The sequence below is a fragment of the Mercenaria mercenaria genome, unplaced genomic scaffold (genome assembly GCF_021730395.1).
Source record: "Mercenaria mercenaria strain notata unplaced genomic scaffold, MADL_Memer_1 contig_1286, whole genome shotgun sequence".
Lineage (NCBI taxonomy): Eukaryota > Metazoa > Mollusca > Bivalvia > Venerida > Veneridae > Mercenaria > Mercenaria mercenaria.
Genome location: NW_026459266.1, coordinates 1 through 59521, shown reverse-complemented (window position 1 = coordinate 59521; position 59521 = coordinate 1). Strand labels below are relative to the sequence as shown.

General features: G+C 33.4%; 2 long non-coding RNA genes and 1 other non-coding gene across 3 annotated transcripts; 1 reads left to right on the top strand and 2 right to left on the bottom strand.

The window, feature by feature from the left end:
- Nucleotides 1-14276: 14276 nt before the first annotated feature.
- On the bottom strand, nt 14277-14348 carry Trnat-ggu (transfer RNA threonine (anticodon GGU)). The gene has a single exon. It is a non-coding gene; the product is annotated as a tRNA-Thr (tRNA).
- A 17136-nt stretch (nt 14349-31484) lies between these two features.
- Nucleotides 31485-37414, top strand: LOC123544022 (uncharacterized). Its single transcript, XR_008368841.1, has 3 exons — nt 31485-31866; nt 33068-33157; nt 36644-37414. It is a non-coding gene; the product is annotated as an uncharacterized LOC123544022 (long non-coding RNA).
- Nucleotides 37415-42458: 5044 nt separating this feature from the next.
- LOC128551591 (uncharacterized) lies at nt 42459-46383 on the bottom strand. Its single transcript, XR_008368842.1, has 3 exons — nt 46052-46383; nt 45136-45232; nt 42459-44619 (listed from the first exon to the last, which is right to left on the bottom strand). It is a non-coding gene; the product is annotated as an uncharacterized LOC128551591 (long non-coding RNA).
- Nucleotides 46384-59521: the final 13138 nt, after the last annotated feature.

Sequence of the window (59521 nt, the reverse complement as noted above, 5' to 3'; positions counted from 1 at the left end):
TTAACTCAAACCAGTGAGTCTCTTTAAAAAAAAATCAACAGAAAGGTTAGAGCAACTGGAAAATGAATAGTCTGATGTATGGACAAACCAACATGCTTGACTCTCCAATACAGCCCTCATATTATTTTATTCATAATGTATAATTTTCTTAATACTTCTTCACTTAAACAGGCTGTGTAAAAGTTCATCACTTCATATTTTTGTATTCTCTGTATCAGGTAATTCACAAAGCAAAATCACTCAAATAAGTCATCTTTATTGTATTAAAATAGGACTTAAAGGTAATGCTAGCTGCCATGATATGAAAAATCCTGAGGTGGTTATTACCATACACCGACAGACTGAATAACTTATAAATGTACGTAGACAGTATCTATTCAGTATCTACTTACACTGTTCAGCTCCACTGGCAAATTCTGGCCCTCTTCATCACCACATTCAATAGCATGGTCTTGTGAAGTTTCCTGCAAAGAAATCCGCAAAACATAAAAATAAATTTCATAATGTATTTTTCTAAAAACAAGGAGCTGCGTTCAATAAACGCTTGATGCCCCCGGTGGCATCCTTGTCGATACAAAGCAACCCAAGTCCAAAACGAGGTCAAGGTCAAACTGAGGTCAGGTGATGTTTGAAGATGAGGAATGGTCACAGGTTACGTCTGTATTCGTATCAATTCATTCTTTTAAGCAGTATTGATACTAGACGAAACGGTCCCATTTGGTTAACCAAGAGATGGCCCATATAAAGCAACCTAAGTCCAAAATGAGGTCAAGGTCAAGGTCAAACTGAGGTCGGTGATGTCTGAAGATGAGGAATGGTCACAGGTTACATCTGCATTAGTATCAAGTCATTCTAGTAAGGGGTATTGATGCTAGACGAAACGGTCCCATTTGGTTAACCTCGTACGGACGGACGAATGAACGGACGGACAATCACTATATGCCTCCCGCATCAGTAGATGCCGGGGGAGGCATAAAAATGCTGATAAATGTCAATTTTAGTGGAAAAGATGACTGGAGTTCTTTTATACGAACTCTTACAGGTAATTCTAAATGCAAAATCACTCGGATAAGTAATCTTTAATGAATATCAAAATATGGTATCAGAAATCAGGTAGTTTTCATTACCACACACAGACTGAATAATTTATACATTTATGATATATAATAATATAGATACAAGTGACCTAGTACTGCAGTGGCAAAACAGAAGTCTCTTCTGGTGGAAGAACAATTTACTTTACCTTCAATAGTGAAATTGACCTTTGACAGACAACCATGGTCATAAGTGCGACATATAGCCAAATCATAGGGAACATTTCTTTTGTTTAGTACTAAGAAATCTTCAATGCAATTAAAATTAATAAAGCAGAAACAAATTTTACTTCACCTTCAATAGTGACCTTAACCTTTGACAGACAAACAAAAAAAATGTGTCATGGTCTCGACATATAGTCTAATGAAGGGGAACATTTCTGTTTAGTACTAAAACAAGAGCTGTCACTAATGGTGACAAATGCCCCCCGCAGCGCCTTGACCTTTGACCTAGTGACCTTGACCTTTGGTGACCCAAAAGTCAGTAGGGGTCATGTACTCAATAAGTACTATCAGCATGTGAAGTTTGAAGGTCCTGGGTGCAGTGGTTCGCGAATAAAGTGCCTTCATGCAAAAAGGAAACGTTTGACCTGGTGACCCCAAAGTCAGTAGGGGTCGTGTACTCAAGAAGTACTATCAGCATGTGAAGTTTGAAGGTCCTGGGTGCAGTGGTTCGCGAGTAAAGTGCCTTCATGCAAAAAGTTAACGTTTGACCTGGTGACCTTGACCTTTGACCCCAAAGTCAGTAGGGGTCGTGTACTCAATAAGTACTATTAGCATGTGAAGTTTGAAGGTCCTGGGTGCAGTGGTTCGCAAGTAAAGTGCCTTCATGCAGCCTTCATGCAAAAAGTTAACGTTGTGACGAACGAACGAACTAACTAACGAACGGACGGCCAGTTGAAAACTAATATGCCTCCCTTCGGGGGCATAAAAATCCATCAATGCAATAAAATGTAATGGAGCAGAAACCAATGTATTGAGCAGAATTTATTTTCACTTGACCTTCAATAGTTACCTTCACCTACAAACAAAAGTCATGTACATGCATAATCTACATATTGCCCTCTATATAGAAACCAAGTTTTATGAGCCTAGCTTGAATAGCTTTTGAGATATCGCAGATTTGCAGACGGACAGATGCCATTCCTATAGTCCCCTCTAATGTTCGACCGGTAGAAGACTGATAAGTATGTACCATGAAATCCTGATTTAATGCTAAGGAAAAGGGATATATTCAGGAATATTGTATGTTGTCCAGAGGACTGTAACTTAATCATTCTATCTTCATTCACACAACTAATATAAATAGGTCCCAAGGTGTCAACAGTTATAATTAATAACTTCTTTCCAATGTGTCCTTTAACTGTATCTGGCAAGAGATCAAGGACAATTCACATTTGTTATCTTGTTTGATGTTACCCTACTGATCAGCATATATCTATAAACATATATGTTTGACCATCTTGCTCAAAGGTATACTAATTGACCAAATCATCAAAGGCAGCATTAATCAGACTTTATCATAATTACTTTAGTTATATAATAATGTCAGACTGTATCAAATATGCACATTCAAGATATAAACAAAGGTGATTAAAAATAAAAGATGCCAGTTAATTCTACAAGCACATGCAAAATCAACTCTAATAGTTACTTCTCATTCAAAATCACTTTCATGAGTGATTTCATTCAAATATCACATGTGTATACAAGATATAATCAAAGGCCTGAAGGGCCTGAGTCGGCTAATGATTGATGTACTGACAGTATAGTCTACCAGTTTCAGTTTGTTTTTAGTTTTTTTCCCAAACTAAAGAGAGATTTTGTTACAGTAAATGAAATGAACATTCGGTCGATGCCTAGTAAAACTTTGATTGACATTATACAAGTATTTAAACCTAATATATTTCTCTAAAATTGAAGAGTGGTTCGCAGAAATAAAAATGTTGAAAGTACAAACTACAATTTGACAGCTGACGCTAAGATACTGCCCATGACTATATATATTTTTCCAGTAAACATTTGCCTCCATCATTGCCAAAAGAGGCAATTATCGGCTGGTATATATTCGCACATGATAAAATTTGAATATGAAAATTTATATATTAAAATTTTACAGCGCGGATTGCCACATACAATTTGTAACGGATGGACGAAAGAACTGATATTTTACAGATATTACAATGGGCCTGGCGATAGCCTTGTCATATGTTAGGTATTGTTCAATCATATTATAAGTGATGTCAATTTAAAGTATACTTACTTTTGCGTTTAGAGATACATGTATGTAAATGTTAATGAGTGTCAATATATAGTGTAACCGATATTAATAAATGCAATTCTTTTTAAGTTAAAACTATCATTTATTCTATTTCAGACCTGTTAACCCCTTAAAAATCATGTCTGTAATCCCGAAGTCCATGCACTTTCAATTATCCATTTTGATTCATGTAGACAGACAGGCCCAGACTGGGCAGAAAGATGTTTGAGCCATTTTTACGTGGTCGGTAGCAGGGTGGGTGTGGGGAGGGGTGTTTCTTTCCGCTTTAAATTGCAGTCAGATTTTGAAATGGGCATTGCGGCAGGTGGTAAAAGGGCAAATGTATTAAACTGTAAAGTGGCAATATGGGGGAAGGGTGTGGGAGGATACCCCCTCCTGCAAGTAGGGTTTGGGGTGTTACCACAAGAAATTTTTGAATATGTAGACCCTTGATACAGCCTTTGGTGCGATTTTAACTGAAAATCTTATGTTTCAATTTCTAAATATGACCTAGATTCTTTCTAGTATTACAATATCCAAAGTATGACTGTCACCTCATCTTTTTACTTTCAGATCATGCCTCGGGACTAGAATATGTGTCTGATATAGATTATATGTAGGTGTTATAAAAATAAATTCTAGAATCATTTCTGTTACAATAATATCTATCATGTATGTTACTTGAATGTTAAAATTTCATAACACAGCTCGATATTTACCCAAAATATTATATCCGGATACGAATACACTTTTCTCCAGTTTCAACAATATGTTTTACAAATTGTGATGATACGAAGACATTTAGTAGCAATTGGCAATATCTGACATTGAAGTCTACGGTTAAATTACCTCTTATATAAATCTTTTTATAAAAAAGTTGTTTCGTTTCGTCAAAGCAGCCAAACATAGACGATCTACTTTCGATTTCAAAAACTACAAGAAAATACAATTTAATGTTTCGCCGATTTGTTTATTTCTCGAAAAATAAGAAATAAAATCATTTTTAATATCAGTAGTAACTAAACAAACCAGTAAGAGCTTCTTCTTCCGATAATTTATCCGTTTACTGACTGCAAAATTCAACCCACGCAAAGTCGTAGAAGCGTTGTTATAAACATGTCACGCGTGTTCGCCCACAAGTGTCCAGAATGTAGTTAGGATTCACCCGCGAAGTCTCGCGGAAGAATTAACGTACTGCACATATCTTATTGCGGTCATTTAAAATGAAGCTGTCATAATTTAATTTCATCGATGTGGTAAACTCTTTGATAAGAGACATTCAAATGCTTTCAGAGGTACCCACTCAATAAAATACTAGCAGTATGTTCTGGAACTATATTTTGTCTTTCGCTGGATGTTACGCAAGCTTGGTAACCTGCGCAATTCATAAAATGCACAGCGCAATAAATTTGTTATTTGTGCAATGATTTTAAAGATTATTTTTTGAAACGGACAGGGTAACAAATGGATAATTTGGCTAATAAATTAGTATGCAGTTTTTATTTGAATTTGTGAACATCATATTTGCTATTTTGTGACAAAAGGGCATAAAATTCGTCACCATAATCATATGCGCAAATGTATTACTAAATCCCGCAGAATCGTTATGCGTGTTTATGTTTATGAGTTACCGCGAAAGAAAATACGTGGCTTTATTCGAGTATTGCACAATTACAAGTCATAAATATGACAGATTACATCGTATATTGGTCATAGCAAGTAGGATTGACATAAATGAACTTCATTCGATCAATGAACTCTTTGAAATTAGAGACAATCTAATGGAACTACATCACTTCGCTGTGTTGTGAGGCCATTTAAGAATCGGGCGATAGCAAGGACTCGTCAAACGCTTGACAGCGTTTAGCCGACTCAAAAATAAAAGATAATGTTCTGTGTACACTAGTCAATTTTACCAGCACATGCAAAATCACTTTTATAAGTTATTTTTCAGTCAAAATCACTTTCATGAGTGATTTTCATTCAAATACCATACAAATTGAACATTACTTTAGTATTTATCTGAAATGTGTACAATTGACCACTGGACTTTTATTACTGTGTAATAAAATAGTTAGTAGTTACTACAAAATTTTTGTACCTAGACCTGAGAAATCTGGCAATACAAGGAGCAAAACAGAATTATGACAATAAATCTCACTGAAAAAGGCTAAGTAATCATTGCCAGCTAGAAAAAAAGAAGCCAGTATATGCATCAAAAGTACTTAACTGCTTATAACTGGAGAAATATTGAAGAAAAACTTAAGTTTTTTTAGATAGTAACCTGATCTGTTTTTGGTTCAACCCAGTAAGCAAGGGAAACAAGTCACTTGATCAAGTGATTTTTGAGAAACAGTCTATTTTCTTGTTCTGCTCAGTAAGCAAATAATTTTCTCAATGAGGGAAGGAATGTTTTTAACAGAACTCAAAAGTATAACTTATATAAGTGATGTTAAAAATCACTTAAACATGTGCAAACCCTGACTGAAGATAATGAACCAAAGAAAACACAGAAAACTGATTCAGTTTTATGAACTTAGCAAAGATGCAAACCGGAGAGGCAAAATGTGTTTAAGTGTTGTGCCATAAACATTTCATGTACTAAGAACTATATGAGATTTTTTACAAAATGCCAATTTTTAAATCACTATTACACTGCATGCCCTTGACAGAGCCAACTTATCTAATACACACACATCTTATCATTTAATGTATTATCTGCTCCCAGTGCTCTGTAAAGGCTGTATTATTTCTGAATCAAAATAAATGTAAAGCACTGTCTTGAAAATTGTCCCTACTGCATGAAACATCAGTGTTCTAGATATATAAGGTTTGTGTTGAAGGTAAATTTTGCGATTTCCAACAATATTTTTGGCATTTAGCATTTAACTTTGTGTAATTTCAACTTTATGCATAATTACTATTCAAGATTTCAACAACCTTGAGTAACTTCTTATACAGGATACAAGTTTGTTTATGAATGTTTGTTTGTTTGGGGTTTAACGCCGTTTTTCAACAGTATTTCAGTCATGTAACGGCAGGCAGTTAAACTAACCAGTATTCCTTGGGACTAGGATCACGCGACTTAATAGGGAGGTTGGTCATGTCCAGCAGATGATACGTATTGATTTTGACTTCCAAAGGTCAGAGTGACCCGGAACATTTAAACCTTTTCTGGACTATAACTTGAGAACGCTTAGGCCGATGATCATGAAACATCATAGGCAGGTTGATCATGACCAGCAGATGTCCTCTATTGATTTTGAGGTCAGTAGGTCAAAGGTCAAGAAAGTTCGGCTTTGACATTGGCTAATTTCTGTGACAAGGCCATATTGTGGGGGTATAATCCGTCACTCCTGTGACAACTCAAGTTGTTTTTTTTTTACATAGAAAATAGTAGCAGAGAATATAATACATGTACCTTCTGATCTATAATGAAAAATTTGCACTTTGTGAAATTGCTTCAACCGATGTAAAACTGGTACTTTCTGGTCAGAATTGAGTAATAGTAATAAACACCATTTTAAGACAAACTTTGTATATCATTTACATATTTTGGGCAAAATAGAGTTTTCGGAAAGTAGACAAAATTCTGATTTTTATGGTGCTTCCCAAGATTTCGGTTTCACATCAGTGACAATCGTTTCAGGTAAGAATGACAGAAATCGATGATTTTTCCAGCACTTTTAGCAGTTTCTTGCAATTGAAAGATAGAAGTAAGAAAAGTATGACACTTAATTTAATGAAAAGTTGGCATATTTTATGCATCTGACACATTTTTTTTTTTTGCAGGTATGATATCTTAATGGGGCATAATTCCTACAATAGCCATTCGTTCAAACTGAAACTTGGCAAAATTGTGACAATTGACTAACATACAAAAATTCAATGTGAAATACTTTTTATAGTCATGAAGGTAGTAATATGCCGGATATGCCTCCATGGTTTACTCAAATGTAGTTTGTATCAATATAAAGTGCAATTTTCCCACCCAGTAAAGGCCATTTTTATGCCAGATATAAGCTTTATTGATGCTTCTTATAATTTAAGATGCTTCAAAAGTTCAGTCGAAGCTGTTTGGTAAACTGAAAGTGAAAGTAGGTATTTCCCTTCTAGGCGGTGCCTAGCTTAATTCATATTTATCTGATTTAAAATGAAGTAATACACCTAATTAAGTACTTATTCTAACATAATTATTGACTGAACACAAACACATTAAGCAGTGATACATTCATAAACAGCCCGCCCGCTTAGCTCAGTAGGTAAGAGCGTTGGTCTACGGATCTCGGGGTCGCGAGTTCGATCCTCGGGCGGGGCGTATGTTCTCCGTGACTGTTTGATAAACGACATTGTGTCTGAAATCATTAGTCCTCCACCTCTGATTCATGTGGGGAAGTTGGCAGTTACTTGCGGAGAACAGGTTTGTACTGGTACAGAATCCAGGAATACTGGTTAGTTTAACTGCCTGCCGTTACATGACTGAAATACTGTTGAAAAACGGGTCTAATTATTGCATAGGTAGACATCAAGAAATACCTACTTCACTTTCAGTTTACAAAACAGCTTCGACAAAACATTTGAAGCATATAACATAGCTGCCAAATTAATATCTTCAAACTTTTAGGATTTCTATTATTTTTGTTAACTTGATGGCCTTTACACTTTCTTACAGTACTGTTTAAAAACTGTTTTTCAGTTGCTGCTGCATATTATTATACAGGGCTTTTCATCCTATATAGACCTATATTCAGCTATTTCCAAATAAAAGAAGTTAGTATTTTTTCCCCAACTGTGGCAGAGACACTTCTAAAAATGCAAGTTAACTTCATGTTTATTATCTTTTCAAAAATGTCACATAACGGAAAATACTAGAGCTACAGTAAATCTATCAAACGTGTGACAGTATAAAAAAAATAAATCATTGGTCATTTTTCGACTGTGGAGTAAAAAAATGTAAAATTGTGGGTACTCGAGTAATAATAACACTGGAGAAATGGCTTATAAAACTAAATCATTATGGTACAATTTAGTGGCTACAGTGTAAAATTCACAAACCTAAAGCAAGGAATATAATTACGCTCAATTTGACATATAGTGGCTGACAACATTCCCATTTCAAAGTTTGAAAAATGAATGTTTTAAAATACATTAAATTGTGAATTTAATTTATAAACTAGTACCCATTTTCAATGCAAAGCTTTTTTCCCAAAATGGACAATTATCGCGCATAAATTTCCCCATTTGAAAGACCCAATTTCCGGATGAAAAGCTCTCATACACATTTTCAAATCAAAAAAAAAAATAAAAGAAATTTGTTGGCCGTTTATGAACAGGGATTTTTAAGGCTGATTTTGGGGACGAATTTTGGCCCCATCCCAATTGCAAAAATTTACTTATTTTCCCAATTCTTAGGTATAAATTTCCCCAAAATCTGCCAAAAAAATACCAATTTTGTGGTAGTCTCAATTTTCAGGTTTTTAACACTTTCAAAAGTCAAAAAAAAAAAAAAAAAAAAAAAAAAAAAAAACAGAAATAAAAGACTTGACGTGACATTCAACAAAGACAAGTCTGAAATAAAGGTTTTATGATGGTTAAACTTATTTTTTCAATTTCCCAATTTTTAGGTTTTACGCGCCATTTTTACCATTTGAATGGTCCCCGGAGCCCAGGTTTAAAACGCTAAAAAAAATCGCTGATGAATTTCTGGAACTGACTTGGGTTGCTCAGTTACATCTTCTTATAAAGTACAGTATAATGAGGGTTGTATCATTGTTAAAATATGTATTAAAGAACTACAATCAGTTAAATAGCTGATGCACTTATAATCATCATTATTAATTCAGCTAATAAATAATTTGTTTAGTTGAGTAAATCACTTGCACAGGTCATTTGTCCAAATCTGGTAAATGCGCCCAGCTGAGAATATTTCAACATCCGAAAGTAACTACTTATATGGTATACAACTGCTATTCATTATAAATACAGTCATGTATATTCACTGTTAAAAGTGTTCAGTTAATAATAATATGTTGGAATAAGCATCAACTGCAATCACTTAAATAGGTGATACATACATTCAATATCATTTTTATTAAATCAGCTAAATAAATGATCAGCTTAGTTGATTAAATCACTTGCACAAGTGATTTGTCCAAATCTGATAAATGAGCCCAGTTGAGAATATACATGTATCAATATCCGAAAGTAACTACTTTTTTATGGTATACAACTGCTATTCATTATAAATACATGTATACTCATTGTTAAAGCTCTGCTCCGCGGCTATTAAAATTCTATTTAGTGTATGCAACCCATGATTACAATAGGCAACAGTTAATGGCCACACGCCACACTTTAGCACGCAAAACCATGTATTTCATATAGAATTTTATATAAAATATACTATATTTTGACAGGCGTCACTGTTCATAGTCGGAATTTTTATGCTTTTTCAGAGACAATTTAAGGTTAAATGGTAGGACTGGAGCAGGTCTTTAAAAGTGTTCAAAAGTGTTTGGTGATACATTCAAAATCATCACTGTTAAAACAGCTAATTAAATGATCAGTTTATTAAATCACTTGCGCAAGTGATTTGTCCAAATCTGGTAAATGAGGCAAATTGAGAATATATCAACATCCGAAAGTAACTACTTATATGGTATACAAGGGCTATTCATTGTAAATACATGTATACCAGAGCTCTAGATAAGCTGCGTATTTACGCAATTAAATGCAGAAAACCCAGTTGAATTCATACAGTGTGCGTACTGAAACACAAGTCAAATTCCTAATACCCAATTCGTAAACAATCGCTTGCGTATCGCATTTTCCTTATTAGAACGGGTACGAGACTTTAACGTTAGATTTGGCTGACTGGTTATACGTTACCGCAGAACAGGTTGCAATTTATCGGAAAAATCACAGGACCATTCAGTCTGCTGATCGGTGTTATTTGGACGCTTTGTAAACAATTTTACGCTGATAAATGTAAAAGAGAACGCAGAAAAAACATTGTTGCAGCACAAACAAACAAATTAGTGGGATATTTTGCTGTTCAACAATGACAGTTATCTGTTTGTGACGATGTAGTGTCACCAATACTGAATGACATCTTTTGGGAGAATGCATATTACGGAGACCACATGGTTCATGAACTGATCTCCGACTGCATTAAAAGTGAAAAAGAAAACAACAGTATGGAACATTCATTACAATTTTAAATACATTTTTGTATTAAACATTGAAGGGCGCCATTAAAGTACTTAGGTACTTAGTGACTTAGGAATGTATACAGATTTGCACCAGAATTATTAAATTACTCAATAGTATCTCTATGGTATATTTCTAATCAAGAAAACTTTCCAGACAAAAATAATGTATGCAAACATAAAACAAACTGCATGTATTTATAAATGATAAGCATGTTATATATAGACAAAAAGGTATTAATGTTTTTTCTGACATTCAGATTCATTGCAAATCTTTTTGTAGTACCTTACAATGTAGACATTACAACAAAAACCAAGGAAATCTACCATATGATTTTCGTAGACAAAGGTACGCAACGCGCAAAATGCACCCTGCCCCTTTTTAGCAGCACCCTGCCCTTTTTAGAGGTCTAGAAAAATCCCTATAGTCAATCCTGTTTGATGATATATACCATGTCTACTGTAAGCAAAAAATACTCAATTGTTAGTGCGAGATTGGTAAAATACCTAATTGGTTTTAGCAAATACCCAATTACTTCTGAAAAGACTGGGTAATGATATTATGTTTACCCAATTCAAATTTCTAATACCCCATTCAGACAAAAAGTGATGGGTAAATACCCAATTGCACCTAAAGCTTATCTGGAGCTCTGGTATACTCACTGTTAAAAGTGTTCAAAAGTGTTTGGTGATACATTCAAAATCATCATTGTTAAAACAGCTAAATAAATGATCAGCTAATTAAATCACTTGCACAAGTGATTTGTCCAAATCTGGTAAATGAGGCAAATTGAGAATATATCAACATCCGAAAGTACCTACTTATATGGTATACAAGGGCTATTCATTATAAATACATGTATACTCACTGTTAGTGTTCAAAAGTGTTGGGTGATACATTCAAAATCACCATTACATAATAAATCAGCTTAACAAATGATCAGCTTAGTTAATTAAATCACTTGCACAAGTGATTTGTCCAAATCTGGTAAATGAGCCCAGTTGAGAATAGTTCAACATCCGAAAGTAACGACTTGTATGGTATACAAGGGCTATTCATGATAAAAACATGTATACTCACTATTAAAAGTGTTCAAAAGTGTTTGGTGATACATTCAAAATCATCATTATTAAATCAGCTAAATTTTGTTTGTTTGTTTTGGGTTTAACGGCGTTTTTCAACAGTATTGCAGTTATATTAGGCACGGCGGACAGTTAACCTAACCGGTGTTCCTGGATTATGTACCAGTACCTGTTCTCCACAAGTAACTGCCAACTTCTCCACATGAATTAGAGGTGGAGGACGAATGATTTAAAATTTTTAGACACAATGTCATTGAAAATATACGCCTCGCACAAGGCTCGAACTCACGACCCCGAGATCCGTTGATCTGTGCTCTCCCTATTGAGCTAAGCGGGCAGGCTAAATCAGCTAAATAAATGATCAGCTTATTAAATCACTTGCACAAGTGATTTCTTCAAATCTGGTAAATGAGCCAAGTTGAGAATATATCAACATCCGAAAGTAACGGCTTATATGGTATACAAGGGCTATTCATTATAAATACATGTATACACACTGTTAAAAGTGTTCAAGTGTTTGGTGATACATTCAAAATCATCATTATTTAATAAATCAGCTAAATAAATGATCAGCTTAGTTGATTACATCACTTGCACAAGTGATTTGTCCACATCAGATAAATGAGCCGAGTTGAGAATATTTCAACATCCGGAAATAACGACTTATATGTCATACAAGGGCATTCATGATAAAACACGAATTTGTGTAGTAAGTGTTCAGTTAATACGCTTGAATAAGCATCAACTACAATCACATAAATTGGTGATACATTTAAATTCATCACTTTTAAATCAGCTAAATAAATGATCAGCTTAGTTGATTTAATCTCTTAAACAAGTGATTTGTCCAAATCAGGTAAATGAGCCAAGTTCAGAATATCTCAACATCTCAAAGAAATGGTCATTATTAAATCAGCTAAATAAATGATCAGCTTATGACAAGTGATTTGTCCAAATCAGATGAATGAGACGAGTTCAGAATATTTCAACATCAGAAAGTAACTACTAAAAATACTATTATGGTAAAATTGGTATACAAAGGGTTGTTCATTATCAATACATGTATACTCACTTTTAAAAATGTTCAGTTTATATGAAGGAATAAGTATCAACTGCAATCACTTAAATATGTGATACATTCAAAATCATTATATTAAATCAGCTAAATAAATGATCAGCTTAGTTGATTTAATCACTTACACAAGTGATTTGTCCAAATCTGGTAAATGGGCCAAGTTGAGAATATTTCAATATCCTCAAGTAACTTCTTATATATAGTATACAACGGTTATTATTTATAAATATGTGTATCCTTATTAAAAGTGCTCAGTAAATATGTAAGAATAAGTATGAACTTTAATCACTTAAACAGATGATTTACGGTATTCGTTATCATCAAAATTAAATCAGCTAAACAGATGATCAACTTAGTTGACTAAATCAGTTAAATGTGTGATATAATGAGTGGGTGGCAATATACAGAAAAGCTTTATATGAAATCTATATTTTTTAGAAAAAAAAAACAACAGCAGTTATCATGGTTTTGGTTATCTGTCCAACCTTATTTTTTCTTGCCAAATACAAAATGCAAGAAAGAATTCTTACAACCTTTGCATTTGCACATAATGAATCTTTGTAGAGCAACATAACTTGCGGCATAACTAGTCACATATTTCATCAAGCTTAAATTACTAGTCAACTATTGCATCAAACTTATATAATTTACTTTATACATTTAACTGAAACACATTTCAACTCCATTCCCATTTAATTTTTAGATGGCTGATTCTTTTTTTTTTTTACTAACGGTAATGTATAATGAACCAAAATAAAAAGAAAAGAACCTTGTTTTGCAGTTATGTTCATATATTTGCATATGTATGATAAAAATGCAATAAGCAATATCAAACAATATCACACAGAGTTTAAAAATGACACCAAACAAATAAAAAATACACCTTTAATAATTTACTGTTCGGACTACCAAAATTCCTTTCGGGCTAGTAAATTCTGCTATGTTGGTAGTTCGGCTGGCTAGTACTTTGAAAAGTTTTTCGTGAAGACTACTAACCAGTACCTACCAGCCATTACTTGCATTTTCTGCTTAAGGTTTGAGAAAATCCTCTTTGGTTTCACCCCGACTGGGACTTAAACTAATTATCAGGAGGCGATGTCCACTCAACAAGGATTACAGATTATCACAAACAAGTTGCAGATGAACTCGAAACCTCAGCTTAAAATGAAATCTTTCACAAATTGTATACACAGATAATTCGATCACTTTAATCTTTTCATATTTTCAAATAATTCAAAGTCATCCAGCAGTTTTAAGTTAAATTGAAATGTCAACAGATTTAATTCATATACTGAAAATCTTTCAATTCATGATTTGTCTGTCTATTTACTGAATGCCCTGAAAATAAATTTTCTATTATGTTCCACAACCATACTAGCTCTAATACTGATCAAAGAGCTATAAAACTATTTTATTTTTATAGCTCTTTGTACTGAATAACTGATTGCATATTCGATAATGAAAACTTAATATTACACAAAATTTCTACTAAGTTTCAATGAGCAACAAAAACTGAAGCCAACATCTCTATTGTAACAGTCTCAGGAAAAATGTGCAGCCTCGACCGGGATTCGAACTCGGACCTTCGGCTTACCATGCCAACGCTCTACCAATTGAGCTACCGAGGCCACCCGATACGAGAACCGCTACACACCTTCCCTCTTATTGCGAGACATTGGCACTCCTGGCCAATGTCTGCCGCAGGCTGTTAACCGAATTCAGATGCACACCGCAGCCAAACTGCTTCGCCCTGCATGCAAGGGTGAGCATACCGGACGAGCACCCAAATGTAACAGTCTCAGGAAAAATGTGCAGCCTCGACCGGGATTCGAACCTCGGACCTTCGGCTTACCGTGCCAACGCTCTATCAATTGAGCTGCCGAGGCCACCCGATACGAGAACCGCTACACAATATTGAACTATATCACAATTTCATATTTAAAAAAAAATAATAATCAGGTAACTTAAGTTATGGGCAAAGTTCGATCATCCGAACCCTTCAACGGGGATGACAGCAAGCTATCTGTAGTCATCTCCCTTATATATTTTTTATTTTAAAATAAATCACTCACATGCGTCATCGAGATAATTAATTCTGATGATAAAATCACTCGAACAAGTATTTTTTTCAAACTGACCCTAAGATTTTCAAGCCACTGCGCGTAAGGGTTTTTACCCCGCGCGCAGTGAATTTTCTTTCCATTTTTGCAAAGTTAAAACATTGAACTCACTGGGAAAACCTCTACCAGTTGGCTCAAAACTTCAGAAGCATTCGAAAAATGTCAATGAAAATAGCTAAAAATACCGAAAAATACTCACTTTTTGCTATGTTTTCCTTCGATTTCTCTGAAGTGCCACTTCTCTCCGCCATGTTTCGTTCTCTACGGTAACTCTCGTTAATTCTCACGATACTTTGATGACGCAAAATAACGCGTAATTCAAAAACAGTCACGTTTGAAGAGCGAATTTGGGATGACTTGAGATTTAGTTATCAGTCGCAAATAATCACTTGGTTAAGTGATTTTTGTGATCACTTGTTTAAGTAACTCCCCTGACTGATAATTACATTTATATTATAACATCAATACCTCGAGAACGTGCATTAACCTGACCATTATTTGAAATACCTCCCATTATTGTATCTGTTGGTCTTAATAACGTATACAGAATACCTTCAGTACATCGCGCACGTGCTTTAAAGGAACCGTTTCATATAGATGTCTCACACTATTTTATCTGTTTCTCATATTTAAAAATACCCTCCTACCACGTGCATTCATGTAACCATTTTTTTTAAAAGCTCAGATTATTACTTCTGTTTGCATTATTACATGGATAGTATACATTCAATGACAAGCGCACGTGCATTGAGACTTAAACTTACAGTTTTGGGAAACTTCAAACAACGCAAAATCTTAGAAAGAATAGAGATTTTTTTTTTTCAATTTTTTCTGTGTTTTGAAGATATACTCCTAAACATTATGTAACCATTCTTTTAAAATACCTTTTCTTATTTTTTTTTAGTGTCTTAAAAACAAATATATTATACCTTCAATACCTTGTTCTTTTTAGAAACCATTCTTTTAATCTATATCTCATTATTTTATCTCTTTTTATTAATTACATATATAGTATGCATTCAATATCTCGAGCACGTGCTTTAAAGGATCTGTTTTATCTCACCAGTCACGTAGTGACAAGGTGTGCTTTTGTGATCGCCCTTCGTCCGTCGGCGTCCGTCTTAAAGCTTTTTTAGGATAATATTATTGTTTTCTAACAGTTCCGACGATTTGTAGTAAACTTTACTGAAAGCTTTCCGTGGCTTATGATAACGGTTACCCTGTTTTAATACTTTCTTGGTGATATGAAGATTTCTATCAGTAAAATCCTCTATCTTTGAGCAAGCTCCTGCAAAACGAATAAATTGTGATGTTGCTCGAGGGACATCTCCATCAAGATGGGAGAAGTTGACAATGTCAAAATTACAATCGTCTCTTTTATCATATATTTTCATTTCTAGATTATTATTCACAATTGTTAAATTTAAATCCAAAAATGACGCTTCTAAATCTGAAGTATTAGCCTTATTAAGCTGTAACTCTTTTAGGTAAATGTGTGTCACCGTTTCTGAATAATATAGGTTGTCCATATTTAAAATATCATCAAGATACCTTGAGGTTCCATTTAAAGCTTCAGTAATTTCAGTGTCTGTGTCTCAGTGGATAAACTAAACATGAAATCTCGTTCATAACTGTATAAGAATAAATCAGCAATGAGTGGGGCGCAGTTGGTTCCCCCTGGGATACCAAATACTTGTCTGTAAGTTTTATTGCCAAATTTGATTAATATATTATCTAATAGAAACCTTAGAGCATCACAAACCTGATCACAACTCCATTGGTTGGATCTCTTAAATTAACTGTTAGAAAAGAATGCTCTAGTTTTATTACATGCCAGCTAATCAACGATTTCTCTTGCAAATGTTTTCTCAATTAAAACTACCAGTTTATTTTTTTTAATAATATTATGTGGTAAATCAGTATAAACACTAGAACAGCTTCAAAAATGTTAGATCATGTTAAAGATGAAGCGTATCTAAAAATAATTACGTGTTAACTGTGACATATATAAGTTGTTGAACAAATTAGCACTATATTACACAACTCGTGTTGTTTTCGTTCAATCGTATTGAAAAAAGATATAGAAATATTTTTTACGGATCTGGGAATCGAATTCCCGACGAATAAGTATGACATGATTACCGTTACCGCTCGGCCAACGAGGAATTACTGTTTGCATCGTAAACGTAGTGTATGGACTTAAACTTATAGTTTTTGTTTGTTTACATTTCAAAGCGCCTTATTACTGTACGATACCTATACCTATACTCGAATAATTGAAATGTTTGTTTATTATTTTTTTGATAACATCTCCAGAGTTCTTGATGGACCAAAACAGATTAACATCCGAGTTCTCATATACCTTGGAGCAATACTTCTGTACGTAGTCTTTTATTGCAGTAAAACAAGAAGTCTAAAGTAGAGAAATGTTTTTGTAGCATAAGCTTGAATTAAAATTTATACATTGATTTACATGAATTTTTACAATGTTATTCTCATCTTCTGTGTAGTACAGTCATATTTAAAGCTTTGTCTGTAAATTTAAACAAAATTCGTGTTTACATTAGATAAAGCTTTCTTTAAACTTCGGAGTGACAACTTGGGTCTAGGAGGTAATAAGAAAATGTTTGATTCATAAAATTTAACTCGAGTTTTATGATTTTAAATATATTCTTTTTCTATTCAGTGAGAGCTTTCCGATCTGCATTGTCTTTCCGACACCATTTAATAACATAGTCGTCAATAGCCTGAGTTATTTCAGAGAGACATTATTCAAAGTTAATAGATGGGGGAATTCTATATTTTGAACCTTCGGAGAAAATATTTTTGATTCTTCTATCATTAAAATTCTTAAAATTACCCGTTATGATATGTCCGGCTGGTTTGGTAACAGTATTTAGATTCTTTACAGTTACAACTGTCTGGAACATTAAGCTCTATGTCTAAATCCGAGACAATTTTATTGTAATTAAAAATAACGTTTCTAACAGGTTTATTATATTTGTAACGGATAATAGGTGTTTCTGAATTCTTGAAATATGTAGAAATAGAGTTAACTATAGATTGGTCTCTAAAATTCTAGGTAAAGCAATCAACTCGATTCCTTTATTTATGAAAGATAATTTTAGAAAGATTCGTTTATGATTGGAATCAATCTGAGGTCTAAGAAAATGTTGTGTATAGCTTTAAATCAAAGAAGCAGTGTCATAAAATGGATGTGTACGCATATAAATATTATCAGCTTCTTGACCAATTTTTGATATACCCAAATCAAAACCTGTGATGCGGATTCGGCGGATCAGGCAGTAAGTATTGTGTTAAATGTGTTCTCTTCTGGATCTTAATGGCTACTCCCAGCTCCGCAGATAAAATTATCCTTTTTATGTAAGTTTGTCAAGTAATGCGATGAAATAAAATTACATTGACGGGGGTGCAAGGCATTACTGTTAATGTTTCTCCCGGAATAATGCTGGAATAATGCTGGAATAACATCCAACCTAAAGAATATTTTAATTATTAGTACTCACCTATAAATCTACATATCCGCATTTCTTTCAGCATGATATATTTGATAATTAGTGTTGATATATCCAAACACAGATTTCGAATATTTCTTAAATGTTAGCAAATGACATTTTAAAGGAAAATTTCAGAATAATTAGAACACTTTAAATCCAATTTTGTGAATACATATTAATTAATCCAAAGTAGAATTCACTGGAAATATTGGGTGTACACAATATTCCATCCAATTTTTAAACACGTAAACAAAAACAATAAAAAATATATTCCAACACATAAGAATTCACAGAAATATTGGGTATAACAATATTCCATCAAATTTTTACACAACACACAAAATATTTTCCAACAGAATGATATATATCCAAATATACCCTAGAACACTTAATCCATATTAAAGAATTTAAAAAGTAGACTTTCAAGGTAATTTCTTGACAAATCGCAAATAAACATCCTCTCACCATGTAATTTCTTGTCTCAAAAATGTTTGCAGGAGTTTCTTTTGCTCCAAAAACCTGTTGACAAAAATTGACCAGTTATCTGCATTTCCGCATTTCATTAAACATAATATATTTGATCATTAGTGTTGATATATCCAAACATAGATTTCGAATAAAAAATCTTTTAAAACAAATGTATGTATATAAGATTATCCTTACTTTAAACAAATAAAACAATTTGTATTTTGCACAGAATTCGAATATTCCGCTTAAATATAATGTCCCTATTGAATTATTTCAGTATATTCAGAAATTGTATATAGTGTCATTTTATCCGCCTATGTTACCAAAAGAAAGATATGTTTGGAGTAGATTGTTAAATTAACAATATCGATTGCAATAATATGTATTTCTCTGATACAATTGTCTACCAGTTTGATATACTTGCTCAATATCGCTCAATGTACACTTTGATAGCAGAAATGTTTAGTTGCTTAAAATCAAAATATACAACCTAAAAATGATCCATATATTGCATATTATTATTTCATATTTGTGTCTGTTCGAAAAAAAAAACAAGAAAAACTTCGTTGAGGACGTCCAATAAAGCAACCATATTTTAAATACCTTAAATATATCCAAATACAGATTTCTAATCAAAACACTTCAAACATCTACATGTATATATGTATATTTGTATTCTAAACAAATAACACTACTATTTGCTTATTGCACAGACTCTTAATATTCCGCTAAAATATAAATTTGTGCTCCTAAATCAATCCAGTGTATAAAGTGTCACCATATCCACACAAGCTACAGAAAGAAAGAAATATTATGAGAGAAGCTTGTTTAATATACAATATCGATTGCAATAATATGTTTATATATCTCAGATATCATTGTCTACCTGTATGATATACAATACATGTTCAAAATCGCTCAATACAGGTTTTGATAATAGAAGTGTTTTATTGCTTAAAATCAAAACATGAAACCCGAAAAAAAAAAGCATAGATGTTGCATATATAGTATTTTATATTTTTGTTTGTTTTAACAATAGAAACAGAGAGAAAAAAACTCCAATTTTTCTCCGAATGATAATCTCTTCATTGACTGTTATTTAGGATGAAAGACCCAATGCAGCAGCTTATAATTTGGCATATGCCTATTAATGAGTAAGAATATTAAAAGCGTGTAGCCATATAAAGGTCTTGATTTAATTTGATAAAATGTATTATTTTATAACTCGTAAATTGCTTGGTTTTACAGTTGTCTTTTGATAGTGGTGAGGACGAGACTGAGACTCCCTGTCTAAATGCTTAAGGTCACTGCCTTCGAATCAGTTACCCCTCAACATTATGTGTTCGAAAACTCGATTAGAATGTAGAATTCTTGATATGAAGAAGCCATCCAGCTGGCTTACGGAAGGTCGGTGGTTCTTCCCATGTTCCTGTCCGTGCCTGAAACAATGCCCAGGCGAGCACATTTGGTATTCCTCCACAATCAAAAGCTGGAAATAATCTACATTGTGTCGAAGTGACTCGACTCCAATCTCATCATAAATGTGAATGGTGTGATAGGTGGAACACTCAAACATAAACAGTTTAAAAAGCTGACTATGAGTGTTGCTTTTATCATATGCTATTTGTTTATTTATAACAATAAATAGACTTTACAACGGAAAGACATAATTTTTGGAGGATTTTCAAACACATAAATATTAACGGAAATATAACTTCTAATTATCACAGTTACTTTTATTATTATATATCAAAAATGTTATATATGTAATAATCAGTGCACAACACTGGGTAAAATAATCATCTGATGCCGCCATACAGGTCCAACAGTTTAACAGTATATAGTTTCTTTTCGGAATATTTTACCGACACTGTTTAACTATACATAGGATTATGAAACTCCTTTGCTTCGACGTATAGTTTTCATTGAAAGTAAATAATTATAATACCCGTTGCGTTATTGTAATAGTTGTCTCTCTTTAACCATAGCTCTATGAACACAATTATTGGGAAATATTTATGTTACTTACAAGAGGTATGAACATATACTATTGATTTCGAGTCATAACGTAGTGAGGAGTCAATTATGCTCCTTCTCTTACTATGCGAATTGTTTTAGTTGTTTCCCTTAGACTAACTTGATAGGGAATGATTTAAAATATATAAACGGTTATGAATTAGTTGATTCGAACATTCGAGACTAAAGGGAAAACATAAAATACCTCCCTCTCGACAAATGATCCTATTACTAGGATGTCATTCGTCAAGTTTTGTTTAATGCAGTGTACCTTATTGTGTATGGCAAGATTGAAAGACAACTATAATGTCATTAAAATATAATATTTAGTTACTTTTGTGTCCGATTTGCTACATTTGTGTCCTGTCGTTCTTTATTCTAAATAGTTACTTATGTGCCCTTTTTACTATATATGTAAAGGTTAAATTACATATGTGCTACAGTTATATATGTGACCCCAGTAGTCGTTCAACAAAAAATCGAACTCCAACACAGTGTTATATTGTATGTAAAAAATAAATAGAAGCTTAATTTACTTGATTTTCTTGGTGTGTGTGTGTGTGTGTGTGTGTGTGTGTGCGTGTGCGTGTGCGTCAGATTGAATATTTTCAACAGTGATATAAATTTAAATATGTCTTTAGATTATGCCAAGCGTGTCACGTGATTCATGTGATTTGCTTGTAGGCAGGGATGAAAAACTATTTAACAGGTTTAAAACTATTACTCCGTAGAGGTTGCTAAAAATCTGTCATTATCAGCAACCAAATATAGAAAAGGAACTTTCAATTCTACCAAAACAACCTGACACGCACGTCTTGGAACTTATGCATGTTTACTGCATGCATGCAATCCAAGTCTTGGTATTGATACATGCTCAGTATATGCAATCCAAGTCTTAACAGCATATTATTTAAGTCTGGACTTATTATTAAATCTAGACTTCAGGCGTTTTGTGTTTTGAACAGCCTATAAGTGGTATTTCTTATATAATTGCACTAATAAAGAGAACAGAAATGTCTCCCCTATCTTCCGTAATAACTAACAAGATTCCGTGGTAAAACTGCTTTCCTATTGCCTATAGTGTCGAGGGCTGACTGGAAACAAAACCAAGTGCTTAGTGTTTACAGTTCAATTTCATGAATCAGTATTGCTCTAAGGATATACCAAGTCGTCCTTTACTTACTGCTTCTCCGCATCTGGTAATTTAGATAACTCTGTCGGTCTTAATCACAGGAGTGAGCATCGCTAATGGGGCATCCGTCGTTGCATGTTGTTAGACGTTCAGGAATGACTAAGTTTGACGTTCTGGAATGACTAATCCTTCTGTTTTGAGTTAGACGTTCAGGAATGACTAAGTTAGACGTTCCGGAATGACTAAATCGCCTGTCTAAGTTAGACGTTCCGGAATGACTAACACGCCTGTCTGAGTTAGACGTTCAGGAATGACTAAGATAGACGTTCAGGAATGACTAAGTTAGACGTTCCGGAATGACTAAATCGCCTGTCTAAGTTAAACGTTCTGGAATGACCAACCCGCCTGTCTGAGTTAGACGTTCAGGAATGACTAAGATAGACGTTCAGGAATGACTAACCCGCCTGTCTGAATTAGACAATCTGGAATGACTAATCCTTCTGTTTGAGTTAGACGCTCTGGGATGACTAACCCACCTGTCTGGGTAAGACGTTCCAAAATGACTAACACGCATGATCTGAATTGACTAACCAGACTGTTTGGGATAGACAGTCTCAAACGAATAACCTCCGGTTCTGGATCAGATATATTCTCGAAAGGCTAATGTCAGGAACTGTGTTAGACATTCCTGAATAGCTAAAGTTCAATAGGAGGTATATTTCAATACTTGGTTGGCGTATGGGGATTGCTTTAGTTTTGGATTTTTTTTTAATAATTGGGTTTAACATATTTGGCGTAATTAATTTTGACCTTCTGATACAGTTTCTTTTCAAGTATCTGTTTATTTCAGCAATTAGATTGGTTATAGCCTCTAATTTCACGAGATCGTAGCCCAAGTAAATTATTCTCGCGACGTACGAGTGTATTAATTTTAGTAAAAGACGATTTTGCTATATATTGTTTCGAGTGTAATATGCCCTTAATCTAAGTCAGTAGATAAAATGTAATAGCGCTCTTTCTTGGTTGCAACAAAAATATTGACTGTGTACACATGACGTTATTTAGCGTAAGCGTGTTTTAACAGCAACAAGCGTATTAGAATCAACTTTTCAGTATGATATTGATTAAGCGTGTCGTTTCTTATTACAACGCATTTGATTCCTTCATATTGGGTAAGTATTCATTACTGGTATCCAAGCTGTATTTAAACATTGATGTTTCTGACTATGAAAGAAATCATAGCAAATTATCATCGCAAATTTAGCAACGATCGATATATTTATAAATAATAATTTCCATTCGTCAAAAGTTTTCTCTTTTCCGTCCTATTCTGAAGCATGAGATAAAGTGTTCAAACTTCTACAGTACATATTTTTCACTCGAACACTGTATAAATGCAACTCAAATCTTGCTTCTACGAAATTTATTTAATGTTTATAACACATCTCTATTCAAAGGACTATCAAGTTTAGATTTATATAGTGATACCTGACATTTGATACGAAAATAAACAACAGAACCAAACCGCCAAAATAAACCCCTTATTCAGAATTCTGAGACAGATGTAACATTTTTAAAGTTTTGATTAATTCAAGGGCAAGAGATTTAGAGCGATGTTTAGAGTAGCAAAGATAATGAGCTGACAAAAATTTTGACTAAGGTACTGTCATTTTTCGTAGTAACTGAAGGGCCATAGCTGGGAATATCCAGATAATGAGCTGACAAAAGTGTGGCTAAGGTACTGTCATTTTTCGTAGTAACTGAAGGGCCATAACTGAGAATATCCAGCTAGTTATAGAACTATTCTGAGATATTATGCCTGCAAGCATAGAAGTCAAGTTTGGTGAACAAAGGATAAGAACTGCTCAAGTCTGGTCAACTTTAGCAAATTTGAGAAATTCAATGGCCATAACTTCAGAGAAACTTCACAGGCATTGTGCCTGTCAACATCGTGAATAACGTATAAGGGTGAAAATATCAAGAGCTGTCGGTAAGACAGCACACTCCACTATTCGGCAATTTGACAGTAAAATAAATAAAATTAATGTCTCAATAAGAGACCTCTACTTTAAAAGGAAGATACACCAATATATGAAAAGCCCCTACTACACAGAGGGGTTAAAGGTCAAGTAAAGAAGGTGTACTGACATTCTTTATTTTTAATTTTGATTTTAAGTATGAAAGGGGCATAACTCTGCCAAGAAATACAATTAGAATTATTGTGATTGTAACCACACACGCAGATGATGATTATAAAGAAATATTTTTAATTTCAAGTCATTGTCTTTTAAAGTACCAAAGATATGTCTATAAACGATGCTTTCAAAAAAAAAATAACATGAAAATAATTTCAAGTGTAACAACTTGGTGACAGTAAGAAAATGTCTCTGATTTTGAATAAAACTATGCATCTTATGATCAATGTTTTTTTCTTCTGCATATTAATGCAAATAAATCATGGAAGACATAATCCTGTGTAACTCACTACAAAATGTTTGCACTAAATGACATATGTCTGTAAATGTATTCGGAGTAATCTCATGAATCAACTACTCATGAAGCAGTTCTTAGCATTACAATCACAGTATTCTGCACAAACGTCTGCATCTGAATACCACTGAACAAATATCAAATATATGTCCATTCAGATTCATTATGATTAAGTTAAATTCACAATTCTTTAGAGCTCCTGAAATGTTTCATTTTTTGACAGATGTCGGCAATCATCTAAGTGGTGGTAGTAATACAGTAAGTAATTTTCTGTATCCTTGAACAATCCTGTTGCGCCTGGTTCTTGGTAACCTTTCCTGAAATTATAAAATCAGTAATATTACAATGAAATCAGCGTAAAAGTGGCAACATCCATCTTTTAATTTCCGAGCGTTATTTTTAATTTCATGTTTGAAAACGTGTCATCCCTTTAAACCTGAAGTATACTAAGCACAAAGCATAATAAAACTAGAAATTGCTTTTGTAAAAAATGCGCATGTCTCCCCCATTGCAAAGTCCTATGGGCAAGAAGTCAATAGTGGTCAGGAGCGAAAGTCAAAGAGACACTGATGGTTGGCTGCAATAGGGATCATCTACTTGGCATGTCCAGTCATCCCGCTAAGTTTCAACACTCTTGGCCTAGTGGTTCTCAAGTCACTGTTCAGGCTCCTGTGATCTTGACCTTTGATCAAGTGACCCCAAAATAAATAGGGGTCATCTACTCTGCATGTCTAATCATCCTATTAAGTTTCAACATTCTAGGTCAAGTGGTTCTCAAGTTATTTTCCGGAAATGATTTTACATGACCAGGCCCCTGTGACCTTGACCTTTAATGGACTGACCCAGAAATCAGTAGGGGTCATCTACTCTGCATGTTCAATCATCCTATAAAGTTTCAACATTCTGGGTCAAGTGGTTCTCAAGTTATTGATCGGAAATTGTTTTCCATGTTAAGGCTCCTGTGACCTTGACCTTTAACAGAGTGACCCCAAAATCGATACGGGTCATCTACTCTGCATGTTCAATTATCCTATGAAGTTTCAACATTCTGGATCAAGAGGTTCTCAAGTTATTGATCGGAAATTGTAATCAATGGTTATGCCCCTGTGACCTTGACCTTTAACGGAGTGACCCCAAAAACAATAAGGTTCATATACTCTGCATGAACGACAATCCTATGAAGTTTCAACATTCTGGGTCGAGAGGTTCTCAAGTTATTGATCGGAAACGGTTTTCCATGTTCAGGCCCCTGTGACCTTGACCTTTAACAGAGTGACCCCAAAATTAATAGGAGTCATCTACCCTGCATGACCAATCATCCTAAGAAGTTTCAACATTCTGGATCGAGAGGTTCTCAAGTTATTGATCGGAAACGGTTTTCCATGTTCAGGCCCCTGTGACCTTGACCTTTAACAGAGTGACCCCAAAATTGATAGGGGTCATCTACCCTGCATGACCAATCATCCTATGAAGTTTCAACATTCTGGGTCAAGTGGTTCTAAAGTTACTGACCGGAAACGGTTTTAAATGTTCAGGCCCCTGTGACCTTGACCTTTACCGAGTGACCCCAAAATCAATAGGTGTCATCTCCTTTGCATGTACAATCATCCTATGAAGTTTCAATATTCTGGGTCAAGTGGTACTCAAGTTATTGATCGGAAATGATTTTCAATGTTCAGGCCCCTGTGACTTGACCTTTGACGGAGTGACCCCAAAAACATTAGGGGTCGTCTAATCCAGCAGCCCTATAACCCTATGAAGTTTGAAGGTTCTAGATCAAATGGTTCTCCAGTTACTGATCGGAAATGAAGTTTGACGTACGGACGGACAGGGCAAAAACAATATGTCTCCCCCTGAGGGTGGGAGACATAAATATTCTTGAAAAGTGTACATATCATCTACAGTTTCAGGTGTAGCAAAACTAAATTGCCTGTACATTCTCCATATTGCCTTTTGTTAAAAAAAAAATGCAGCATAATAAAAGGACCTGGGTTCAAATTTCCCAAGTAGCATTCTATGAGATAAATCTCATGCTCCTTTACAATTTACAGCAGAACCAACTTTTTTGTGACGACTGAAGGCCGTACAGACACTGACTTACAGACAGACCCAGGAACAAGCAAGGAAACGAAACACGAACTCATTTATTCTATAATATCTACCAGGTTTCGTGAAAAAAAATCTATACTTATATATAAAAGTTTTTCGGAACCGACATACAGGCAGATGGAAATTCGAACGAACGGCATATAAGTTCATAATATTCCGTCTACTTGTCGTACGCTATTAGCTTCATAAAATATCCCATGTACATTTTCTTTGACGCATTATAATTACAGTCTTCGTCGTGAGTGGGTTGCCCGGAGCCCAGGACAAGTAAATCCTGTTTCGGGCAAGCCAAAGTTTTCAGGTAGTGCCCGAACGGTGCGTATTTCCAAAATTTAAAGGTTTTTGTGTATTCAGCGTCTTTGCAAAATGATGAGTATAAATTATTTCGAGGGTGCTCAACCGAACAAAAAAACCCAACAACATAAAACAAGAGGGTCATTGACCCTAAAGCGCTCCCCTGTGTACAAGGCTTCAAGTGTGCTTATATAAGTACAGAGTAAGGTTTCTTCTATGTTAACCTGTATTACATACATGTCACACACACTTTTGAACTTAGGGCAATAATTTGAAAAATTACGATAGACATTACAAATCTGATATCACATGCCAAACATCAAGGCTCTAGCTATTACTGATATAGAGAAGAAGATTTTCAAACTTTCTAATATAAAAGCCTACAGTAAGTATATGTCAGACACAGGGGTGTGGCCATCTTTTGACCTAGTCACCTTAGGGCAATAATTTGGACAAGAATGATATAAATAAAGGGAAAAGTGATCACGCCCCCTGGCAGCCATGTTTTTGACAAATCGGAATAATTTGAATAATCTGGGTAGAGGGTCACACAAGATACATTTGTGTAAAATTATTTTAAAATCGGGCTAGAAGTATCTCACAGGAAGAATTTTTAAGTTTCAACTATATATATATATATATAGGGAAAAGTGACCACGCCCTCTGGCGGCCATGTGTTTTTTTACAAATCAAAATAATTTGAACTATCTTGGTAGAGGGTCACACAAGGACTATTTGTGTAAAATTATTCTAAAATCGGGCTAGTAGTTTCACACAAGAAGATTTTTAAATTTTCCACTTTATACATATAGGGAAAAGTGACCACGCCCTCTGGCGGCCATGTTTTTTGACGAATCAAAATAATTTGAACAATCTTGGTAGACGGTGACATAAGGACCATTTGTGTAAAGTTATTCTAAAATCGGGCCAGTAGTTTCACACAAGAAGGTTTTTAAAGTTTCCACTATATCCATATAGGGAAAAGTGACCTCTGGCGGCCACGTTTTTTTGACGAATCAATATAACTTGAACAATTTTGGTAGAGGGTGACATAAGGACTATTTGTGTGAAATTATTTTAAAATCGGATCATCGGTTAAGGAGGAGATGTCGTTTGAAGATTTTTCTATTTTCAGCCCTGGCGGCCATGTTTTTTGACAAATCAATATAGTTTGAACAATCTTGGTATATGGTGATATAAGGACCATTTGTGTGAAATTATTTCAAAATCGGACCATCGGTTTTAGGAGATGTCGTTTGAAGATTTTTCTGTTTTTAGCTCTTGTGGCCCCTGTGTGCAACCAAGCGGAACCGTTTGAATAACTTTGGTAGAGGACCATTCATGCCAAGTTTCATCAAAATCCATTCAGTGCTTATGGAGGAGATGTCTTTTAAACACAATTGTTGACCACGGACGCACGCACGACGGTCACAGCGTGATCACAATATCTTACCCTGAGCATTGCTCAGGTGAGCTAAAACAATATGGCATATACGGTCATGTAATTTTCAAACATGCACTCTGACTATTTCCCGAAGGAATGCTTACTCTATGCAAAACTCATGCCAAAATCTTTCTACGAAATTATTGTTTGCGAGCGGAATGACTAAACAGTGTGTAGCAACTGGTCCATAGATTTAAAAAAAAAAAAATAAAGTTATCATATCAATTTATTTTACTGTAAAATGAGCGAAAAGGGACTTCGTTTTCGCTATATTATCTTAATTTTTTCCCTACCCCCATTTTCACGCGCAAAAATTTGGGCATCAAAATTTCACACAAAAAAAAAACTGTTTGTATTTTAGAGAAAAATAAGTTAATCCCCAAAAAAGTTTACTACAACATAAATTTCATTTTAAGCGTATTCTAATTTTGTATTCTTTCCGATTCTTATTGTCACACTTGTATACATGAATGCAAGTTACGTACAAAAAAAAGCGTAATGTAAAAATAAGATACTTCTTATTAAACATTTGAGCCGCACCATGAGAAAACCAACATCCGCGCAGTCTGGTCAGGATCCAAGCTGTTCGCTAACAGTTTTTTTAATTGCAATAGGCTTTGAAAGCGAACAGGCTGGTCTGGATCCATGCTGGTCGCAAACGCACTATGTTGGTTTTCTCATGGCGCGGCTCATTTTACTGCTCGTTCTCTCCTCCATAACATTTTTTTTTAATTTGAATTTTCTGAAGATGTTCCTGAAATGTTTTTGAACAGAATAAGATTATAAAATTCCTTGACTATCGAGTCCATTTTCACGCTACAATGAAAGTTGGGAATTTAAATACAATTTCCCCCGGAATCTGGAGCTGTTAGTTCAAGCTCGACCAGCTACAGCGTTCCATGAAGTGAGAAAGTTGTCTTTTTTATGGAGTGTCTACTGGTTAGAAACTATAAAGACAGGCTGTGTAAATTTAAGGTTGCTGAGAAACGGCGTAAACCCAACACAAATAATAGTTATCAATTGCGCAAGTGCAATAACTTATTTATTTCATGCCCGTACACATTAACTTTATTTCGTTTTGACTGTGCATAGTTCGATCAACATAATAGTTAGAATTAACCGGGAATAATTATTGTTTATTTTTTGGTTTTACGCCCGTTTTCGACAACATTTCATTTTTTACAAGCACTAAACTCTTTCCCACAGTAACTTACAACTGTCCCATTGAAAAATATTAGTCACGGATAGAGTGACTGTACCGGACACCAAACCTATGACCGCTCGATTCACAAGCGAACGCTCCAACCAGTACAAAGTCATTCGGACGGAAGTACGCAGCCTATTTTTATTTCCCCTTTTTACTTGACAACAAAGGCTAGCCAATTTCTATTTTGACTGAATTATGGCCCCTTTTCGACTTAGAATGAATGTTAAAGTTTGCATACTACCCCAAATATTTTCAAAGTCCATTGAGATATTGCTTTGCAGGCCTCGACCTTAACTTTTTTCAGCAGTTGCCAGCAGGTCCACCAACTGCTAAAATCTAGTAGACCTGCTCAGACTTTAGTGGACCTCCAATTCTATCACATAAATTGTGATGTTGTTGACGTCATAACTTCATATGACTCAAAGAAATAGGACTTATTTCTAAAATAATTAAAAATGGAAGACTGTAGCAATCTGTTATCCCGAAAATAATTATTTTGAAAAGTGTCCCAAAATATGGACACAATAATCATCATCCTCCCGACCCGTGTTGAAAGTGAAAAAAGAAAACATCAACAATTAATTATCGGTAATTATTCTGATGATAAACTAAGTAATTGGCCTTGTTTTCAGTTTCAATTAACAACCCCTCAAAGAGCTAAAAGAAGTGTGTCGGTTATTCGTGGCATCTGAAGCGGAGATCAAAGTGGTATAGTTTCCTCGAGATTGTCATGGCATTACGTCATGTTTTCGCGCCGTGTGACACATCACTGTCTGATCGTATTCTCGATTCCTTTAATTGTTGAGAAGAAATCAGTAAAAAAGTTTTTTCTTTAATTTTTTAAAAGCGAATGTGCAATATCCCGAATAAACTGACATGTAAATGTGTCAAACCGTGAACGATGATAGTGGATGTCCTACCTCTGTGACCTATTTGCCCTCAAGAAATTTACATTATTGTTTCAGAAGAATATCTAACAAAGTCTTGTGTCAAAACATACATGTACAAAGATCATTTAAAACTTATTAAAAACCGCAACGACATCATACTGCTTTATTTTATACCACATTTCTATTTAAGTTCATTAGGTCACATAAGCTATTCTGCCGCGCTAACAGAAATCTGTTTGCCAAAAATCGTTTTACTCTATGTATTTAAATTGCTGCCGCTTTTTCATTATTTAAGATTTTTTTAATTGTGTTTTTTGTACTTTCTGGTCAAAAGTCTGAATTTTATTACCATAGTATGTACCGTATATTGACTTTAAGAAAGAAATAAATAATCAAGATCGCGCTGTTTGAAATTTTACAAAACATTATATGAAAATTTGATCATTTTTAAAGAATTTTGCCTACATTCCTGTCGATATCTTATTAAAATTGTTATAGAATTCAAACTGTATTAGTTCTCAAGTGGTGTTGAAAATTTAAAGCGATTATATTAAAAAATGAATGCACTACGCGCGTTTATTTTGTCAAAAGTAACCGCGATGTTAATTAGACATTACGATAGGGCGCACGTGCTTGTGGAATGGAAAATTACCAGCATGACGTTTTGATATTTTTACGATTCGCGGGTAAATTCCAGTCAATCCAGGTAATTTTGTTTTTTTTTTTTTTGGGTTGCGTCGGTCCAACGGTCCACCGCTAAGGTCGAGGCCTGCTTTGATATTTTGCATACTTGTTAACCACCATGACCCCAGTCTGTAAAAAGGAGGAAGCAACTCTATCAAGCATTTTGACTGAATTATGGCCCCTTTTTTGACTTAGAATAAATGTTAAAGTTTGCGTACCACCCCAAATATTTTCAAAGTCCATTTAGATATTGCTTTGATATTTTGCATACTTGTTAACCATCATGACCCCAATCTGTAAAAAGGAGGAGGCAACTCTATCAAGCATTATGACTGAATTATGGCCACTTTTCGACTTAGAATAAATGTTTAAGTTTGCGCACCACCCAAAATATTTTCAAAGTCCATTGAGATATTGCTTTGATATTTTGCATACTTGTTTACCATTATGACCCCAGTCTGTAAAAAGGAGGAGGCAACTCTATCAAGCATTTTGACTGAATTATGGCCCTTTTTCGACTTAGAATATGCTTATTGTAATGTTATAGTTTTACTCATAGCTTATATTATACTATCAAGCACTGAAAATAGTTGAGCGCGCTGTCCACTAACAGCTCTTGTTTATTACTGTTGTTGTACATCTATTTTTAATGTCATTTGTTGGCTTGTGTTTTCAGGACAAGATGTTACAGCCAGTGTATGAAGACTAAACTTTTTGTACGGTCACAGGTGCTCTTGCAAAGACTGATGGCTTGGCAGCATAAACTATTCTATGGTAAATAGGGCCTGATATAATTTGTGTTATGTTTTCAGCTTTTTATACGCCCGTCTCTGGAAGAGCGGGGCGTATTATGTGAACACCCGTGGCGGTCTGCTTCCAAATGCATGTCCACTCTCTAAGTCAAACAGTTTTCATCCGATCTTCACCAGACTTGGTGACAATGTTTGTGGGCATATTATCTTGGCCAAGATCGATAACCAGCAAGTTTGCCCCAGGCACTCTTGGTTTTTGGCCCTTGAATTACTCGAAAAACTGCAAATTTAGCCTTGTCCGCTCTCTAAGTCCAACAGTTTTCATCCGATCTTCAATAAACTTGCAGATAATGTTTGTGGGCATAATATCTAGGCCAAGTTTGATAAAAAGCAAAATCGCCCCAGGCACTCTTGAGTTATGACAAGAACACCCGTGGCGGTCGGCGTCCAAATGCATGTCCACTCTCTAAGTCAAACAGTTTTCATCTGATCTTCACCAAACTTGGTGACAATGTTTGTGGGCATAATATCTTGACCAAGGTCGATAACCAGTAAGAGTACAAGATGACGTAACTTCACGCTGCTATACCGCTAGACTGCTAACACCACGCAGCATTGTCATGAAAGTTGATCAGAATGTTTATCTTGATGATCCTTTATGTCAAGTTCAAACCTGGGTCATGTGGGGTCAAAAACTAGTTCAGGTGCTCAAATTACAAGTTTATTCAAATCATGACCCCTGGGGTCACATAGATAAAGTACCAGGTAGTAGTAAACTTAAAATCTTCTTCTACCACAGGGCACAGACCTTACATATATTGCATTTAGCATATTTAACAGGTGAACAATACAGGGTCATCATGACCCTCTTGTTGGGAATATTTTAAGTATCGATCGTATGGGACAGCACAGCAGAACATATAATGGTCAGGTAGATTAATTTTAAAGATGTTCGTTTGTCAAATATTTCTGTGTTTTGAAGATACACTCCTAAACCTTAATTAATAAGCATTTATCTGTTTGTTAACATTATCAGTGTGATAAGAAATGACTTCAAACATTTTATTTCTCTGTATTTTAGCTGAATTAAATGAAAACTTCATGACTGTAATGAAGGATGTTTAGGTCACTACTTGGCTGTTTTCAATGAAAATTTTGTTAAATTTACAAAATGCAGCAATGATATGGAACAATGCCTGTAAATTAATTTTTTATTTCAATAGGTTATAGGGGTAATGTCTTTAAACAGAAGCATGCTGTTGTGGCGTGAAAGTGCACAAACCATTGATAACCCTTTGGAGAATCAGTACCAGGTAATGAGCAAATCAAAACAATAGTCTAAATGTTTCAGTGAAAAACAATATAATGAATTATAGTGCAGGCTGTCAATCTGAATTCAGGGTTAAAACTATCTGGCTAGTAAAAGGCCTTGCTGAATGCTCAATTTTCTATTGGCAAATTACATTCCACAATTGTCAATCTTTTTAGCTCGACTATTCAAAGAATAGGTAGAGCTGTTGGACTTACCCATGCGTAAGCCAGTATCTCAGTACCCATCAAGGGAATGGATTGAAATTCACACGCGTTTACTGTGATGATCTGACATGAAGTGCACAGGTTCTATAACTCTACTTTGTATTTTTCAAAATATTATGCCCCTATTTCAACTTTGCAGTTTCTTGGGTTTTTAGCTCGACTATTCGAAGAATAGTCTAGCTATTCTACTCACCCTGGCGTCGGCGTCACACCTTGATTAAGTTTTTGCATGCAAGTACATACAGCCATCAATTAAAGGCATATAGCTTTGAAACTTATTTTTTTCTTTTTCTAGGTCAATTACCACCCTCTCTGGGTCAAGTCCCATAACTCTGACATGTATTTTGAGCAAATTATGCCCCCTTTTGGACTTAGAAAATTTTGGTTAAAGTTTTACATGCAAGTTACTATCTCCAAAACTAATGCAGATATTGATTTGAAACTTCACATGTGTCTTCGGGGTTATAAAACTAGTTGATAGCAGCAAGTCCCATAACTCTGACCTTCATTTTGGCCAAATTATGCCCCCTTTTGGACTTAGAAAATTTTGGTTGAAGTTTTGCGTGCAAGTACATACAGCTATTTCTAAAAGGCATATAGATTTGAAACTTATTTTTTCTTTTTCTAGATCAATTACCAACCTCACTAGGTCAAGTCCCATAACTCTTGACATGTATTTTGAGCAAATTATGCCCCCTTTTAGACTTAGAAAATTTTGGTTAAAGTTTTACATGCAAGTTACTATCTCCAAAACTAATGCAGATATTGATTTGAAACTTCACATGTGTCTTTGGGGTTATAAAACTAGTTGATAGCAGCAAGACCCATAACTCTGACCTTCATTTTGGTCAAATTATGCCCCCTTTTGGACTTAAAACTCTTTTGATATTTAACCTTTTTGGGTAATATTTTCCTGCTTCTGGGACAATATTTCGAATAGTCGAGCTTGGCTGTCTTACGGACAGCTCTTGTTGTATGTAAACTAGTCTCTTAGTACCCACTAGTTGGAATCATGGATTGAAACTTAACACAAATTTCCATTTGTTATAAGCTGATATGCATTGCACAGGTTCCATAACCCTGTTTTGCAATTTTACAAAATGTTGCCTCTTTTTCGATTTCAATATTCAATTGACAAGATTGTTGAATACTAGTAGTCGAGCGTTCCTGTCCTCCGACAGCTTTTGTTAAGGTTAGGTCTTTTCTTTGCTGTGATATGAATGCATTGTCAGCTTGTGTATGCAATAGAGACTGTATTTTTCATTTGATCTTCATGAAATTTGGTCAGAATGATAGCCTTGATGAAATTAAGGTCAGATTCGGATGTAGGTCATCTTGGCTCAAAAACTAGGTCACTAGGTCAAATTGAAGAAAATACTTGTTTACACTTGAGAGACCACATTTTGGTCCAATTCTAATGAAAATTAGTCAGAATATTTGTTTCCATGAAATCACTAAGTCAAACATGTTTACACTGTTATGATATGTTTCTCAGGAGAGCGACCTTGGCCCTCTTTTTAGCTCACCTGTCACATAGTGACAAGGTGAGCTTTTGTGATCACCCGTCGTCCGTGCGTCAACAATTTCTTGTCTGCACGATATTGGTTTCATTTATGATTTTATTTTAACCAAACTTGCACACAACTTGTATCACCATAAGATCTCGGTTCTTTTCTTGAACTGGCCAGATCCCATTATGGGTTCCAGAGTTATGGCCCCTGAAATTGCCAAAATCAGCTATTTTGACCTTGTCTGCACAATAGCAGCTTTATTTATGATTTGATTTTTACCAAACTGGCACACAACTTGTATCACCATAAGATCTTGGTTCCTTTCTTGAACTGGCCAGATTCCAATATGGGTTCCAGAGTTATTGCCCCTGAAAGGGCCAGAATTAGCTATTTTGACCTTGTCTGCACAATAGCAGCTTCATTTATGATTTTATTTTAACCAAACTTGCACACAACTTGTATCGTTATAAGATCTTGGTTCCTTTCTTGTACTGGCTAGATTCCATTATGGGTTCCAGAGTTATGGCCCCTGAAAGGGCCAGAATTAGCTATTTTGACCTTTTCATTTATGATTTAAATTTAATCAAACTTGCACAAAACTTGTGTTGCCATAAGATCTCAGTTCCATTGTTGAACCGGCCAGATCCCCTAATGGGTTCCAGAGTTTTGGCCCCTGAAAGGACCAAAATTAGCTATTTTGACCTTGTCTGCACAATAGCGACTTCATTTATGATTTGATTTTAACCAAACTTGCACACAACTTGTATCACCACAAGATTTTGGTTTCTTTTTTGAACTGGCCATATTCCGTCATGGGTTCCAGAGTTATGGCCCCTTAAAGGTCCAAAATTGGCTATTTTGGCTTTTGCAGCCATATAGAGACTTCATTTATGGTTTTATTTGATACAAACTTCCAAAATATCTTCAACAACAATAAATCTTGGATTCCATGACAAATCAGGTCCAGTCGTAGTTTCCAGAGTTATTTTATATCTGATTACCTCCCCTGATTTTAGTCAAAATGGATTTATATCAGTAAGTACTTAGGACTTATTTGAAATTTCATTATTGTCATTAGTTGGACTGAGCCAATCAGGGTAGATAACTATGGACTGATTTTATGTCAAATTACCTCCCTTTATTTCAAATTAAAATTGGTATATTTCTGTAACTAATGAAGATACTGATCTGGAATTTCTTTTATGTCAACAGATTTATTTGGCAGATCCTTCTTTTGTTCACTTACAATAATTTTCTTTTTTATTACTTCCCTTTTACGTTACTATAAATAGCTTATTTTAGTAACTTTTTTATTATTGGCCGTAGGGAAAACCCGAGACCAATTTTCTGTGGTACAACGTGGATGATACTTCCAATTTTTAGGTGTATTTTGACATATCTGTACCTTGTAAGAACTTTTGTTTTCTGTTTGGTTAAATTTCTTACTTTGTTGTTCCTGTCCTTTGGACTGAGATATTTTTTCCGAGGACCTTCTTGTCCTCAAGTGCAATGATAACAGGTGAGCGATATAGGGCCATCATGACCCTCTTGTTTTAAGTCTTTTAATTGGTGTAACTGTCCGGTTTACATTTTTTAGTTAACATTGTTAAATGAACAATACCTGAAATTTACCTTGTTTTCATCCTTTGCATTAATTTTGCAACACCATTTGAGAATGATTTTACTAGTTTATGGTATATGATATATCTTAACTAACATCACTCATTCCATTTTCCTCTTTTTATAATACAGGTGTGGCAAGAAGTTTGAAATCAAAGTCACAAGAAGTTGTTTGATGATGGAAGTATCTGTGATCATTTAGTATTTCCAGTGGTTCAGAGGAACAGATTACACCCAGTTAAAACTAAATGTGATATTTATCTTTGTGAATGAACGAGGACTTAATGAGGATAAAATGTTAAGAAGACAAACCTGATGCAGCAACAATTTTGTGACAGTATCAGTGTAATATTTAACCATGTACAACTGTTTTTCATTATAAATGCAGTAAAAGGTAATACAATGTTGAAACTGCTTTACACTTTTTATGCGAGGGAATATGTTGTATATGGTCACTATAGATGTTTTTCCATTTGATGAAATGATATTGTGGGTGAACCGGTGAAGAATATATTGACCAAATCTGTCATGTTGACCATAATGTTCCGTGCAACCTTTATTGTACAAAAAGTAGATTTGTTATAGCACCAAATAATAGTGAGATTGGAAGGCCAGTGTGCAAATCACTGAGCTACCCGCCCACCACCATTAGATATATTAAGGCAAAAATCGTCATCTCGGCGCAAAAACTGTATGCATGTTTGTGCTTCTTTACTTCAATGAGCCCACATTTGGCGCTGAGGTGACATTATAATTCCAAAAAAAAACCTAATACCTCCTCATCGGTAACACTACTTATTTACGTTGCTTACAGTTAAGCATGATAAAAAAATATGGAATAAAAATCTTGATAAAATTTATTGTACTTACGTTTTCCAAGTCTGAATAAACCATACCACAGAAGACTGTATTCATTAGATGTAAATTGGTTTCTTCCGACATCCCTGCCTAAGTGCCTGTAGCGAACATGTCCCGTTTAACATTTATTGCTAGCATGGTAGAATCCAAAAGGCTGAGTGCTGGGATATCAGAGTATAAAGAATAACGATAACTCACAACATGGATTTGTTACAAGTCGGGGAAGCGACCCAGGGCTGTGATTTGGGAAAAAAATAGCTCGGTAATATGTTTAACCCAATTATTAAAAAAAATTCCAAAACTAAAGCAATCCCCATACGTCAACCAAGTATTGAAATATACCTCCTATTGAAAATTAGCTGTTCAGGAATGTCTAACACAGTTCCTGACATTAGCCTTTCAAGAATATATCTGATCCAGAACCGGAAGTTATTCGTTTGAGACTGTCTATCCCAAACAGTCTGGTTAGTCAATTCAGATCATGCGTGTTAGTCATTTTGGAACGTCTAACCCAGACAGGTGGGTTAGTCATCCTAGAACGTCTAATTCAGACAGGCGGGTTAGTCATTCCTGAACGTCTAACTCAGACAGGCGGGTTAGTCATTCCAGAACGTCTAACTTAGACAGGCGATTTAGTCATTCCGGAACGTCTAACTTAGTCATTCCTGAACGTCTAACTCAAAACAGAAGGATTAGTCATTCCAGAACGTCTAACTTAGTCATTCCTGAACGTCTAACAACATGCAACGACGGATGCCCCATTAGCGATGCTCACTCCTGTGATTAAGACCGACAGAGTTATCTAAATTACCAGATGCGAGAAGCGGTAAGTAAAGGACGACTTGGTATATCCTTAGAGCAATACTGATTCATGAAATCGAACTGTAAACACTAAGCACTTGGTTTTGTTTCCAGTCAGCCCTCGACACTATAGGCAATAGGAAAGCAGTTTTACCACGGAATCTTGTTAGTTATTACGGAAGATAGGGGAGACATTTCTGTTCTCTTTATAAGTGTAATTATATAAGAAATACTACTTATAGGCTGTTCAAAACACAAAACGCCTGAAGTCTAGATTTAATAATAAGTCCAGACTTAAATAATATGCTGTTTCTTGGTATTGATACATGCTCAGTATATGCAATCCAAGTCTTGGTATTGACACATGCTCACTGAATGTAATCCAAGTCTTGGTATTGATACATGCTCTCTGAATGCAATCCAAGTCGATCTTCTTATATCGTTCAGCACGACTTTTATGTCGTGTTATTGGTACTGTTTAGTTTCTCAACATGACCATTTCGGCCTGGGTGGTTCCAATACTCCCGCTTTTATAGCCTTGGGTATTGTATAATCACCCCTTGGATATGGTGCCTGCTTTTTAATTTTGTCTTTTGACAGTTCCTGTTATACACAGGTTCAATAACCTCAGATCCCCTTCCTAAATTCCAGTTTGTTTAGTTCTGCCCATTGTTTTCTCGTTTGGGGCAAACCCTTTACTTTATCTGGGGACCAAATGCCGCTCTTCATGGAATTACACGCCTCAACACGTGTATCATTGAAGGTTCCGTGTTCACCGCCGTTTGAATACATCTGCGGATCTCTCTAAATTGCTTTTTGTACTTTTAGCATGTTTAAATGTTGAGTTCTGCTCAACCCGGGGCTAGAGGGCGTGGACGGTAGCCTGCATTTCCACTACCGTCCATGAACAGGCTCAATCAAACCGATTCTGCAACATTTTCGTTTTTTTCGTGTTGAGCGACCTGTGAAGTTTCCACTTTTCTCTGTTTTGGTATTGATACATGCTCACTGAATGCAATCCAAGTCTTGGTATTGATACTTGCTCACTGAATGCAATCTAAGTCTTGGTATTGATACATGCTCACTGAATGGAATCCACGTCTTGGTATTGATACATGCTCACTAAATGTAATCCAAGTCTTGGTATTGATACATGCTCACTATATGCAATCCAAGTCTTATTACTGATACATGCTCATTGAATGTAATCCAAGTCTTGGTATTGATACATGCTCACTGAATGTAATCAAAGCATTCGTACTGATATATGCTCACTAGATGCAATCCAAGTCTTGGTACTGATACATGCTCACTGAATGTAATCAATGCCTTCGTACTGATACATGCTCACTAGATGCAATCCAAGTCTTGGTATTGATACATGCTCATTGAATGTAATCCAAGTCTTGGTATTGATACATGCTCACTGAATGTAATCAAAGCCTTCGTACTGATACATGCTCACTAGATGCAATCCAAGTCTTGGTACTGATACATGCTCACTGAATGTAATCAAAGCCTTCGTACTGATACATGCTCACTAGATGCAATCCAAGTCTTGGTACTGATACATGCTCACTGAATGTAATCAAAGCCTTCGTACTGATACATGCTCACTAGATGCAATCCAAGTCTTGGTATTGATACATGCTCACTGAATGCAATCAAAGCCTTCGTACTGATACATGCTCACAAAATGCAATCCAAGTCTTGGTACCTATACATGCTAACTGCATGCAACCGAAGTCTTGAAACTGATGCATGCTTATTGTATGCAATTGAAACCTTGGTACTGATACATGCTTACTATATGCAATCCAAGCCTTGATACTAATACTTGCTTGCTTTATGCAACCCAAATCTTAAAACTGATGCATGTTTACTGCATGCAATCCAAGACTTGGTACTAATACATGCTCTCTGTATACAATCCAAGCTTTTGTTCTGGTAAACGCTTACTGTATGCAATCCCAGCCTAGGCACTGGTACATGCTTATTGTATGCAATCCAAGCCTAGGTACTGATACATGATTATTGTATGACGTCAAAGCCTTGGTACTTATACATGCTAATTGTATGCAATCCAAGGATCCTTGGTACTGATACAAGCTAACGTATGCAATATAGACTTAGATACTAATACAACAATTACTGTAGGTGAAGTCTGATTTGATTCATTACATGGGTTATTAAGCTGGCACTGTTTTCCTCTGAAGTACTGCAACAATATACTGCAATATCAATAGTACTGCAACAGTAAGCTGCAGCATCAATAGAACTGCAACAGTATACAGCAGCATCAATCTTACTGAAACAATATGCTGCAGCATCAATAGTACTACAACAGTATGCTGCAACATCAATAGTACTGCAACTGTATGCTACAGCACCACTATCAACAGTACTGCAACAGTCTACTGCAGCATCAATAGTACTGCAACTGTATGCTGCAACATCAACAGTGCTGCAACATCAATAATACGTCAACAATATACTGAAAGATAAATAGTACTGCAACAATATACTGCAGCATCAATAGTACTGAAACAATATGCAGCACCAATAGTACTGCAACATCAGAAGTACTGCAACAATGTGGTGCAGTATCAATATTACTGCTATAGTATACTGCAGCATCAATAGAACTGTAACAATCTGGTGCAGCATCAACAAAGCTGCAAAAGTATAATGCAGCATCAATAATACTGCAACAGTATACTGCAGAACAATAGTACAGCAACAATTTGCTGCAACATCAATAGTTCGCAACTGTATGCAGCAGCATCAACATCAGCAGTATTACAACAGTATACTGCAGCGTCAATAGTTCCGCAGCTGTATGCTGCAATATAAACGGTGCTGCAACATCTATAATACGTCAACAATATTCTGAAACATCAATAGTACTGCAACAATATATTGCAGCATCAGTACACTGCAACAATTTACTACAGCATCAATAGTACAGAAACAATATGCTGCAAAACCAATAGTACTGCAAAAGTATACTGCAACATCAAAAGTACTGCAACAATTTGGTGCAGAATCAATAGTACTGCCATAATACCGTAAGAATATGTTGCAGCATCAATACTACTGCCAAAGTTTACTGCAGCATCAATAATACTAAACGAATATGCTGCAGCACCAAAGGTATTGCAAGAGTATACTGCAGCATCAATAGTACTGCAACAATATACTGCCGCACCAATAGTACTGCAACATCAAAAGAACTGCAACAATGTGGTATAGCATCAATAGTATTGCTACAGTATACTGCAGAATACAAAGTACTGTAACAATATGCTGCAGCACCAATATAGTACTGCAACAATATACTGCAGCATCACTAGTAATGAAACAATATCCTACAACATCAATAATACTCTAGCTGTAGGCTCCAGAATCAACCGACTAGCAACATAGATAGTACAGCAGCAATATGCTGTAAAATCAATAGTATTGAAACAGTTCGCTGCAAAATCAATAGTTCTGCAGCATTATACAGCAGCATCAATAGTACTGAAACAAAATACGGTAACATCAATAGTACTGAAACAATATTCTGCAGCATCAATAGTACTGCAATTGTATACGGCAGCACAAATAGTACTGCAACAGTATACTGCAGCATCAATACTACTGAAATAATATGCTGAAGCATCAATTGCACTGCAACAGTATTATACAGTATCAATAGTACTGCAACTGTATGCTGTAACATCAATGTGCTGCAACACGTCAACATTATACTGAAACATCGATGCAGAATCAATAGTACAGCTACAGTGTATTGCAGTATCAATAGTACTGTAACAATATGGTGCAGCATCAACAGTACTGCCAAAATATACTGCAGCATTAAAAATACTTCAAAAATATGCTGCAGTATCGAAAATACTACAACAATATACTGCAGCAACAATAGTACAAAAACAATATGCTGCAGCTCCATTACTACTGCAACAGTATACTTCAACATCAAAAGTACTGCAACAATATGATACAACATCAATAGTACTGCCACAAGATACGGCATCATCAATATTATTGTAACAATATGGTGCAGCATCAATAGTTCTGCATAAGTATACTGCCGCATCAATAATTCTGCAACAGTATGATGCAGCAAAATTACTACTGCAACAGAATACTGCAGCATCAATTGTACAGCAACAATATGCTGCAACATCAATAATACTTCAACTGTATGCTGAAGCATTAACACTTATAATACTGCAGCAGTATACGGCAGCATCAATAGTACTGTCACAATATGTGGCAGAGCATGAGATTTTGGGTCCAAATGCAATTTTGGTCAAAAATGGGGTTTTGGGCTAATCTGACAGACTGACCCGTTCTGAGTAAAAATCGTCAATTTGACAACAAAAGTCAGTCGTTGTCATGGAGATATTACCACTTTTCGGACACCATGTTTTTGGCTAACTATATCAAAATTGAGGCAGTATATCTTAATAATGACACCATATTTAAATAATATCAAAATAAAATACATGATAAAATAACAAAAGCAACATGCAATTAATGGAATATATTTCTTTTTGTCTCTTTCTTTCATGTAGTATAAAAATATTTATGTTCTAAAAATCGTTTCTATAGCAACACTGTTGTTTAACCTCTTTTTTAACAGTTTCTTGATGAATCTAGCAATAAATTACATAGAATGTGAAATAAATACACAATTAACTTTTTCTAGTGTGCAAACAGTTTACAGACAACTGTTTTATGGCATTCTTTTGAACAAGATACAAATTAGACAACATCCCAAAAACTACGACATTAATCTTATTATTATAGACACCTTATCTATTAAACAGTAAGAAAGAAAATCAGGCAAGAAGATATAATTATTAGACTGTTATTATCAACTGTGAGTTTGCTAAAAGTTCAAAAGACTTGGATATACTGATCAGTGAATCATTACCATGGCAACGATGTGGTATTTTCTTACAAAAATACTAACATTACCATGGCAACAATGTGGTATTTTTTTTACAAAAATACTAACATTTTTGGCAATTTCTTTGTAATAAGTTGAATATTGGAAGTGTTTTTCCATATATGTACATCAAAAGCTGTCTGTTTTCTTATTTAAAAGTAAGAGAGTAGACATCATTCCATGAAAATTAATGTAATATGGTTTGAGAAATACATAATTTTCAGATACACCTCTCTCAGTTACAACTATTGCCATTTTAAGGCAGGCTTGTGTAATAACATAGTGCTTTGTTGATGCAATTATTACATATGAAAATATATTCACTAACATAATACAGCTTAACATATATAACATATAAACAAGAAAGATGTTGTTTACATATGATGATATCCAAAATAATTTAAAAGTTAAATTAATGTTACCATGGCAACAGTGCACTATTTTCTTAAAATAGAAGTTTTTTGTAAATTTTCCAGAAATAATCAGAACATTCATTTAGCATCTGTTCAGTATACATTTGTTTTACACCACAAATAGTCAATTATGATCATTTATAAAAAAAACAAACACCATTTTATGTAATATAACTTGTCTTTGAGAACTACATATTTTCCTGATATACCTACTTGCATTACAGCTCTGCCATTTTATGGCAGATTTGTGTTATAACATGTATTGTTGATGGTTACACATAAAAGATATTTTCTTGCAGAACATAGTCTGATTAGCAGAATATAAACAAGACACATGCTGTTTACATAATCAAACAAATCTAAATTTAAGTCAAATTTGTGTTACCATGGCAACTTACAATGTTTTGCAAAAAAATTAGCTATTTCTGCAAAGGTCATGTCATGTAAAAATATCTTTTAACAGAATTATAACCATGGATTAACATGATTAATTCTTGAAATAAAATATATTATATTTAGCCAGTAACAAATATTTTCTGCTATATTGGTAGTTTTCTGCCATTTCTGGAAAAACCCTTCCTACACTCACACTGGCAAGACAAGGCAGTTTTAATTGTAAAAAAGTTTCCTCCAAAGGTTGTGCTTTAATGTCACACATGTTGTAGTTTTGAAACAACTAGGATTCATTCAACAGACATGTCTTAGTATTTCATGCATGCAGTTTTGGAAAATTTATAAGTTAAATTCTGTATTGTTAGAACAATTAGGATAGTGCTTCTCAAACAACTTCACAGCTGCCATGACATCAAAACACTACTTTTACCCAATATTTCTCACAGTTGACTAAGTTTTACTTTTTCTTGAAACACATTTGTAATTTGAACTAGAATTTTTAACTTTTTCAGGTCATGAGGGCAGGAAACATGACCTTATTTGCGCAATATGGAGTTATTTGCTCATATCAGTATCTGTGACATGCATTCTATTCCACAGGCATGATTTCAGCTGGATGATCAGTAGAACATATTAATTCCTTCTGTTTCATTCCCATTTACATATTGATAGTTCTTTCATCACTGCAAAAGAAAAATTCATCAACATTAGAACTTCATTTTAATAAGATTAGTATAAGGTTACAGAATATAAGACTGTAAAGCATCTTTTTAAGCTTAAGAGAGTATTTTTGTTAAAAGCTGAATGAAAGCAGATTGATAAGTATAAACTCATCCAAGAATCTTACAGTATTCATGCAGAAAAAGTTTTTTTTTCAAGAATACATAAACTAGCTAAGATTCCTACAGACTAGACATACAATTCATGCAATCAAGCTTAATGTAAACACAAATACTGTAAAAATAATTTTGAAAATATGAAAAAATACATACATGGTATATTCAATTATTGTATGTCATTACTTAGTCACTTCTTAAGATATTACACATTTGTTGAATTGGTCTATAATCAAAATCATTTCTCTTAAAATATATGAATGAAATAGATCATTTATGTTTACATTATGCTACTTTAATGTCTTTATCTTTCTTAGAATAGCAGTATAGTAACTGTAAAAATGTATGAAGAAATTTACAAACCCCTATAAAATCCAGCTTATTGTGTATAGACCTTCCTGGAAAATTATTTCACTGTTTAAGGTCATTGCATCAAGCCAAACAATCCTCAGTGGTTGATCTGTAAAATGAAAAAAATACTCAAAAAGGCTGAAATGTAAGATAAAAATGCCCTGGGCAGTTAGCTCAGTACATATTTAGCACAAAGACTTCTATAAAAAGAGTAATAGGTTTAAATTTCTGGCAAGGCTTTCAAAACAAAATGTATCTAAAGTTTATTTATTTTACTAAGTGGTTTTTAGTCACTTGCCAAGAACGGTACAAAATGGTGAGGAATCCAGAAATAATGGCCAAGTGAACAGTATGCAAATTTAACATGAAAAGCTTTGGAAAAAAACTGTCTCTTTCCAAGTAAAAACAATATCTATGCCTTGTAGAAGTTTTATGTATGGACTGATTTGACATACATGTAAGAAATTAATGGTTGAAGCTGACAATAAATGTGTTTCAACTATATCTATTCAGTCACTTTCATGGCATGGCTGTATTTATAAATGATGGCTTTAACTTTAATATGTAACTAAACATTATGACTGGCTGTTTTAATTTTGTCTGGCACCAGAGTCACAAGGTCTTCATATAATTGTCTTGCATACTGATTCTACTGAATACTTCTTGTAATTGTCTTGCATACAGATTCTACTGAATAAGAGTCAAAACCGATTTACAAAAAAGTTTAATTCATGGCAAATTTTAGTAAATAAAATATAGTCTACAATATATTAACACTTGTAAATAAAATGTGAACTGCGCTAAATCTACCTCGAATCTGTCATTAGTGTCAAATCCGGGCTATTTTCGGAAAAGATATCGGACAAAACTGTCGGTATGAACTCAAATAATATTTTTAACACTACATATCGCTTAAATACTTACTTACCTTGAGATTCGCTAACTGTCATTCTTTATACAATCGAAATAAATCATCAAATAATTGTTTCTGGTAGTTTCATTTTCTCCGCGACCTTCGATGTTTACAAATGGCGTGTCGATTCAAAGGGCGATAAATTATCAATCATTTAAATTTTTTAAAGAAACGGAATTGCAAAACACGGAAAGGTTTATAAATGTCACTTCATTTTTTTTCATGTGGCAAGGTAGAGTATATTTGAAAACAAGAAATGCATTAATTGCCGCGAACACGTGGTAACGTCCACCATTTTTTTTGTGACGTAACTTTAATCGATGTTTTCTCAAATGACGTAACGCCGAATTTGGACCCAAAATGTTATGGTGCGTCACATATGGTGATAGCACTGCAACATGCTGCAACATCAATAGTACAAAAACAATATGCTGCAACAGCAATAGTACTGCAACTGTATGCTGCAGCATTAACATCAATAATACTGCAACAGTCTCCTGCAGCGTTAATAGTTTTATTACTGTATGCAGCAATATCCACAGTGCTGAAACATCAAAAGCACATCAAAAATATACTGAAACACCAATAGTACTGCAACATCAAATATACTGCAACAATATTTTTAACATCAATATTACTGCTACAGTATCTTGCAGAATCAATAGTACTGTCACAATATGCTGCTGCACCAATAGTACTACAACAGTTTTATGCAACATCAATAGAACTGTAACAATCTGGTGCAGCATCAACTACTGAAACAATATGCTTTTGTATTAAAAGTACTGCAACAGTATATTGCTACATCAATAATACTGAAACAATATAATGCAGCATCAATACTAATCCAACTGTATGCTCCAAAGTGCATCAAAAGTGCTGCAACATCAACAGTACTGCAATAATATCCTGCAACATCAATAGTACTGCAACAGTACGCTGCAAAATCAATAGTTATAAAACAGTATACTGCAGCAACAGTAGTACTGCAACAGTTTACTGCAGCATCAGTATTACTGAAAAAATATGTTGCAGCATCAATTGCACTGCAACAGTATACTGCAGTATCATTGCAACATTACTGCAGCATCAATAGTACTGAATAATATGCTGCAGCATCATTGTACTGCAACATATGATGCAGTATCATATACTTCAAACATTTGCAGCAATATCATAGTACTGTAAAATTTGATACATATATACATTATCAACAATGATCGCATTCATAGTACTTCAAAAACATGTTGCAATATCAGTTGTACTGCAACAATATACAGTAATATCAATAGTTATGCAACAGTATGCTGCAATATCATTACTAATGAAACAATATGCAGCAATATCAATAGTACTGAAACAATATGCTGCAGCAACAACAATAGTACTGCAACAGTATGCTGCAGCATCAATACTACTGCAACAATAGTCAGCAGCATCAATAGTACTGAAACAATATTCTGCAGCAACATCAATAGTACTGCAAAGTATACTGCAACATAATAATACTGCAACAATAGTGCAGCAGCAATATACGCACAGAAATGAAATCAATAATACTGTACAAATGTGCAACATCATCAGTACTGCAACAGTTACTGCAGAATAAATTATGCAATAATTATGGTGCAGCATAATAGTACTGCAAAAGTAATGTATAATCAATAATACTGCTACAATATGCTGCAGCATCATTAGTCCTGCAACAGTGTACTGCAGAATCAACAGTTATGCAATAATTTGGTGCAGCATTAATAGTACTGCTACAGAATACAGCAACATCAATAGTACTGTAACAATATGGTGCAGCATCAATAGGAATGCCGAAGTATACTGCTGCATCAATAATACTGCAACAATTTTCTTTAGCATCATAAGTACAACAACAGTGTACTACAGCATCAATAGTACTACAACAATTTACTGCAGCATCAATAGTACTAAAACAATATGCTGCAGCACCAATAGTACAGCAACAGTATACTGCAGCAACAATACTACTGGAACAATATGGTGCAGCATCAATAGTACTGCTACAGTAACTGTATAATGCAGCATCAATAATACTGTAACAATATGATGCCGAATTAAACATACTGCAAAAGAATACTGTAGCATCAATAGTATTGCAACAGTATACTGTGGCATAAATAGTGTTGCAACAATAAGATGCAGCAGCAAAAGTACTGCATTTGTATGCTGTAGCATTAATACGACTGCAACTGCATGCTGCAACATTAACAGTACTACAACTATACGATACAAAACCAATAGTAATGCAATAGTATAAGGCAGCATCAATAGTACTGCAACAGTATACTGCAGAATCAGTAGTAGTGAATCAATATGCTATAGCATAAATAGTACTGCAACCGTATACTCAGCATTAATAGTACTGCAACAGTATAATGTAACATTAATAGTATTGCAAACATTTGCTACAGCATCAATACTACTAAAACTATATGCCGTAACATCAGTAGTGCTTCAAGACCAATAGTACTGCAACAATATACTATAACATCAATATTACTGCGCAATATACTGCAGCATGAATAGTACTGGAACAAAACACTGCAGCATCTATAATACTGAAACAATATACTGCAGCATCAATAATACCGCGATAATATACTGCAGCACCAATAGTACTGCAACAGCATACTGCATCATCAATACTACTGAAATAGTATGTTGCAGCATCAATAGAACTGCAACAATATGCTGCAACATCAATAGTACAGCAACATCAATAGTACTACAATAATATGCTGCAACATCAATAGTACTGCAACTAAATACTGTAACATCAATAGTGCTGCAACATCAGTAGTACTACAATAATATGCTGCAACATCAATAGTACTGCAACTAAATACTGTAACATCAATAGTGCTGCAACATCAGTAGTACGTCATTAATATACTGAAACATCAAAAGTACTGCAACATTATACTGCAGCATAAATAGTACTGAAACAGTATACAGCAGCAGCAATAGTACTGAAATAATATGCTGCAGAATCAATAGCACTGCATAACTATATTGCAGCATCAATGGTAGTGCAACAACATGCTTTAACATCAATAGTACTGCAACAATATACTGCAGCTTCAATACTACTGTAACTGTTTGTTTCAATATCAACAGTGCTGCAACAGTATACTGCAGCATAAATAGTACTGCATCAATATGCTCCTGCACAAAGAGTACTGCAACAGTATACTGCAGAATCAATAGTACAGCAACAATTTACTGCAGCATTAATAGTACTGCGTCTGTATGGTGCTTCATTAGTGTGTGTGTGTTCGGGTTTAACGTGTTTTCAACAATTTTTCAGTCATATTAACGACGGTGTCTACTTGTAGCAGTGAACACAATGCCCAACGTTATAGTGCTGCCTCACTGGAATATCACGCCGTAGACACGTGACATGATACCCCATCCTGTCACATTATACTGACAACAGGTTGACCAGTCCTAGCTCTACCCTCTTAATGCCAAGCGAGGAAGCTACTATTACCATTTTTCACGTCTTTGGTATGACGCGGCCGGAAATCGAACCCAGGACCTCCCGCACTCGAAGCGGACGCTCTTCCACTGCAACTGTATGCTGCAATATCAATAGTACTGCAAAAATATGCTGCAGCATCAATAGTACTGAAACAGAAATCTGCAGAATTAATAGTACTGCAACAGTATACTGTAGGATCAGTTGTACTGCAACAGTATACTGCAGATTTAATCGTACTGCACCATTATACTGCAGCATCAATAGCACTGAAACAATATGCTATAGCATACTGCAACAGTATACTGCAGCATCAATACTACTGCAACAATATGCTGCAAAATCAATAGTACTGCAACATCAATAGTACTATGATAATATGCTGCAACACCAATAGCTTTACAACTGTATGCCGCAACATCAATAGTGCTGCAAGATCAATAGTACTGCAACAAAATACAGCAACATTAATATTACTGCGCAATATACTACAGCATGAATAGTACCGCAACAAAATACAGCAGCATTAATAGTACTAAAACAGTATACTTCAGCATCAATAGTACTGAAATGATATGCTGCAGCATCAATTGCACTGCAACAGTTTATTTCAGCATTAAAGTTACTACAATAATATGCTTCAATATCAATAGTACTGCAACAATATACAACAGCATCAATACTACTCTAACTGTACGCATCAAAATCAGCAATGCCGCAACAGTATACTGCAGCATCAATATAACTGCACCAATATGCTGCTACATCAAGAGAACTGCAACAGTATACTGCAGCATCAATAGTACTACAAACATAGAATACTGCAGAACTGATAATACTGCAACAGTATACTGCAGACTCAATAGTACTGCAACAGTATACTGCAGCATAAATAGTACTGCACCAGTATACTGCAGCATCAATAGTACTGAAACAATATACTATAGCATACTGCAACAGTATACTGCAGCATTAATAGCACTGCAACAGAATATTGCAATAGTAGTATAATAATTGTTTGTGCGAGCTCAATTCTGACCCCCCTGACCCCTTGTCCCTATTCTATAAGTGGACTTTAATCTTACCCTAAACTTAAAATACTAACTTTGCGAAGCTGGAACCTTCGGTTGCCCCTTGTACCCTTGATACCCTGAAAATCTTTTAAATCTTTAGTTAAACCAAAATGAAAACCTTTGGTTTAACCAAAAAAGATTAGTCTTTGTCCAGACTGACCCTTTACCCCTATTCTAAAAAATCCAATGTCGGACAATTTAAAACCTATGGGTTTTAAACAGACTAAAAAGTTTTAAACATATATAATATAAGATGAGTTTACAAAATAAAATATATTGTTTGAAAGAAAGAAAATTTACAGATAATGTAAATCCCCCACTAGTTATAACAAAAAATGGGAGAAAAATGATAAAAGCTACCTGTTCATTTTGTGGAAAAATGAAATCAAAGTTTGTTAAAAGTACAGGGGGTAAATTTAGATTTTCCCAAAAAAGCAATGTTACCTTTATTACCTAAGAAAGGTTTAACACTTCCAGGATATAATTATTGTGGGCCAGGAAACCCCCTAGATAATGGACCCCCTGTCAATAAACTGGATGCAGTATGTATGGACCATGATTTTTGTTTATGACAGTAGTGTAAAAAAGGGAAACATGGATAAGCAAATGCTTTCCAATTTAAAATAAAACTAAATCAAAAACATTTGGAGAAAAGATTGCAAAACATTTAGTTGTAAAACCAGCCATCAAACGAAATACACACTTGGTCTCGGACAAAAATCAAAAACGGGAAAAGGGGGAAGAGTATACCCCGGAATCACATGGAGCGATAAAATTAGCAGAAAATTACACAAACCAATTAAAAGAAATTTAGGAAACGAAGAGTGATAGTTAATGATATTGATGATACTTGGTCAGCTGATTTAGTTGACATGCAAGCTTTTTCAAATATAATAAAGGAGTAAAGTATTTGTTAACCGTTTTTGATTATTTAGTAAATATGCTTGGGTTATTCCATTTAAAGATAAAACCGGAGAATTTGTTACTGAAGCATTTGAAAAAATAATTTCTGAAGATAGAATTCAGGGACAAAAGTCCCCGAAGGACTGCAAGGATTCCACAAAATTTATGGGTAGATGAAGGAAAAGAATTTTATAATAAAAAGTTTGAATCATTTTTGAATAAAAAAAAATTAATATGTATCATACATTTAATGAAGGAAAGGCTGTAGTAATAGAAAGATTTAATAGAAGTTTAAAAGAAATAATGTGGAAATTTTTTTACAGAAAATAATATTATACTTATTAGATAATTTGCAGGATATGGTTGATAATATAACAAAAAAAAACATTCTAGTATAAAAATGACACCAACCGAAGTAGTAAAAACTTAAATAACGGTACTGTTTACTTTTAATTTTATGGTGATTTAAGATACCAAAGACCCAAAGCAAAATTTAAAATTGGTGATCGGTTCGCTTATTTTAACTTAAAAAGACATTTGAAAAAGGATATACACCAAACTGGACAGAGGAAATATTTAAATTTATAAAATTAATAATACAAATCCCAAAAACATACACTATTAAAGATTTAAATAATGGAAATAGTTCAAGTTCCATTTTATGAACAAGCACTTTTACCTACTACACAAAAAAGTTTTAGATAGAAAAAGTTATTAGACGAGACTATAAGAAAAAACAAGCTTTAGTAAAATGGAAAGGTTACAATGAAAAATTTAATAGTTGGGTTTCCCGTTTAGCGATCTTGAACAATTTAATTAGAAATAAAAAGTTTAATTATAAAAAATGAGCAATAAAATCTAATTTCTAATAATAATGGAATAGAAACAATAGATCAATTAATTATTCACTTAACTAAACTAGCTGCTGCTTACAGAAAAAAGTTATAAATTTTGTGTGGAGAGTAAGTACTGGGTTAATATTACAGCAGGTGTTTTTGGTTGTTCAGCTGCATTAGCACTTGTTCCAGCTATTCCTATATTTGTAGCAGTTGCTGGTGCTGTTCCATCAGTAATTACCATATTTACTAACAGACTAAAACTTGACGACAAAAAATTTATTTAAAAGCACATCATCACAAAATAAAACAACTTATAACAAAAGCACGGATTGGAAAAGTAAATAAAGAAGATCCAAATAAAGTTATTTAGGTTTATTTTCACAATACTATTAGAAATGCAGAAAAAAAAAAATTATTCAACACCTCTGAAATGCACATGAAGGAATTTAAACTTAACGGATTAAAAAAAAAAAGAAGAAGAGCTGTATTAAATTTTACATGCGTTTTTTGAGATTTTTTTTCTATAAGTATATTATTAGAGGGTTTAAATTTAGAAAGGTTTGATAGAATGATTATACCAAAATTATCTAGCACTTTAGGAGAAATAATGAATCCAGACAAAAATTCATATAAAAAAAGTTTTAAAAGAAAAAATGTTATTAAATCAAACTTAATCAAATTGTTAGCGATGAATATAAAAATCATGTCATTGATAAATTACAAAAATGTTATAGATCCTTATCTTTTAAAAAATAATTTATTTGAATGGAACTGCGGTTGCCTATTAACTGAAGAAGAAAAATGTGAAAGATTATGTGATTGCCCCAGACCAAATAATATTCGAAACAATCCTAAAAAAGTTATTGCAACCGATTGTGACATAATGAAGAAAAAACATTATAAAAGCACTTATGCAGCATCCAAAGACCTTAATATTAATTCAGGGTTAAATAACAATTTTGCTGCAAAGGAAAAAACCAAGTTAAAAGTGGAATATCAAAACCCAGCGGAAAAGATATAAATTTAAATTTTTTAAAATTATCTTAAAGATAATTTAAAACTTTATTTATTTTATTATTTTTTTAATCCTTTTTTCCTTAGTGATTTTTTTTCTAAATATAATATATAGATGGAAATCGAGGAGATCTACAAAACAATATTATAAAAATTTGAAATTAAAATTATATATAGACAGATCCAAAAAATCAATTATATTTAACTATAAACGACTCTTATGAAATATTAAAATCTGAACTTTAAAACTTTTAAAAGGTATAAAATTAACTTTTGTTTTAAAAATAACTTTTGCAAAAAATGGATAAAACTGATACAATATTTTAAATCAGCTTATTTTCAATAAAAGGGCCCTTTAGAAATTATTAACACAAACGAAATAAAAAGAACTTTACATCAAGCTTTTGATTAAATAAAAAATAGAATTGGTAATTGGATTTTGAAGGAAGTGGCTGGAGAATAGTGTCAGTTGATGCTCATTATATAAATAGATATAAGTTTAGTCCATTGGCTGCTTCAAGTTATTTAGAATTACCAAAACCATTACAAAATTCAATGAAAGGATTATTAATATAAAGACGATGATAATGAATGTTTTAGATGGTGTCATTTAGCTTATAAATTTCCTGTAACAAAAAATTCTGAAAGAGTTTCAATTTTTAAAAACATATAAACGATCTTGATTATACTGGAATTAAATTTCCTGTTACATTAAATCAAATACCTAAAAAAAGAAGTTTTAATGAAATATCATTTTTAAAATATTTGGTTATGAAGGGAAAAAAGTATTTATCCATAGTACATATCAAAATATCAATACGAAGAACACTTTTGACTGTTGCTAATTTCTAATGATAATAAAATGATAAAATAAATGATAAAATAACTGGATGATGACTGTAAACCCTCCCAAGAAATGTAGTTCAACATTATGTTTGGATAAAAGACTTTAAAAGATTAATGAATAACAAAACAAAAAAAACAAACAAGAAACATTTTTGTAAAAGTTGCTTACAACATTTTTACTCAAGAAGGAATATTAAATGAACATATTCCCAAATTGTTTAGCATTAATGGTACCCAAGGTGTAAAAAAAATGCCAAAAGAGGGAGTAAAGTCAATTTAAAAATTATCATAAAGGTTTTAGCAGTACCTTTTGTAATTTATGCTGATTTTGAATCAAAAACTAAAAAGTTTTAACTGCTTTACCATCAAATGAATCTTCATTTACTGAAGATAACAAAATTTATATAGATTGTTTGGTTACGGCTTAAAGTTGTTTGTTGTTATGACGATAAATATACTAAACCAACCCAGATTTATAGAGGCCCCAATGCAGTTTTCAAGTTTATTGAAAAAATGCTTGAGGAAAAAGGAATATTGTAAAGAAATATTTAAAGAACATTTTAACAAAGAACTAAGAATGTCTAAAAATGATTCAACCGAATTTAAAAAAACAAAAGTTTTGTCATATTTGTGAAAAAGAATATAAGGAAAATGAAAATCCTGTCCCTGACCATTGTCATATAACAGGAAAATTCAGAGGAAGTGCTCACTCAGAATGTAAAATTAATTTTAAACTAACACATAAAATTCCTGTTATTTTTCATAATTTTTAAGAGGTTATGGACGGTCATTTTTTATGCAACAAATAGGGAAATTTAAAAAAGAAATTAATGTTATTCCTAACAATATGGAAAGATATATGGGATTTATGATTTCTGACTTGGTCTTTATTTATTCATTCAATTTATGTCTCAATCATTGGATAACCTAGTAAAAAAATATTCCAGAATTTAAATACTTATCTCAAGAATTTGATTGTGAAAACATTAATTTATTAAAGACAAAAGGTGTTTATCCATATGATTACATGGATTCATTTAAAAATTCAAAGAAACAGAATTACCTTCTAAAGAAGAGTTTTATTCAATTTAAATGAAACTAATATTTTTGATAATGAATACGAACATGCTAAAAATATCTGGAAAAAAAATTTAAAATTAAAACAATGGGAGAAAAATCATGATTATATTTAAAAACTGATGTATTACTTTTTAGCTGATGTATTTGAAAATTTTAGAAAATTATGTTTAGAGTACAACAAATTAGATCCTTGTCATTATTTTAAGTAGTCCGGGGTTAGCTTTTGGGGTGCAATGTTAAAAATGACTGGAATTAAGTTAGATTTAATAACTGATATTGATATGTATCTTTTTTATTGAAAAGGGACTGAGAGGAGGAATAAGTTATATTTCAAACAGATACAGTAAAGCAAACAATAAAAATATGAAGGATTATAATTCAAAAGAAGAAGAAAGCAAATACATTATGTACCTTGACGCCAATAACCTTTACGGTTGGGCTATGTGTCCCAAACCTTTACCCCCTGGGAAACTTTAAATTTATATCCGAAAAACAAATTTAAGAAATTAATTGCAAAATGTTTTAAAAAATAACTTTTATAGTTGAATGTGATCTTGAATATCCAAAAGAATTACATAAAACCCACAACGATTATCCTTTAGCTCCTGAAAAAATTAAAATACCAGATCAATGGCTTTTCTGATTTAGTAAAAATATTAAAACAGATTTGAAAAAGGAAAAGTAATGTAAAGAAGTTGGTTCCCAAATTTAATGAAAAAAACAAAATTATGTTTGTTCATTATAAAAAATCTTGAACTATATACACAATTAGGGTTAAAAGTAACAAAAATACATAAAATATTAACTTTTTACGAAAATCCTTGGTTTAAAAAAGTATATTGATTTTAACAAATCAAAAAAGATCTAAAGCAAAAAATTCATTTTGAAAAGGACTTTTTTAAGTTAATGAACAACTCTGTATTCGGTAAGACCCATGGAGAATTTACGTAAGAGGGTTAATATTAAATTAACTCATGATGAAAATATTTTATTAAATACATAGCCAAACCTTCATTTGTTAGTTCAACGATGGGTTTTAAATCTAACCTTTTTGGTATTCATAGAATAAAAGAAAGTTTTGTTATTAAACAGGGCCTTGTTATGTTGGAATGTGCATTCTAGATTTATCAAAATATTTATGTATGATTTTCATTATAATTACATTAAGGAAAAGTACGAGAGTAATTGTAAATTATTGTTTATGACATGATTCATTATGTTTTGAAATTAAAAACCAAAGATGCGTAATAAAGCTTTTATAAGGACAAAGATTTATTTGATAATAGTGATTACGATAACAACCAAAATTTTATTTCGATAATAATAAAAAAGTAATTGGAAAATTTAAAGATGAAGCTGCCGGTTTTAGTAAATTTTTGAAATTGTCGGATTAGAAGTAAAAGTATTCTTATTATTAGAAAACGAAGTTTAACATTTTAAAAAAAGTAAAGGAATTAAAAAACTTATTGTTAAGAAAACATTGTTCATAAAAATTACAAAGATTACTTTGTTTAATTCAACCCAAAGTAATCACACCTTTAAAGTTATTCGTTCTGATAAACACAATCTTTCCAGTTATGTTATAAATAAACATCTTTATCATGTTATGATGATAAAAGATTTTATTCTTGATAATGGTATTGATACATTAGCTTATTCTTAAAATTAATTAAAGTTTTTATTAAAGTTTTTATTAATGTTTTTATTAAATTAGAACCATAAATTGTTAACTGAATATTTTTAACGTTTAAAGAATTAATATAAATAACATCATTTATTTTAAATTTATTTTAAAAAAATTAGTAGAAATAGATTCATTTTTTCTGTTATTTTTTACATCGTAAAATTTGAGAATTTCATTTTTTTTTATTTTTTGTTGTAATTTAGCTTCTCCTTTATCTAATTTAATTGCATCAACAAGAATAATTAAAATGCAATTAAAATTAAATTCTTACATTATTACCTTTTTGAAAATAAACCAGGACTAGCATTTACAGTTTTCCATTGAAATAATCCACCATCAGTATCTTGGGTATAACATGTTAAAAACAATGGAGGTTTTCTTATAAATTGCCCCTTTCTATTTGTTTTTCTATTTTATTTACTTTTTCATTTATATTATTGAAAAATTCCCATTATATTAATTATTCCAGTTAAATAAATGTCCTTTTTTATTAAATAATTTATAATAGGGTTTTTTCATTTACTCTTTTATTATGAATTTTTAGTAATTTTTATACATAAATCATACAACGGTACTTTTATCTTTGTACATTTTAATAAAAAAAAAAACAATTTAAAATCCGCAAAGCATACTGTTTTGTTTGATATTGAACATTGTTGTATTTTACATTTGGTATATACTGAATTACTTCTTTCGGGGGGAGGAAGTCCAAAAGGGTCAAAGTATATTTTACCAATATAACAAACCCCAAAGTGTTCCAGGACCAAAGAGTCGTCCAATTTATAATTCCACATTCAAAACCTTTTCTTTTAATTTTGGTAAAATTATTTCTATAAATACACCCCTAAGTTTTTAATTTTTAATTGTTTTACCCATTGTTCAATTTCAAAAGTTAGATATTGGTTTGTTTATAAAAAATTTTATTTTTTTTTTTCTATAGGAATTCGTCTGTAAGGTCTCCCCTGTGAATCAATCTGTAGTCCTTTTCCACTTAACAAAGATGTAATCAAAGGTATTCCTAGACTAGCAGCCAACAACCTAAAAGCCACCGTCTTGTTTTTGTTTTTGGTTAATTTAATCACTCCAGATCCTACTAGTTGCTTTCTTTGATTAGGTGTAAGATATGGTGATATCATATTTCTCTTATCTTTTGCTACTGAAATAATACCATTTCCAAGTTTTTACTAACACCAGTACGGCTTTGTCAGATAAAGCACCAATGCCTAAAGGGGCTAATATTTTTGGAGCTATTTTTGCTGCCATTGGAAGAATTGTTTTTCCTAACAAACAGCCAAAGCTCTAAAAATCCACCATTTTGACCTTGACGGGGACATTTGTTTTTTCGAAATTGTAATTTCTAATCCCTTCTTATTTGCAACAGCTTTTTTATTTGATTTAATTTGTGTTTTTGTTAATAATAAAGGGAAGTTTCCACGTAATTGTTCATGTTTTAATCTAAAAGTATGTGAATTTTGTTGTTGTAGGCTCGGGCTAAATTTTCCTTTGTCCATCTGTAAGGTTTAAATTTTTTATATTCAATATAATTTGATGACATTATATACTTTATATTTATTTTAATTTTTATATTTATTTTAATTTATATTTATTTTATTTAAACAATAACAAGTTCATTTCCAATAGTATTTATTCAACTGTTTCCTCATATAATCAATTGCGTAAATACGATATTTTGCACGGGGGAAATGCAGTTAAACTTAATTGTTATGTAATCTGCTTAGGATCTTCTGTAGTTAAATTCCTTTTTATATTCCAAGTTTAAAATGAACAAATCCATACAAACTATTAAGTTTGATCTAATTTAGCAGACTTCCGTAGTCTTATTATTTTGTTTAATAATAATTAATTACATCATCATATATTCTTGAAAATACTTGTTTATTCTGTTTCTGGATAAAAAACACCATTACCAACTTCGAGACGACAAGAACTCAAAATAGAATTATAATCATCATCTGCTGCATTAAGTTTAAATGTATCTAATAAATGTGGATTCATTTCTTGATTATTACTTTTATCAGGTCGTTGTAATAAACAAATAATGTTGTGGTTTTGTTAACCAGCCGTTATTCTAAAAGTTGTATTTAAACTGTTGTGTATCAGTTGATTGCGTCATCATTTCCCTAGGTATGACCATCTTGCTTTTGTAAATCTTTCAGATATTAGATTAAGTCCAAATTCATTAAAAACCAAACGTGGAACCCATAGAATTAATTTTGTTACAATTTCTTTTACCTGGATCAGCAGCATTAGCTCTAAAATTAATTCATCATCATCTGTCAGCTGTAGTGTTATTGAATTTGACTTGGAGGTAAAATATTAGTTTCTAAACCCTGAAAAAATGAATAATTATTTAATGGAATTTTAGCATTTACCTCATTATTTTCTTGATTAAATCCTTTCTAATAGAAAAACCGAATTATTATCAGCAGCAGCAGTATCAGTAGTATCTAAATAGATTAAATTTATTTGTTCCAGTTGATTTTACATAATTTCAGATTTCAAACCAAATTTTCT